Genomic DNA, 72,089 nt, shown 5'->3' on the forward strand with positions numbered 1-72,089 from the left:
TATGGCGAAAACCACACTGTGGCGCTATCTGATTCCAAAAAAATAAAAAGAAAGGACGTATCTGAGGGCGAAAACCTCTCTAAGGCACCCGAAGATGGAAGGCTCGACATTCTCCTAGCATCATATGAGGAAAAATCATCCATGTTGGTAGAGGAGACTATCAAAACAAACATTGGTACAGAAGAGGTTCCACACAACATATTCCTGGCTCAATCATTAACAGAGTCTGAAAGATCAAAATTCATAAGCTTCTTCAAAGAATGACAAATCAACTTTGCATGGTCATACGCTGATATGCCTGGACTAGATCCAGATTTGGTAATGCATCATTTGACAGTCAAAACGGGGGCAAAGCCAGTGAAACAGAAATTAAGGAAAATGCATCCACAAGTGGCATTACTAGTCAAAGCAGAGCTGGAGAAATTACTGGATGTCGGATTCATACGCCCAATTGATTATCCCGAATGGATCTCCAATTTAGTACCTGTCAGTAAACCAGATCACAACATCAGAATATGTACAGATTTTAGAGACATCAACAAAGCTTGTCCGAAAGATGACTTCCCATTACCAAATATCAACTTGATCGTTGATCTCACAGCAGGTCACTAAATGTTATCTTTAATGGATGGATTTTCTGGTTATAATCAAATCAGGATTGCACCCGAGGATCAACACAAAACATCATTCACTTGTCCGTGGGGAACTTTCTGTTGGAATGTCATGCCCTTTGGGCTAAAAAATGCAGGTGCTACATATCAAAGAGCGATGACCACTATCTTTCATGATCTCATGCACATAACCGTGGAAGATTATGTTGATGATCTCTTGGGTAAATCAATAGACAGAGATACACATTTGGACATACTTTCAGTCATCTTTGATCGGTTGGAAAAGTACAAGGTAAGATTAAACCCCAAGAAATGTGTCTTTGGAGTAACCTCCGGGAAGCTCCTAGGATTCATTGTGTCCAAAAGAGGAATCGAAGCTGATCCAGCAAAAGTCAAGGCTATCTTGGACATGCCGCCACCCAGAAATATCAGTCAACTTCGATCCTTACAAGGGAGACTCCAGTCTATACGAAGATTCATAGCACAACTTGCAGATAAGTGTAATCCTTTTCAACACCTGCTACATAAAAATATCAAGTTCAAATGGGATAATAACTGTCAACAAGCTTTTCAGATGCTCAAAGATTATCTTTTGAATCCGCCAGTTTTGATGCCACCAATTCCAGATCAGCCTTTGTTGCTATACATATCAGCTACTCCAACAGCACTGGGGGCACTCCTAGCGCAACAAATAGTTGACGGCAAGGAAAAAGCAGTATACTATATCAGTCGCACATTGGTGGGATATGAGCTAAACTACACACCAATCAAGAGTGCATGTCTCGCTGTGGTCTTTGCTTCACAGAAATTACGACATTATATGCTCACTCATAAGACTAAGTTGATTGCAAGAATTGATCCATTAAAATACCTTCTTAAAAAAGCTACACTTACTAGGCGACTGGCCAAGTGGGTAATGATCCTGAGTGAATTCGACATTGAGTATGTGGACAGAAAAGCAATAAAAGGACAGGAAATCGCGGATCAATTAGCAGATGCTCCCATGATAGATGATGTTCCTCTAAATTCAGAATTTCCAGATGAATCCATTTTAACAATATCACAGGCAAAGCCATGGCAATTGTACTTTGACAGCTCATACACACAGCATGGGGCAGGAGCTGGTATTCTCTTTATAACTCCTCAAGGTGATTCTATACCAAAATCATACCACTTATCATTTCCTTGCACTAACAATATAGCGGAATATGAGGCATTAACAACTGGATTACGAATTGCAGTTCAGTGGAAGATCCAAGAACTTCATGTTTTTGGGGATTCTCAACTTGTCATCCGTCAAGCAACTGATGATTACCAAACAAAAGATGAAAAATTAATGCCTTACAAGTGACTGGTAGATGATTTGAAACAACACTTCACAAAGATAGATTTTGAGCAGATACCAAGAGAGCAAAATCGTGCTGCAGATGCCATGGCTACAATTGCTTCACTAATTGACCTGCCTCAAAATGAAACCTGCTATGAGTTCCTGGTAGACAATCTGTTGGTTCCTTCATATGAGATCACTCCTACTGAAATGATATGCATTGTTGGTCCCGAATCCCAGTTATATGGTTCCATATTCACATATCTTCGCGACAATATCTTACCTCCTGATCTATCAAACAACCAATGCCGCACTTTCATTCGCCAATCCTCTCGATATGTCATTCTAGCTGATATCCTATACCGACAAGGTCTAGATGGCACTCTTCTTAGATTTTTAGAAAGCGACGAAGCTCAGATTGCATTACGTGAAGTGCATGAAGGGATATGTGGTCCGCATACTAGTGGTCCTACCTTGGCTAAGAAACTCATCAGGACTGGATATTACTGGCCCAATGTGGAAAAAGACTCATATCAGTTTGTCAAGAAATGTAAGCAATGTCAAATTCATGGAGACCTCGTACATGCACCAGCAGAAGAACTACAACCACTTGCGTCTCCTTGGCCCTTTTGTCAGTGGGGACTCGATCTCATAGGCAAGATTCACCCTCCTTCTTCCAATGGTCATAAATTCATTATCACAGCCACAGAGTATTTCACAAAGTGGATTGAGGCTGTGCCTCTCACACAAGTCACTAGGAAACAAATTGCTACCTTCATCCTTAACTATATTATTTGCCGATATGGTATTCCTAAGTCCATTATTACTGATAACGGGCGTCCCTTCAAAAATCAGGATGTTCGTGAACTCTGTGACTGCTTCCATATTTCCCATCGTTTCTCCACACCATATTACCCCCAAGGTAATGGCCAAGCTGAGGCGTCTAATAAAACAATTCTTAAAATCCTCAAAAAGACAGTCGACGACGCTGGCCGTAACTGGCATATCCAACTCAATCCTGCACTTTGGGCCTACCGCACAAGTGTCCGCACACCTACAGGAGCTACACCATATTCACTTGTCTACGGCGCTGAAGCCATCTTGCCTATTGAGGTCGAGTTACCTTCTTTACGGGTCTCTTTGCAAAACATCATCAGCGATGAAAATTACAGGGTCTCTCGCTTACAAGAACTAGAACTGCTGGATGAACGGAGACAAATTGCTTTTAATTATCTCAAGGCTTACCAACAACGAATGAGTCGCAGCTACAACCACAAAGTCAAGCCTCGCACATTTGAGGTAGGTGACTTAGTTCTCAGAGAAAATCCCAAAAATCAGCAAGACAGAGAGAAGAAGGGCAAGTTTGAACCAAACTGGCTTGGTCCTTACATCGTTACAGCAGCCTATGGATCTGGTGCATATCAGCTCTCAACTACAGAAGGTGAAACTTTGGAGGATACTATCAACAACATGCACCTTCGCAGGTTCTACACATAGCTCTTCGGAATATCCTAATTCAAAAATACAAAAAAATCAAAAAAATTCAAAAATACAAAAAAATCAAAAAAATTCAAAAATAATAAAAAAAAATTATAAAACAAAAAAATTGTTACTTGGTGAAAACCTGGCAAACAGGCGCCTTGTGACACAAAAAAATATTGAAAAATCAAAAAAGTAAAAAGAAATAATTTCGTCCAACGGTGAAAACCACTTCGGTGGCGCCCTGGGCAAGTACCATGGTGAAAACTGGGTCACCAGCACCATGCATAGAGACATTGCTCCTCCCTCCTTCAGGATTCACTTTCATCACTTCACATTGCACACACTCACAACCTATTCACTCACAATAAACTTACCCATTCCCATCATGGCTTGTTATTGATCTACCCAAGATTGGTTAGCCATTCATAATAAACCCCCCTTTTCACTCCCTTTCTATCCATAATAAATCAGATCCTATCTGTGGCTAAGGCAAATCCTACGTCTAGTGATGGGTGTGGAACTGAGAACACCACATATTTCGAGGAGTACAGTTTCTTCCAGCTTTCTTCAGTCTATTCACGCGCAATCCGCAATAAAGCAACATTTGCATCACAGATTTGCAATAAAGTTTCATCTTCTCCGCAATAAAGTATCAGTTTCATGGATTCAGTCAGTTTCAGATGAGACACAGCAGCAACAATGAGCTTCAACAAATCAAATCTTTCAACAGACTTAGACAACATATGGTTCAGTGCTATCTATCCTTTTTGTGAAAGTAAACATTGTGACCACAATCAAATAAGACTTATACAGGTGACAAGAGACACTAAACTTGAGGATTACAGTGGATGTTGGTGTCGAGTCTTGGTTTTCTGTTGATTTTATCTTTTGGTGACATGTCTTTTAGCTTTTCCAGGATGTCTCTGACTAGAGATTCTATCTCCAGGATGTGTTTGACTAGAAAGGCGAGGATGGGGTATTGTCACCTATTTGTATTTGCTGTCTGTGGATTGTCTTTTAGTAATGCTATGACTTGTCCAAGGATATGAGGACACTGTGAGTCTAGTGTGAACTGGGTCATTCCTTGTTGGTGACTGTCTTATCTCCATGCAAACGGGTACAATGACTTTCTGGGTCGAACATATGCCTCGATTGTCATAACCTACTTGCCATAATAAGCTCAATGATGATAACGCACAAGAAGCTCTATCACTTTCATATCTTCTGTCTTTCATCCCCCTTTCTTGATTGACTTCCACCGTCCTTCTTGAGTCCGCGTAGCCCGCTATCACATGACTGAGTATAATGACACACCAAAAACATTTGCATTTCATGTAGCTGCACCTGCATTACCACATATAATCATTTCATACATACATATAGATATCACAACTGCATCACATCCTGCACACAACACCTGTTAGCACAATTTACATTTACATTATTATATTCATCTGCATCACATACATTCACATTTGCATCATGCATCACATATACAACATAAAAGAACAAAAATATTGCATTGCATCATGTACATATTTGCATCCATATCATAAGCATCCATATCATAAAACATACATTATAAGAACATCTCATCACATAGGTACACATGCATATAGCTGCCGCAAAAATGAATCATCTCTTAGATATATAATCAAAAGTGTCATGATACAATGATGTCAAAAAAATCATATGGCTACAATCACCCGCAGGTGTCTACAATACAAAAAATGGTACAAATACTGATACAAGGGAGCCCTCTATGGCTATGATGAACTCCCTCCCTCGGAGCCGCCTGGCCTCGACGGAATCTAAGCCCTAGAAGGACCCGCTCCAGGATCATCCTGCCTGTCCCCCCTATCTGGTGGTGGTGGAGGACCCATGACCCCACCACTCGATGCCTGTCTCCTCCGGCTCCCTCCCGTAGCTGTCGCTGTCCGCGATGGTCTATGGAAGCGCCTTGCCCGCTGATCTGCTGGCACGACACCATAATATAGGTCCCTCCAGTAGGCAATATCCTCTTCGGCTCGCAGGACATATGCGTAGCCTGCTCCTGTGTCCTTCGTCGCCTGCCTCCCTGCCCTCAGCGCTGTCTCAGCCTCAGTGTAGCGCTAAATCGCCTGATCCCTCTCCCGCTCAGTATCCCTGAGCCTGATCCTGAGTCGGTCCCTCTCCCTCTCCAGCTCCTGGATCTTGTCTGCCTGGCCCTGGCAGATCTCCCTGAGCTCAATCAGCTCATCCTCCTCTGGATCCCCACCCTCTGCCTCTGCCTGTGGCTCTCCCTCTGCGGGTGCCTGCTCCCGTACCTGTCCCTGTACCTGTACTGGTGCCTGAACGAGTACCTGTCTCGGTACATGCCTAGGTCCCTGTACCTATCTCTGTCCCTGTGCCTGTACTGGCACCTGTCCCTGCACCTGTCCCTGTCTCTGTCCCTGTGCTCTAGGACCCTGTGCTGTTGGTACCTGCAGGGGCACTCCACCGCGACCCCTCACCACCTGGGCCTGTCCCTCCTGTCCACCCTCTCTCCGAGGTGCCACCCTCCTCTCCCCAACTACTCCCCTCCATCTTCGTCGGCCTCGACCTCCATCACCCCCACCATCCTCATCATCATCGCCTCCTCCATCGCCCTCCAGTAACTCTCCTGGATCTGTCAACCGTGGGAACGGATGCTCTACCCAATATGCGGAATACTCTGCATCCATCCCGGTGTCCTCGATCTCTGGCCACATATCCTAAGGTAGGGGCACCATCTCTGCCAGCTGTGTGACTACCTGATCATATGACAATAAAGGCCCGAACTGCGCCTGATCCCTAACTGTACGGGCATACATACTCGAGCCTCGTGGCATCCTCTGGATCCTGCCATATTGCCTACATACTCTATCCACCAGCTGCCTCTCCAGTATATAGGGCGTCCGCCCAATCAAATACCTGCTCCGGAAGGTGTAAGGCAGCTCCACTGCGTCATTCTCCCACTCCTCGCATCCCAGATACGGCCTCCAGATGACGACGTCAATGTCATCTATCACTCATCGCCAATGCTCTAACCTGCCAATCCGAGGTTGTGAAGTGATCATGTCGTACAGATGAACAAAACTCCATCCATGACCTCTCCCTCTGAAGTGTATCGGCCGCGTGATAGGCAGATGCTCGTATGCCCAAACCTGCAGTAGTGTCACTCCACAACCCAGTCCCACTGATCCATGGTAGACAAACTGGTGAAGCTCATAATATAGGTGGGCCAACACACATGGACCCCATGCATATCTGGTGTGCTACGTCACCAATATCTCCAGTGCTCCTCCCCAGCCCACTGCCAACCCCCGTGTCGCCCTGTCCGGACATAGGAACCCACTGATAGCTCCTCCAATCACAGCTGGCAAGGCTAATCCTGTCGCGGTCATGGTGTCCCATGCCACATGTCCTGCTCTCATCTCTAGGCCGGGATCCTGAAACACCCGTCTCAAAGCCTCTCTGTCTCCATCGCGATCGTATGGAATCAGCTCTCCATCGATCGGTATATGTAGAATCCTATAAACATCCTCAAGGGTGATTGTCATCTCACCCATCGGCAAATGAAATGTGCATGTCTCTGAATGCCATCTCTCGGCCAGCGCAGTCAGCAAACCCATGTTTGCCCAAAACTCAGGCACATACAATACGTGTCTCAAACCCATCTCCTCGATGGCAGCTCTATCCTGAAAAGACAACTCCGGTCGCAACCTCTGTGTGGACGGGAATCTCTCTCGTGACTCTAGCATAGGCAAATACTCCTGCAGTCAAACAAATCAATCATGTCAGTCATGGTGGCATTCACTGTTCATCACAAAATGCTACTCGCTATCTAAATGCATATGGTTATCTATTCTAGTGACACTCACTGTTCATCACAAAGTGTTGCTATCTATCCTAGTAGTGCTCCCTGTTCATCACAAAGTACTATGTGTGTGACATTCCCTGTTCATCACAAAGTGTTACTCACATTTTGCACTCCCTGTTCATCACAAAGTGCTGCTCATACTTTGGGTACTCCCTGTTCATCACAAAGTACTCTATCTTGGTGCTCCCTGTTCATCACAAAGTGCCTTGATCTATCCTAGTCTTCCTAGAGGACCTGTTTGAGTGTATCCTCTCAGCAGCTTATCCAATCGACAGCGTATGTTCATCACAGAACTACCGATTTGACCTAGAAGACCAAACCTTGCATTTTCAGACATAAACGCGTTTCTAACTCACAAACGCGCCTATTGCCTGCACAAGCGCGCCTAAACAACACAGACGCGCCCGTTTGACATAAACGTGCCTAAATTGTTCACAAACACGACTTTGCAACATAAACGCCCCTGAAGGACATAGACGCGCCCGCATTTGGCACAAACGCGGTTCCAGACACAGACGTGCCTGGCACCGACACAGACGCGCCTGTCGGACACAGACGCGCCTGGCACCGACGCAGACGCGATTTCATGTTTTTGCACTTTTTTTTGTACACTATTCCTAGGCGCATTTATTGCTCTATTCGACAAGCATTAATGACAAAAGCAAATGCGTCAAAGTACGAGGAGGTTTGGTGGTACTTACCAGCTCTCCTGCCTCTGCTGGTCTCTGAAATCGGCGAACGCGGTTGAATCTATGTACGAAAGCCATCGCTGCTGACTGCTGCTGCTCTTTTTCTCACTCTGCACTGTGATCTCGTGAAGGTGTAGATGACAATGAGGATGTCTTTTGCCCGTGGTCTATCTTATAGCCTACCCTAGCCCTCGCCTTCATTTTCTGAGTCAGTCTTCTTCATCCCGTGACTCTGTCACTTTATCCGGTCAATCCATTCTAGCCTTTCTTTCTTATCGAGAGATTGTCTGTAATTCTTTTCAGACATTTTCATCCAATCTCTCGAGGGGGCATATCATTCCCATACTGGGGCAACTTTGTATCAGTTCATCTTATCTTCTTTGAAACAACGTGACAAGTCGCATTGTCTCAAAGAGGGGCAAAATGTAGACACCTAAAATTGTCCAGTCTAATTAAATAAATATTTTATTTATTTAATTATCTAAGCCTAATTCTTCTATTAATTAAATAAATCTTTAATTAATTAATTAATTCATTTATCCTCTTCTAGCCTTATTTCTCATTTAAATAAATACATTTATTTATTTAAATTATCCTTTTCCTAAATTAAATAAATATTTTATTTATTTAATTATCCCATTTCTTCTATTAATTAAATAAATTTTTATTTATTTAATTAATTCATTATCTTTTTCTACACATGACACATGTCATTCATCTCTTAATTCCTACACTACCTACCCCTTTCACTATTTTACTATTTCTTCTACCTACCCTCTAATCCTAGCTGACCTCCTTTTTACACCTCTCAATCTTATCCCTCCATTTCATATAGTGTCTTCTATATAAGGAGATGCTTCCTTCATTATCTAACCCTAATGATCCTAATGACCTAATCGACAATTTGGAGGACTTGACTACACTACGATCCTACTTGCAACCACATTTCGTTCTTTGTTGAGCTCTTGTGCATATAAAATCTAAGAGCAAATATATCAAGCAAGATCAATGGAGATAGGAAGAATGGAGATCCAAACCCTATTGGGCATGTGATGGTATAATCTTTGTGATTTCATTTGATTTGCATTGTCTTAGGTAATCTTCATATGTTATGGTGGATCTTTGTTGATTGTTAGGCTAGGGTTTGGTGGTTGAATTCATTTAGCCTTTCAATATTGTTATTATTGTTATCCATTTTCACCACACACACACACACACACACACACACACACACACACATATATATTGTAGTGTCATAAAATTGTGACCGTAGCAATTTTAACCACATTTGAGGTCCTCACCTTGGCGACAACATCTTCCTTCCCAACTAAGACTTCTCTCTACATTTTCACCTTGAACCTCTCCTTGTTTAAGCCCTAAGATGGCCTCAAGACCCTGTCCAGACCCCAAGATAGGGTAGGACAGGGGTGTGGCGCCCCTGTCCCCCCCATCTTAGGTTAGCCCCAAGATAGGTCCCTCGGGTCTTATCTGCATTTTGGGATTCCAAACTTCTTCGGTGTTGGCCTTGGGTGAGATGAATTAATTCTTTGAGGCATGTATAAAAGGGAGTTAGTCCTCTCATTTGCATATACATGAAAGATATGATAGGCAAAATTGAAGCGAAAGGTCTTCTTCAAGCACCCATCAAGTCTTCTTCTTCATGTGTCTTCTTCATTCATCCATTGGAGAAACATTTACAACATTCATTTGCAAGCATATGTGTGTGTTATGGTTTTATTATGTTACATGCCATTTCATGCAGCACTTGTGATTTCATTCAAGAAGCAAAGCAATCATCATCAACAAATTGCAAATCTACAAGGTGTACATTTCCACTGTTTACATTCAAGCATTTTCAATTACTTTCCTTCAAGGTTGATTCCTCAACCGAGGTTTGAGTGAGGCAAACCCCTATCCACAACCCTTCTTCCCTTATTTTCTATGTGTAGGTTGTAGGTGCGCAACTGTATTGTCAGATCTGGACTCCATTTACAGAGGTGGATAAACCCTTTTTATTTCGCGGATTTTTTGGATGACCGTGTGCACTTTCAACACAGTCCTGACAACTTTTCTCCAAATTTGTAGGGCAGATCCATATCAGTCTAAATATCTCAGATCCGAAGTTACAACGCGATCCAGAACCGGTAGCTCCTCATTTCACTCATTTTATCTCTCTTTCCTACATAGTCAACAAGTCAACTCTCTCATTTACAAAAGAGGGCAAATCACAATTCAACCCTTGTAATCCACTTGGAATTCACATCCTTGTTTCCCTCTTTTGAATGTAAAGTTTCTCCAAGCGAAAATCATCCTAGTGACTTCCTTTCTCTCTCCTAGGTGGGGAGTCACTAGAGTCCAATTTTCCACTTTACATATATATACATATATACATATATGTATATATACATATATACATATATACATACATATATATATACATACATACATATATACATATACATACATATATAAATATACACATATATATATACATACATACATACATACATACATACATACGTACGTATATATATATATATATATATATATATATATATATATATATTCGGTCCCTATTCGATATATATTAGTATATATATTTTTTATATTCTATGTTTCCTAGTTTTTTCACATATTCATATCTAGTTTACCTTTGCCTCTTTTAATATTGCTTGTAGTTCTTTCCTTTTCATAGATTGGTTTATCTTTCCTTTACTATAGATTAGCAATTCTTTTCTTTCATTCAAGCGACATGTTAAGGTAAATTGGTCTCCGACCTTTCATAACTAGCAGTCTTTACTTTGTATATTAACGAAATTATCCCACTTTCCTTTCTTTCTTCTCGGCTTTGTAATGCTTACTGTATCGTCTTTGGGAGTTCTATGTAACCTTAGATCTATTTTGCTATATTATGGGCGTCTCTTTCTAGATTTTCTAATGGTAGATATTGGCTATGTTGAATTTGAAAAGGAACTATTTGTTTTGTTTTCTAGTGCTAAGGTAGCTAGAAAACACAAGCCCAACTCAGAAGAGTGGCAGGGTTTGGTATTTATTGATAGGCACTCACAGGTTTATTATGGATTTATTTATGCCATGTTCTTTAGATTCTCTTATATTTGGACTCAACTGGAAATTGATTTTATAACCGTGTGATAAGAACAATAGTTTGGAAGGTAGATTTGTATTTGTAGGTAGCTGGATTATATCGGTCTCGGGATGTTATGGCTCCGACTTAGCAAAGTCTTCTATACCTTGCTTTAAGCAGAATCGATGTAATTAAAGCAATTTCTCAAATGTATAGCTCCTTATTGGAAATTTGCCACTCTCTGTAATTATTTTGTATAAATCCAGGAATAAATTTCTTTGGGCAAGACCAAAGGTTTTCTTTGCCCAATTCTTTCCTACCGGTGCCCACACTGAATCGGGTTGTAAATTTATGTAACTCTTATTTATTAATAAAATTATTCGGCCAATGGCCCATTATCTATGAAAAAAAAAGAAAGATATATTATAATATTTTCTAATTCTATTTCACTTATAAGTGATATAATTATATGAGAATAACCCTAACCTAATTTCAAAAATAATGTTAATATTATTGTTGAGGCTAAAGTTGAACTCCAAAGAAATGTCCTAAAACTTGTTAGTCCATCATGAGATATAAAAGAAAGCTACAAGAAAACTTAGCTTCAACCAATGAAACAACATGAAATAAAAATAAATAAAAAAGATTATACCTTCATGATATATGTCTCATTGTGTCCTAACTCCATTGTTCTTGGTTGCAGATAATTTTGCTCTCAGACAAGCACTGCTAGCTTCCAAGATGGCATATGAAGAATTGACTAATAGTTAACTAATACTATGATATGCATATGCAAATGATTTAAGCTAACATGATATTAAGCTATGATAAAAAATTCCAAAATTACTAATTGCTTCAAACTCAAACTCACAGATGCAAGATAAAAACTCCTATAATGACTATAAGATTAGCTATTAGTTTCAAAATGGCTTAGGAGACCTCTTGTTATAGATTTTTTAGTGCATGAGCTTAGGTGGCAGAGATCAATGGTCATGATCGAATCTTGCAAATTGGATGGCTATGAGTAAGAGGTTGAAGGTTGAGAGAAAGGGGGAAGGAGAAGACAAGTGTCACTCATCTCACCTTTACTGAGTTGAAGACTGAGAGGATATAGGATAGTTGGAGAAGATGTAGGAATGAGAGGACAAGTGGACTCAAGTCCTCCTAAGATATAGGGATGTTAGAGAGAATATAGAAGAAGGTTAGGAAATATGTGTACGTACACAATATTTCATTTATTTTGGAAGTTGGAGATAAGTGGCTAATAATTTTTTTTTTTAATATTTTGTTGAATTAATTTAGCCACATGATGGATGAGTTGGCAAAGGAAAGATGAAGCGGAGATGGAAAGATGAGTTGAAAAGGGATTAAATAATTAAGAAGTTATTTAATTAATGAGACTATAGGATAGTAGATAGAGGAATAATTAAATATTAGATATTTAATTAATTGATTAAAAGAAAAGGATATAACGAACTAATTAATAAAATGTTTCAATTAAATTAATTAATAGAAGAATATAAAATTAATTAAATTAATTAATCTTCTCAATTTAACTATTTAATAGAAGAATAATTATAAAATATTTATTTAATTGCTCATAGCCATTTTTATGTGTATACACTTTGCCCCTCTTTGAAATGATGTTGAGACAACATTGTTTCAAAGATTAAATCAAGTCTCGATAATGCGCCTGATGAAGATGAAAATCCTAATTGTGTACCCCCTCGGGAGTTTGATCGTGAAATTATTGAAAAATTTGGATGAGCAATTAATCTCTCAATAATTGATTTGGAAAAAAGACCTCTCAATTAAATTCATTTTTGAAAAATAAATAACATTGCCCCTTTAAAAAAAAGCATTTATTACCCCTTCAAAAGGTAATAATAAAATTAACCGAGGTTAATTTTATCCTCATTTTCATTCTTGTCAGCTTTTGGAGTGAAAATAAATTGGTGTGCTGAGTTGGAAAAATGGTTATCTCGTTCGAGAACCATCGTTTTGAGTGTGTTCGACATTTTCAGAGACCTCCTGAATACGGGCCACCAGTCAGTAACCTATCCCAAGCTTGTTTTTAGTTTTCCATACAATTTTTTATGTTTTTCGGCACGTGTTAGGGCTATTATTAAAAATTTCAATTTTTAGCATTTTGGTTTAGCACATATGCATCGTAGGTTAGCACTTATGTTATGAATTTTCTCGCTTTTGTTTGTTTAGCACTTCTGTGTTGTCTATTCTCGCCTTTGTCTTGAATGTTAGCACATTAACTAGGTCAACACTTTTGTTTTATGTGTTTGCACATTTGTTGAAAAGGTTTGCACTTTTAACTGTTTTCACACTTTTGTTGAATGAGTTCGTGCATATGTTAGAAAGGTTAGCATTTTTGTGTGTTTTAGCGCCTGTGCAAAAGAAGTTAGCGCTTTTGTTGAAAGTTGATTTTTATTTTTATTTTGCAATTTTAAAATTAAAGCTAATGAATTTGATTGGATGTTTTGATGTACGAATTTGATAGATAAGTATTCAATTGATGTCTGATTGATAGAGAAATTGAAAAATTTGATTGATAGGATAAATGATTGATTGGTTTAATTGATAGATTGATACATAGCTCTAAGAGGTTGATTTAGTCTCTAATGAAGAGCATGATAGAGTTTTATTTAACTCATTGATTTGATAGAAAACCATGATTGATAGTTTTAGGTTTGTTTTGATAGCCTGATTTGGCTTCGTAGAAAAGAGTTGATCGATTGTTGATGTGATTGATCATTTGATTGATAGATTGATAGATTGATAGATTGATAGATTGGCGATCTCTTAGATTTGATAGATAGATGATTGATAGAGATCAAATTCTCTTGTTAAACAGGAGAAACTTGATGTTCTCCAGTGTCGGGAGAAATTCCTAGCCATGAGCCATCTAGTTCCAGAGCTGACACAGGCTGAGATTAGACACATAGATGCATGTGGATTATGCCATTTGCTGTATATGCATGTTATCATGCATAACATGGATCTCTTGACTACATTAGTTGAGAGATGGCATAGCGAGCACAACACTTTTCACCTTCCCACTAGTGAGATTAGTGTGATGCTCGAGGATGTCTACAGGATCTTGCACATCCCTGCTACTAGTGAGCTAGTCCAGTATGATTACCAAGATCTTGGAGGGACAGAGGCTTGCAGAGCCGTGTTCGGTGATGAGAGTATTGATAGAGGAGAGATTCGATGGGAGGATATGATTATGTACTATGAGACTCTCCCAGTGATTCTAGCAGGCTTGATTGGGGGATTCATGTGTCTTGATAGGAGATCTCAAGGTTTTGTTGTTGGGTGGGGTGGGATCTTACAGAGCATGATGCAGCATCAAACTCACTATGCTTGGGGTGTTTGTATGCTTGCTCATTTATATCATGATCTTCATCAAATTGTCTATGATGATAGTGTTAGTCTTTTTACTGGTTGCACACTTTTACAGGTCTAGTGCTGGGAGCACATTATTGCTACCCAACCTATTCATCATAGATTTCACGGTGATGGACAACCTTATGTCTATTTATATGGAGGTATCCTTACTCAGCCAAAGCTGGGTAAGATGGAGTATTGGTGTTGGGTTCTAGATTCGATGGATACCATCATTTGGAGACCTTATATCGACTGTGAGCCTTGGATGGAGGACACACAAAATTTACCATTGATTTTGCAGAGTAGGTACTTGATTGGTCGCACTCCATATATTGTTGAGCGATAGTTATTTGGTCGCATTTTGAGACAGGTCAGGATTATTCAGCACATGTCGTCTGGTGCTACCATGTATGCATGACGATACAAGGATAGGTGAGATTAGGGCCCTTCCTTATATTTTGAGATAGCACATGTAGATTTTTTGGCCGCTCCTATGGTTGCATATGATTTGAGATTACTTTTTTGGGATGCTGGGGTCACAATAGATTACGCTTAGTATATGCTTGCACACCCTTTTCCACGCATCATTGATCCAATAGACCCTCCTCCCAGCTCAGGAGATGAGGAGGATGAGGAGGATGATCCTGTTGTTAGGTGATAGAGACGAAGGTGAGAGATTAGAGCTACTTGAGAGGCTGAAGGAGATGGAAGAGATGAGGGTGGAGATGAAGGAGACGTGGATGGAGGGGAGGCCGATTGAGAGTCTGAGGAGGACCTTTTGGACTAGTTGACAGGATTGGGAGACCACTTCCCATGGTAGGGAGAGATACAGGAAGGGTTGGGAGGGTAGGAGGAGTACTTCCTCCAGTAGGCAGAGATGCAGGGTGGATTGGTCGGGATACCGAGAGAGAAGTGATGAGGGTAGCAAGAGGATTTCCCTCTCCAGGACTAGGCAGGAGTAGAGGATTGGATAGGGGCCATGGGAGAGGTATTGATTTTGGTCAGATTCATCCAGATCCTAGGGTGATTGCAGCTCAAGGTGGTTGGGATGAGGGAGAGGAGGAATCAAAGGATCATGTTCCTCTCATTAGGCGATGGATCATGAGAGATACATGTACAAGATGTGCCATAGTAGGAAAGCTTAGATGATTTTAGAGCACAAATAGAGAAGCTCAGGACACAGGTCCAAACACTCATGACTAAGAGAGATAGAGTTGTGAGGAGACAACAGGATGCTCAGGCTTTTCTTGATCATATTCAACAGGCTGGATCTGGCACTCTCTCAGCTGATACTGTCAAAGCACTATATTGGGCTGTGAAGGAGACATCATACTGGCGTCGATGATATGAGGATTTAGTCTCAGAGAGCCATATAGTAGGGAGTTATCAGACTACTCTTGTTTCTGGTAGGATGGATTCCAACAGTGGTGGAGTTATGGGACCTCCTCAGAGGATTAGAGATCAAGGTGCATAGCCATTTGGGGAATCGTCTCATCCACATCCACAGAGACGAACAAAGTTAGGTGGTAGCGGCACAAGACAACCTTGAGTTTAGACTTGATTTATATTGATGAGGCACTGTATTTTATTATTTATTTGATATCATTTTATAATTGGACTTTTTATTGTTTTATGATGATCTGCATACATGGACTCTATATGATGCTGATGATTCACGATTTATTATGCATGTTACTTTATATGATGATGATTTATATGCATTGACTACATAGATTTTATATATATATATATATATATATATATATATATGCAGTGATTAGATGGATGATGTTATGATGATCTTTTCTTTCTTTTATTTTCATGATGATCTATATGTCTTGATAATGATAGTGATCTATATGATGCAGTGATGATGAAATAAAAATGCGTTTGATTTTTTTGATTTTACTGATCATGGATGCAAATGAAATTGATCCTATAATGCTTTAAGTGATGTAAATGCAATGATCTATATGAGAATGCTTCTAATGATAAATGAATGTTGATTTTTTTGTACTCTTGATGTTTATGCATATAATGATGATGATAAATTGATCTACATGAGATGCATTTAATTTAAAATTTGATGATTTTGAATATAAATGATGATTATGGATGTAAATGCTTATAATACTATCTTAAATGATATGCTTGATTAAACTCATGTGATGGATACTTATAAGATAATGCATATGTTATATCAATGAGATGATAGTGTTATACTTATAGATGTGATGTTATGATTGCAATGAAATGCTTATAATGCATGATAAATGATTCTAAGTGCAAAGATGCAATTAAATGACCTTAATGGATAAAAATGAACTACAGTAATAATGATCCTAATGCAAATAATAGTGATATAATGCACAAGATCAATGAAATACACTTAATGCAAACTAATGAAATGAATGATAATGATTAATATGCAAACCTAATGATTCCAAAGATAAATGAACCTAAAATAATCAAATGCAAATTGTTTTTGTTTATCCAAGTATACTCAATCTTAATTTATGACCATTGATATTTGAATGGAATGAAATGTTTATAATGTAGCCGACAATGAATGCTTATAATGCAGATGAATAATGAGCTAATCTAAAATGATCTAACTAAAATGATACTTACATTCTTCATATGTTGTCTTATAGTAGTGCTTGATTTCATCATTGAGATTTTAAAATGTTGTAAGAAAATACAAGCAACTTGACATGATGATTCAAGCTGACTTGAGTATTTCTTGCATGGATTTTGATTTAGCAAGTTTATACAGGCAACTTGATATGATGAATCAATTTGACCTGAGTATTTCTTGCAAAACAAACAAGGATTATCCCTTTTCTTGCATGACTCAGAACGTCCTCTTTGATCTTTTACTGATCATATCCTTAGACAAGTACACACCTTAATAAGAGATGAACCACATACAACAAACAAAGAAAATAATCATGCCCCATCATAGCTTCTCTAGTCATGAACATCATCGAGTTGCATAGAGTACATGATTATTGAAAATCAAGATATAAACACAGAATCTTATGTCATACACATGTTCTCATGGTCATTAACTGATATAATCAACTTGATGAATAATAATTGATAATCCTTCATTACTTGTTGGTTGATTCCTTGTATTTTGAGTTTCACAATTCAGTTTGTTACAAATGCCTTGATCTTCATTGCCTTGTTGCCCATTATCTGTTTCAAAACCTTAGGTGTTTTGGTTTTTCTAAGTTTTCCGAATGTTTTAGATTTTCAAAGATTTAAAAGATCACCTTAGCAAAAGAAATTTAGGATTTTGCCCCCAACGGAAACAAACATTATCACAGATGTACGAAAAAATGATCAAAATATAAAATCATGGCAGGATATAATGCAAATATGATTGATAAAATCCAAGACAATGACTACACTAAGTATGTCAAATATTGATAACTGTTAGTGAGCTGCATATTTCCTGCTAATGGTTCAGAGCAATGAATGCAAAAGATGAAATGCATAGACTAAGATAGAGGGAAGCGATAGATGCAAATAGGATGTGTAATACCCTAAAAATGGTCATCTAAACCATAGGCCCCCTAATCTCGACAACATCACCAAGGTCCTAACCAAAGGCAATTAAAATTAATCTTGAGCACACAATTAATTTCTTAAATCATCAAATATCACATGAAAAATTAATCACTCTGAATTAATTAAATAAATATTTAATTAATTGATCATTTCAAGTAAATCATTTTTAAACAATTATCCTATTTTTTTAATTAAATATCCTAGCATATTTAATTAAATAAATCAATTTGCCATTAAATCACAAAAAAAAGGAATTAATTGGAAAAAAGAATTAAAAATTGAGAAAAAGAAATCAAATGGAGATAATCTTGAAAATCAAATTAAAAAAAATCTCAGAAAAGCAATCAAAACAATTAAATCTCAATTGAATGAAATAGAGAATAAATCATTTTTTTTATTTTATCTTAATTTTAGTTCAATTTCCTTTAAAACTGATAAAAGTAGCCAATCATATCAATTCACTTGGATTGTGCTTCTTCTTGGAAAATTTTGACCGCTCATCATCATTCGATCTCGGCCATTGGTTTCTTTATGAATTGTCTATAAATTCAGGCTCTCATCTCCTAGTCAAGGATCCTGGAGATTATATTGTTATCATGTTGTTTTTTCTCTAGGTTCATTAACATTTCATATTAAGAGTATTTGCATATTAGTTATTGCATATTTGTTAAATCATCTAGGTTAATATTGCTTAAATCATGTTAGATTAATCTTGCATCCATCTAGCATAATCTTGCATATCTCGCTTAAATCTTGCATCCATTTAGCTCAATTTCATACTCATATAGATTAAATCCTTTGTTTAGATGTTGTCTAGTCATTGGTGTTTATGGTGAAAATGGATAACAATAATAACAATATTGAAAGGCTAAATGAATTCAACCACTAAACCCTAGCCTAACAATCAACAAAGATCCACCATAACATATGAAGATTACCTAAGACAATGCAAATAAAACAAAATCACAAAGATTATACCATCACATGTCCAATAGGGTTTTGATCTCCATTCTTCCTATCTCCATTGATCTTGCTTGATATATTTGCTCTCAGATTTTTGTATGCACAAGAGCTCAACAAAGAACGGAATGTGGTTGCAAGTAGGATCGTAGTGTAGTCAAGTACTCCAAAATCAGTTATTAACATGTGTCATTAGGGTTTGACAATGAAGAAAGCATCTCCTTAAATAGAAGACACAATAAGAAATGGAGGGTTAAGATTGAGAGGTGTAAAAAGAGAGGTCGGCTAAGATTAGAGGGTAGGTAGAAGAAATACCAAAATAATGAAAGAGGTAGGTAGTGTATGAATTAAGAGATGAATGACATGTGTCATGGGTAGAAAAGGTTAATGAATTAATTAAATAAATAAAGATTTATTTAATTAATAGAAGAAGTAGGATAATTAAATAAATAAGATATTTATTTAATTTAGGAAAAGGATAATTTAAATAAATAAATGTATTTATTTAAATGAGAAATAAGGCTAGAAGAGGATAAATGAATTAATTAAATAAATAAGGATTTATTTAATTAATAGAAGAATTAGGCTTAGATAATTAAATAAATAAAATATTTATTTAATTAGACATGACAATTTTAGGTGTCTACATTTTGCCCCTCTTTGAGACAATGCGGCTTGTCGCGTTGTTTCAAAGAAGATAAGATGAACTGATACAGAGTTGCCCCAGAATGGGAATGATATGCCCCCTCGAGAGATTGGATGAAAATGTCTGCAAAGATTGCAGACAATCTCTCGATAAGAAAGAAAGGCTAGAATGGGTTGACCGAATAAAGTGACAAAGTCACAGGATGAAGAATACTGACTCGGGAAATGAGGGCGAGGGCTAGGCTAGGCTATAAGATAGACCACGGGCAAAAGACATCCTCATTGTCATCTACACATCCACGAGGGCAGAGTGCAGAGCGAAAATAGAGCAGCAGCAATCAGCAGCGATGGCCTTCGTTCATAGATTCGACCGCGTTCGCCGATTCCAGAGGCCAGCAGATGCAGGAGAGCCGGTAAGTACCAGAAAACCTCCTCGTACTTTCACGCATTTCAAGTTTTGTCATTAATTCTCAATAGGTAGCAATAAATGCGCTAGGAATAGGGTAGCTAAAAAATGCAAAAACGCGCAACCGCGTCTGTGTCAGTGCCAGGCACGTTTGTGTCCAACAGGCGCGTCTGTGTCGGGTCCAGGCGCGTCTATGCCTGGGACCGCGTTTGTGAGTAATGCGAGCGCGTTTGCGAATTCCAGACACGTTTGTGCGCTTTAGGGACGTCTGTGTTCCCTGGCCGCGTTTATGAAGGATTTAGGCACGTATGTGTTCAGAAAGCGCGTCTGTGTTGCAGAAGCGCGTTTGTGCAGTCTATAAGCGCGTGTATGAGTTTAAAGCACGTTTGTGAGTGTAAAATGCATAGTTTAAGTCTTCTAGGTCAAATCGACAGTTCTGTGATGAACATACGCTGTCGATTGGATAAGCTGCTGAGAGGATACACTCAAGCAGGTCCTCTAGGAAGACTAGGATAGATCAAGGCACTTTGTGATGAACAGGGAGCACCAAGATAGGCAGCACTTTGTGATGAACAGGGAGTACAAATGTGAGTAACACTTTGTGATGAACAGGGAATTTCACACACGTAGTACTTTGTGATGAATAGGGAGCACTACTAGGGTAGATAGCAACACTTTGTGATGAACAGTGAGTGTCACTAGGATAGATAACCATATGCATTTAGATAGCAAGTAGCATTTTGTGATGAACAGTGAATGCCACGATAACTGACATGATTGATTGGTTGACTGCAGGAGTATCTGCCTATGCTGGAGTCACGAGAGAGATTCCCGTCGACACAGAGATTGCGACCAGAGTTGTCGATTCAGGACAGGATTGCGATTGAGGAGATGGGCCTCAGACATGTGCTATATGTGCCCGAGTTTCGGGCAAACATGGGTTTGCTGACTGCACTGGCGGAGAGATGGCACTCCAAGACTTGCACGTTTCACTTGCCTATGGGGGAGATGACAGTGACCCTCGAGGATGTGTACAGGATACTGCATATACCGATCGATGGAGAGCTGATTCCATATGATCGAGATGGAGACAGGGAGGCGCTGAGACGGGTATTCCAGGATCCCGGGTTGGAGATGAGAGCAGGTCACGTGGCATGGGATACCATGACCGCGACAGGGTTAGCGTTGCCAGCTGTTATTGGAGGAGCCATCAGTGGTTTCTTATGTCTTGACAGGGCTACGCGGGGATTGGCAGTGGGCTGGGGAGGAGCACTGGAGATACTGGTGACTGAGCACACCAGATATGCCTGGGGGCCATGTGTCCTGGGACATTTGTACTATGAGCTGCACCAGTTCGTTTACCACATATCAATGGGCTTGGGCTGTGGAGTGACACTGCTACAGGTGTGGGCATATGAGCACCTTCCTATCACACGGCCTATCCACTTCAGGGGCAGAGGACATGGACGAAGTTTTGTACATTTGTATGATATGATTACGTCACAGCTTCGGATTGGCCGGCTGGAGCACTAGAGGCGGGTCATAGATGACATTGATATGGTTATCTAGAGGTCGTACCTGGGGTGTGAGGAGTGGGAGGACGATGCCATGGAGCTGCCATACACATTTAGGAGCAGATATCTGATTGGGCGTACGCCCTACATACTGGAGAGGCAACTGGTTGACAGGGTTGGGAGATAGTTCGGCAGGATCCAGAGGATGCCGCGAGGCTCGGGCATGTATGCCCGCACAGTCAGGGATCAGGCATAGTTCGGGCCATTGTTATCGTATGATCAGGCCGTCACACAGTTGGCTGAGATGATGCCATTACCCTGGGACATGTGGCCAGAGGTGGAGGATGCAGGGATGGACGCAGAGTATGCTGCATATTGGGCAGAGCATCCATTTCTGAGGTTGACAGATCCTGGAGAGCTGTTGGAGGGAGAGGTTGGAGGGGATGATGATGATGATGGTGGAGGGGATGGAGGTAGGGGCCGACGGAGGCGGAGGGGAGTAGTGGGGGAGAGGCGGGTAGCACCTCGGAGAGAGGGAGGACAGGAGGGACCAGCCCAGGTGGTGGTGAGGGGTCGCGGTGGATTGCCCCTACAGGTACCAGTAGCACAGGGTCCTAGAGCACAGGGACCTAGACAGGTGCAGGGACAGGGACAGGTGCAGAGACAGGTACAGGTTCCCCAGCATGTACAGAGATAGGCTCCAGTTCAGGCACCCAGACAGGTACAGAGGGAGGCACAGGTACAGGCACCTGCAGAGGAGGAGTCACAGGCAGAGGCTGAGGGTGGAGATCCTGAGGAGGATGAGCTGCTAGAGCTGAGAGAGATCTACCAGGGCTAGGCAGACGAGACCGCGGAGTTGGAGCGGGAGAGGGATCGTCTCAGGATCAGGCTCCGAGATACAGAGCGAGAGAGGGACCAGGCCATCCAGTGATATACTGAGGCCGAGACAGCTCTGAGGGCAGGGAGGCAGGTGGCAGAGGATGCAGGGGCAGGCTACGCATATGTGCTGCGAGCCGAAGAGGAGATTGGGTATTGGAGGGACCTGTACTATGGTGCAGTGCCAGCGGATCAGCGGGCGAGGAGCTTCCATAGACCATCGCGTATAGCGACGGCTACGGGAGGGAGTCGTAGGAGGCAGGTATCTAGCGGTGGGGTCATGGGTCCTCCACCACCACCAGATAGGCAGGGTGATCCCGGAGTGGGTCCATCTAGAGCTCAGACTTCGTCGAGGCCAGGCGGCTCCGAGGGAGGGAGTTCATCATAGCCATAGAGGGCTCCCCTTTGTATTAGTATATGTACCATTTTTTTTTGTATTGTAGACACCTGCGGGTGATTTTGTAGCCATATGATTTTTGACATCATTGTATCATGACACATTTTGATTATATATGAGATGATTCACCATTTTTGCGGCAGCTATATGCATGTGTACCTTATGTGATGAAATGTTCTTATGTGATACATGTTTTATGATATGGATGCTTATATGATGCAATGTAATATATTTTTGTTCTTTTATGTTGTATATGTGTATGCATGATGCAAATGTGAATGTAAGTAATGCAGATGAATATGATAATGCAAATGTAAATTGTGCTAACAAGTGTTGTGTGCAGGATGTGATGCAGTTGTGATATCTATATGTATGTATGAGATGCTTATATGTGGTAATGTAGGTGCAGCTACATGAAATGCAAATGTTTTTGGTGTGTCATTATACTCAGTCATGTGATAGCGGGCTATGCGGACTCGAGAAGGACGATGGAAGTCAATCAAGAAAGGGGGATGGAAGACAGAAGATATGAACATGAAAGAGCTTCTTGTGCGTTATCATCATTGAGCTTTATTATGGCAAGATAGGTTATGACAATCGAGGCATATGTTCGACCTAGAAAGTCATTGTACCTGTTTGCATGGAGATAAGACAGTCACAAACAAGGAATGCCCCAGTTCACACTAGACTCACAGTGTCCTCATATCCTTGGACAAGTCATAGCATTACTAAGAGACAATCCACAGACAGTAAATACAAATAGGTGACGATACCCCATCCTCGCCTTTCTAGTCAAAGACATCCTGGAGATAGAATCTCTAGTCAGAGACATCCCGGAAAAGCTAAAAGACATGTCACCAAAAAAGATGAAATCAAAAGAAAACCAAGACTCGACACCAACATCCACTGTAGTCCTCAAGTTTAGTGTCTCTTGTCACTTGTATAAGTCTTATTTGATTATGGTCACAATGTTTACTTTCACAAAAAGGATAGATAGCACTGAACCATATGTTGTCTGAGTCTGTTGAAAGATTTGATTTTGTTGAAGCTCATTGTTGCTACTGTGTCTCGTCTGAAATTGACTGAATCCATGAAACTGATACTTTATTGCGGAGAAGACGAAACTTTATTGCAGATCTGTGATGCAAATGTTGCTTTATTACGGATTGTGCGTGGATAGACTTGAAGGAAGCTGGAAGAAATTGTACTCCTCAAAACATGTGATGTTCTCAGTTCCACACCCATCACTAGACGTAGGATTTGCCTTAGCCACATATAGGGTCTGATTTGTTATGGATGGAAAGGGATGTGAAAAGGGAGGTTTATTATGAATGGCTAACCAATCTTAGGTAGATCAATAACAAGCCATGATGGGAATGGGTAAGTTTATTATGGATGGATAGGTTGTGAGTGTGTGCGAAGTGAAAGATGAAAGAGAATCCTGAAAGAGGGAGGAGCAAAGTCTCTACGCATGGTGCTGGTGACCCAGTTTTCACAATGGTACTTGCCCAGGGTGCCACCGAAGTGGTTTTCACCGTTGGACGAAATTATTTCTCTTTACTTTTTTAATTTTTTCAATGTTTTTGTTGCCACAAGGCGCCTGTTTGCCAGGTTTTCACCAAGTAACGATTTTTTTGTTTTATAATTTTTTTTGTATTTTTGATTTTTTTTGATTTTTTTGTATTTTTGAATTTTTGATTTTTTTTGTATTTTTGAATTAGGATATTCCAATGAGCTATGTGTAGAACCTGTGAAGGTGCATGCTGTTGATAGGATCCTCCGAAGATTCACCTTCTGTAGTTGAAAGCTGATATGCCCCAGATCCATATACCGCTGTGATGATGTAAGGACCAAGCCAATTTGGTTCGAACTTGCCTTTCTTATCTCTGTCTTGCTGATTCTTGGGGTTCTCTCTGAGGACTAAGTCACCTACCTCAAATATGTGAGGCTTGACTTTGTGATTGTAGCTGCGACTCATTCTTTGTTGGTAAGCCTTGAGATGATTGAAAGCAGTGTGTCTTCGTTCCTCTAGCAGTTCTAGTTCTTGTAAGCGAGAGACCCTGTAGTCTTCATCGTTGATTATGTTTCTCAAGGAGACCCGTAGAGAAGGCAACTCGACCTCAATAGGAAAGATGGCTTTAGCGCCGTAGACAAGTGAGTAGGGTGTAGCTCCTGTAGGTGTGCGGACACTTGTGTGGTAGGCCCAAAGTGTAGGATTAAGTTGGATATGCCAGTTACGGCCAGCGTCGTCGACTATCTTTTTAAGGATTTTAAGAATTGTTTTGTTAGACACCTCAGCTTGGCCATTACCTTGGGGGTAATATGGTGTGGAAAAATGATGGGAGATATGGAAGCGCTCACAGAGTTCACGAACATCCTGATTTTTGAAAGGACGCCCGTTATTAGTGATAATGGAAGTAGGAATCCCATATCGGCAAATGATGTAGTTCAAAATGAAGGTAGCGATTTGTTTCCCTGTAACTTGTGTGAGAGGCACGACTTCAATCCATTTTGTGAAATACTCTGTGGCTGTGATAATGAATTTATGACCGTTGGAAGAAGGAGGGTGAATCTTGCCTATGAGATCGAGTCCCCACTGACAAAAGGGCCAAGGAGATGCAAGTGGTTGTAGTTCCTATGCTGGTGCATGTATGAGGTCTCCATGAATTTGACACTGCTTACATTTCTTGACAAACTGATATGCATCTTTTTCCATAGTAGGCCAGTAATATCCAGTCCTGATGAGTTTCTTGGCCAAGGTAGGACCACTAGTATGCGGACCACATATCCCTTCATGCACTTCTCGTAACGCAATCTGAGCTTCGTCACTCTCTAAACATCTAAGAAGGGTGCCATCTAGACCTCATCGGTATAGGATATCAGCTAAAATGATGTATCGAGAGGATTGGCGAATGAAAGTGCGGCGTTGATTGTTCGATAGATCGGGAGGTAAGATATTGTTGTGAAGGTATGTAAATATGGAACCATATAACTGGGATTCAGGACCAACAACACATATCATTTCTGTAGGAGTGATCTCATATGAGGGAACCAACAGGTTGTCTACCAGGAACTCATAGCAGGTCTCATTTTGTGGTAGATCAATGAGCGAAGCAGTTGTAGCCATGGCATCTGTAGCACGATTCTGTTCTCTTGGTATCTGCTCAAACTCTATCTTTGCAAAGTGCTGTTTCAGATCATCTACCAGTTGTTTGTAAGGCATTAGTTTTTCATCTTTTGTTTGGTAATCATCAGTTGCTTGATGGATAACCAATTGAGAATCCCCAAAAACACAAAGTTCTTGGATCTTCCACTGAACTGCAATTCTTAATCCAGTTGTTAATGCCTCATATTCCGCTATATTGTTGGTGCAAGGAAATGATAAGCGGTATGATTTTGGTATAGAATCACCTTGAGGAGTTATAAAGAGTATACCCGCTCCTACCCCATGCTGTGTGTAAGAGCCGTCAAAGTATAATTGCCATGGCTTTGCAGGTGATATTGTTAGAATGGACTCATCTGGAAATTCTGATTGTAGAGGAACATTATCTATCATGGGAGCATTTGCCAATTGATCTGCAATTGCTTGTCCTTTGATTGCTTTCCTGTCCACGTACTCGATGTCAAATTCACTCAAAATCATTACCCACTTGGCCAGCCGCCCAGTAAGTGTAGCTTTGTTGAGAAGATATTTTAGTGGATCGATTCTGGCAATCAACTTAGTCTTGTGAGTGAGCATATAATGTCGTAACTTCTGTGAAGCAAAGACCACAGCGAGACATGCACGCTCGATTGGTGTGTAGTTTAGCTCATATCCCACCAATGTGCGACTGATATAATAGACTGCCTTTTCCTTGCCGTCAGGTATTTGTTGTGCTAGGAGTGCCCCCAGTGCCGTTGGAGTAGCTGATATGTAAAGTAGCAACGGTTGATCTGGAATGGGTGACATTAAGACTGGTGGGTTCGAAAGATAGTCTTTGAGCGCCTGAAAAGCCTGTTGACAGTTCTCATCCCATTTGAACTTGATGTTTTTGTGTAGCAGGTGCTGGAAAGGATTACACTTATCTGCAAGTTGTGCTATGAATCTTCGTATGGATTGGAGTCTCCCTTGTAAAGACCGAAGTTGACTGATATTCTTGGTGGCGGCATGTCTAAGATAGCCTTGACCTTTGCTGGATCGGCTTCGATTCCTCTTTTAGACACAATGAATCCTAGGAGCTTCCCGGAGGTTACTCCAAAGACACGTTTCTTTGGATTTAGTCTCACCTTGTATTTTTCCAGCCAATCAAAGACAACTGAAAGTATGTCCAAGTGTGTATCTCTGTCTATTGACTTTCCCAAAAGATCGTCAACATAATCTTCCACGGTTATGTGCATGAGATCATGAAAGATAGTATTCATCGCTCTTTGATACGTGGCGCTTGCATTTTTCAGCCCAAAGGGCATGACGTTCCAACAGAAGGTTCCCCATGGACAAGTGAATGATGTTTTATGTTGATCTTCAGGTGCAATCCTGATTTGATTATATCCAGAAAATCCATCCATTAAGGATAACATTTCATGACCTGCTGTGAGATCAACGATCAAATCTATGTTTGGTAATGGGAAATCGTCCTTTGGACAAGCTTTGTTGATATCTCTGAAGTCTGTACATATTCGGATACTGCGATCTGGTTTGCTAAAAGGTACTAGATTGGAGATCCATTCGGGATAATCAATTGGGCGTATGAATCCGACATCCAGTAATTTCTCCAGCTCTGCTTTGACTAGTAATGCCACTTGTGGGTGCATTTTCCTTAATTTCTGTTTTACTGGCTTTACCCCCGGTTTGACTGTCAAATGATGCATTACCAAATCCGGATCCAGTCCAGGCATATCAGTGTATGACCATGCAAAGTTGACTTGTTGTTCCTTGAAGAATCTTATGAATTTTGCCCTTTCGGCCTCTGTCAATGATTGCGCCAAGAATATGTTGTGTGGAACCTCTTCTGTACCAATGTTTGTCTTTATAGTCTCCTCTACCAACATGGATGATTTTTCCTCATATGATGTTGGGAGAATGTCGAGCCTTCCATCTTCGGGTGCCTCAGAGAGGTTTTCGCCCTCAGATACGTCCTTTCTATTTACTTTTTTGGGGTCAGACAGCGCCACAGTGTGGTTTTCACCATAAGACCCTTGTTTTGTTTTTATTTTCACATTTTTGCGACTGGAAGGTCCGACACCCTCACCGAAGTATGCCATGTTGTTGAGTTTTATGGCGTATCCTGCTTTATGGTCTCCAGGGGGAAGATCATCTCGAATGCCAAGATAGTCAACAATAGCTTCGTCATTTTGAAATGTATCAAATTGTGCTAGTCCTTCATGATCCTAGTCAATGAGTTGGGGATGAACAAGGGGAAGGTCTTTAGTGCTTTCAGGGTTTGCAGGACTAATAGTGAAGATGTGGTTATACTCGGGTATGTCAAGGCAATCGTCGAGGTCATCGATGGCACTCTCCTCATCAGTTTCGATCGTGAGCGAATCCAAATTGTCATCACTAGTAGCGCCTTTTGGGACAGGTGTCCTCATCCTATGTGATTTCAACCTAGGGCCTTGAAACGAAGAATGTGCGGGATCCTTATGGGTTGGTTCTTGACCAACTCTGAACTTTTTGTAAAATTCCTCTTCCTCTGTGGGTTCATCTGGCTCTCTGAATGTTTCGACGAGCTCATAATCACTGGAGGATTTGTCTGAACCCCATTCCCACTCATTTGAATCTGTGGAAGGATAATCCTCTTGTTGAACATTGGCAACTTTGATTCGCCATACCTCTTTTGTTCTTTTATTGTGAATCTTGGAATTCAGAAAACCAAGTCCCTTGGAGCGTTCTCTTCTTGTAGTTAGCTCAAGTTGTAAGGGCTCCATGACACCTTCTTTGCGTAACCCGAGAGGGCTTTTTCCATCATACCCGAATCTTTGTAACATTTTGAATCCTTTGCCATAGTTCTCATAGGGTATAATAATCTGATCACGTGTGTCCTCTTCAATGTCTTTATAGAGCATTTTATATAAATTTTCCTCTTCTAGTTCACCCCACCTTTGAAAGATGGTAGGATCCCATTTGAGTATCATGATGGAGATTTGCTTGTTAGGATGTGGCCTCCCATATTCTTTTGGAGAGCTCAGGACTTGTCGTAAAAACATTGTCTGATTCAGAGTGTATTCTCCCATGCCTTTGTCTTGAAACTTGCCTCTAAGTTCACCTTGTTTGGATGTCGAGGGTTTTAATGACTCAGGATCAATGTATGCCGAAGAAGGAGTAGCCTCACGATTACTGGGAATGATAGTTTCAGTATGTGACCTCAAGTTATTGCAATATATGAATGGATTTGGATCACCATTGACTATTACCTCGACTCCATTATGAGGAAACTTAATGCATTGATGGTATGTTGATGGGACTGCCCTCATTTCATGAATCCACGAACGTCCTAGCAATATGTTATACGTGAGATCTGGATCTAGGACTTGGCAAACCACATCCTTTGTGACTGGCCCTATTCTTAGCGGTAAGGTGATTGTGCCCTTGGACAAGCGCTCTTCATCATCATAAGCCTTGATGGTGATTTGGTTTGTAGAATTCACAGCTTTATCAGAATATCCCAATTGTCTAATAGTGCTCAAAGTACAAATGTTTAGACCTGCTCCTCCATCTATCAGGACTCGTTTGATTCGATGTTTATGTATAAAGGCTTCAACGTGTAAAGGTGCATTATGAGGCTGACTTATGGAGGCGTCATCGGCTTCTGTGAATGTGAGGGAGTGTGGAATGGATAGGTATCCCACCATGGCTTGAAACTAGTCCACGTTCAGATCAGTAGGGACAGCAGTGTCTCTCAAGATTTTGTCCAGGATGGCTTTATGTGCAGGGGATATACGTAAGAGCTCAAGAATGGAGATGAGCGCGGGTGTCTTCCCTAATTGTTCTACAAGGTCGTACTCAGGCTTGGTAGATGAAGGATTGGTATTCTTAGTGGAGGTACCTGGCAATGTAATCTTACCTCGACGGGTTGTAACATGACATTCAGAGGTAGATTCGGACAAAGATCCAACACCTTTTAGGACAATCTTGGGTCTCTGAGAAGGGTTCTTAGGATTTTTGTTTTTGATAGTGATAGTAGAAATATGATTGTCCATCGAGATGTGATTGATAGTAGAATCATAATTGTAAGGTGCTCTAGTGTAATTGGCTTGATCATCTGTGACTTTGCCTTTTCCTTTGTCATGTTTTGGGAATGGTTCCTTAAACATCTCATGCTCTTGATTAGATGAATGTCCCTCAATCTCGATGTCGCCTCTATCAATGAGATCTTGCACAATGTTTTTCAATCGATGGCAATTGCCTGTCTTGTGACCCTTACTCTTATGAAATTCGCAATACTCATCATCATTCCACCAATTTGGTTTGACCTTTGGTTCATATGGAGGAAAATCTGGAACTGTGATCACTTTGTTTGCCACAAGCTTTTTGAATACTGATTCAAGTGGTTCTCCCAATGGAGTGTACTTCCTTTGTGGTCTAGAAGTTGTTTGAGTGTTCACCTGATTGTTGGTAGAATTTGATCCAGAAAAGACGAACTTGGGTCTCACTGTGTTGGCATCAACAACACCATCATTAACTGTGTTCTTGTTCTTGTTCCAAAATTTTGGTTTGTCCTTTCCTTTAAAGTCCTCTTTGTTTTCTTTGAATAGCTTGATAACTCCTTGTTCAATTAAGACTTTTTCTGTTGCTAGGCCCTTTTCAATAACATCCTTGAATGTAGACAAACAAGCTTTCCTGAGATCATATCCAATAGCCTTGTTAACATTTTGAGTGAACATTTCTACCATTTGTTTCTGCGGGATTTCGCAAGAGCATCTGCTAGCTAGATTTCTCCATCTTTGTAAAAATGTTGCGAAAGATTCTCCTTCCTTTTGTTTCGTATTGCACAAGGTAGTAACTGAGACATCTGTTTCTATGTTGTAAGAGAAATGCTGAATGAATGCCTCTGCTAAGTCGCCCCATGACTTAATACCAGCAGGTAATTGAGAAAACCATTCCATAGCTTGGTCGCCTAAGCTCTATGGAAACAACCTCATCAAGTATGTTTCTTCTGCCGCTACCTCAATGCAAGCTGTGAAGAATTGTCTTATATGTGCCTTGGGGTCTCCTCTCCCTCTATATTTGTCAAATTTTGGTGTCACAAAGTGTGGAGGAAATGGAGACATTGGAATGCTCTTATCAAAGGGATAAGGACATATATCTCTCATAGTGTATGTAGGTTTTGATGTACTCATGTCCTCCATTTTCTTTTGTAAATCTCTTATTTGTTGCTCCAAATTATTCTTGGGAGGAGATTGATTTCTTGTAGCATACCCTATGTTTGAAACACCCATTTGAGGAGGAGCTTGTTGCATGTATGGATGATACTGATCGTAGACATGTCCATATGGAGGTCTATATTGTTGCGACATGTATGGAGCACTTGGCATAACTTCATGTTGAGGGACCCCATATCTGTTTTGTGTGTATAAACCATATTCAATAGGCCTTTCATTTTCCATTGTGTTGCCCCCAATTTTGACATGAGGTCTCTTTGTGTCAAAATTTTGAGGATGTCCTTGAGTATCCACTTGTCTTGATTGATCCATACCTTGAGCATGTGTTTGAGCATAAGGCCTCCACGATGGTCTTTGAGTGTAAGTATCATATGTTTGAGCTTGTGTATGTGGGATTGCTAGTTTTTGAAGCAAAACTGATGGTGACTCAGGCATCATATTCGGTCCTCTATTTCCTCCACTATTTGGTCTCCTTTGATCCATGTTGAGTTGAGTTTGCTATGAGGGTCGACTTTCCATAAGTTGAGATAAGTCAAAATCATGCGGTATTTTAGCTCCACTATGTGCCATCATGTTTAAAAAGTACTGTCGATCTCTCCTCATTATCTCTTCAACCAATCTATTGAATTGAGGATTCATTATGGATTCTTCTATGTCTGCTGATAGTATTGAAGAATTGTCAACATTGTCATTGTGCGTAGCATTGTTGTTTATAGTGTTTGCGCTTTCCACATTTGGATTGTGTCTATAAACATTCATGTCTGGTAATGTAGTGTGCTCAGGATTGTAGAATAGATCATTGTCATACTCATAAGAACTCATGTTTACGGATTCTTGAGCTTCTTTAGCTATTCTCCTAGATTTTTGAAGGCGGGTTTCAACCATGAACTAGGTGTTAGACCAAGATGTGAAAGACTAGATGAAAAGTGAAAAGAGTATGTAAGACCAAGAGTTGTATGGAGTGTAAGTGAATCTTGAGGTGTACTTGCAATGTCCAACGTGTAAGACCAAGTATGTAAGTAGTAGAGTAGGTGTGACTTCCAAAGAGAGGATCGTTTCTCTTGATGAGTAAGCTGACCTTGACTCTAAGTAAGACCAAATGAGACCCAAAGGTAAGAAACCTTGATGAGGGACCACTTAGCAAAGTGTTGTTGTATGTAGTGTGTTGACAAAGTATGATGAGGACAAGCAAGTGACCTTTTTGACTCAAGTTTAGACAAATGTGAATGTAAAATGAGATGTGAAGCAATGATGGACTATGTGAGACTCAAGGACAGGTTGAATGCTAGATGAAACCTGAAGAAACAACCTAGGAAGCTCAAGTATGCCGAAACTGATTTCCTTTGTTTGCTTGACTGTTAAAGTTCTCAATTCCTGACACAGACGCCTCTGTATACTTCACAGATGCGTTTCCCAGACACAGACGCTTCTCTGTTTGACACAGATGTTGATAAAAACACAGACGCTATTCTGTCCTTCAGAGACACGCTTATATGATGCAGACGCGGTTAAAATAGACACAGACGCATTTCTGTAAACTTAGTACAATTTTTCCGATCTGTGAAATTTTTTTGTTGTGACCAAATCTGACTGTTTGACTGTTTTTCATGACAAGAGGACACAATATTGATGACTCAATGTTTGCAAACTGTTTAGACTCCAAAGTGTGTTGTTTGATGTAAAAAGTTTTGGATACACTTGAAGACACAAAAGACACAATGTTTTGTTGTTTTGTCTTGAATGTTTGAGTGTTTAGCATAAGACAAGCACAAATCTTAGGGCTGGCCAAGACAATAGTTGTTGATCCCACATAGGGTTTTACCCCCGAGGCTACGCTATTCAGAGTGGATACTTAGATGCTTGACCTCACTGGCTCCACCCTCGGTACTCACTTCTCAGGTGAGCCAAGCATCAGTCCCCATGAAAACTCCCCATGGCGAACTTTGTATCTCTACTAAGAACCATATGTGTGTGGGCCGCTACCAGAGGTCCGACCTCCTGCCTCAACAACTAGAAGGATTTGGGCTTCTAAAACAAAAAGGTGCTAGTAAGGGCATCCGCTCGTGTGGCCATACATGTGGCACTTTCAGCTCTGTAAATATAGAAGGCTCCCAGCCGGTAGGGGTTACGCCCTACAAATGATCAAATAAATTTGATCAAACGGGTTTATGGGGAGACATAGTGTCGGTATGAACTAATCAGCACACGTTATCCATAGTTTTCACCATGAATACATTTGATTATAGTGGTTCGGAAGAGGTGGGTTTTCCTCGCTACCACTTGGGTCGTTCTCTTCTCACTAGTAGTCCTAATGACCACACGGGAAGACAGGCCCTCTAAAGATTGAACAAAAAGAGCCTATTGCTCAAGACACAAAAGACAATGATTCAATTTTAGTGCACCAATGGAAGTGTTTGCTAAGCTATGAAAACAAGGCACACAACAAAATTACAAAACCCTAGCCAAGGCCCTGCAACAAAATTGTTAGTAGTTTGGGTTGTTTCAAATGATAACCCCTTCCTGCAAGCACACAAGTTAGGTAAATTTTAGAAAACCCAAAAGACTTTGTGAAAAGGGGCCTTCAACAAAAACGTTTTTGCCTCCAAAGCAAGCTGCACAAACCAGGTTAGCTAGATCTGCAAGGGTTAGCCGAAAATAAACCAGATCCGAAACCCTAAGTATGAAATCCGAAAACCCGAATCAAAGAAAAATTAAAAATTGCAAAATAGAAAGCACAGACGCTTCTATACCAGACGCAGATGCGTCTGTATTACACAGACGCTGTTCTGTGATGCACGGACGTGATCATAGGTCACAGACGCTGTTAAGTGACGCAGACGCGATCTGATGCAGTGCAGACGCGGTTTGGAATCACAGACGCAGCTTTTGGAAACCTACAAAACAAAAATTGGCAAAAACACAGACGCGATTCCAGAGTATACAGACGCTTTTGAAACACAAAAACGTGATCCGAACGCTCGCAGACGCGGAAAAAACCTAAAATGTCGTCGAAAATAGTCCGATCTGCAACTTCAAAAATGCCAAATCTGCAATAAAAATGTTAAATGCAAAGGGACAAGAGTCCCACCGGGCGTGCCAAAATGTTTATGGTGAAAATGGATAACAATAATAACAATATTAAAAGGCTAAATGAATTCAACCACTAAACCCTAGCCTAACAATCAACAAAGATCCACCATAACATATGAAGATTACCTAAGACAATGCAAATAAAACAAAATCACAAAGATTATACCATCACATGTCCAATAGGGTTTTGATCTCCATTCTTCCTATCTCCATTGATCTTGCTTGATATATTTGCTCTCAGATTTTTGTATGCACAAGAGCTCAACAAAGAACGAAATGTGGTTGCAAGTAGGATCGTAGTGTAGTCAAGTACTCCAAAATCAGTTATTAACATGTGTCATTAGGGTTTGACAATGAAGAAAGCATCTCCTTAAATAGAAGACACAATAAGAAATGGAGGGTTAAGATTGAGAGGTGTAAAAAGAGAGGTCGGCTAAGATTAGAGGGTAGGTAGAAGAAATACCAAAATAATGAAAGAGGTAGGTAGTGTATGAATTAAGAGATGAATGACATGTGTCATGGGTAGAAAAGGTTAATGAATTAATTAAATAAATAAAGATTTATTTAATTAATAGAAGAAGTAGGATAATTAAATAAATAAGATATTTATTTAATTTAGGAAAAGGATAATTTAAATAAATAAATGTATTTATTTAAATGAGAAATAAGGCTAGAAGAGGATAAATGAATTAATTAAATAAATAAGGATTTATTTAATTAATAGAAGAATTAGGCTTAGATAATTAAATAAATAAAATATTTATTTAATTAGACATGACAATTTTAGGTGTCTACAATTGGTATTGCATATAAAAATATGAGAGCAAGACTAAACTCGCATCTAATACTCGTACGAGTTCCTGCGCTGACTATTTGGTTTTGTGTTTTGTCGTTCGGCCCTGTGAGAATACTCGTACGAGAAGGTATACATTGTCGTACGAATTTATGTTTTCTCTTTTAAAAAACAATATACTTTCCAGGGTTTTTTGTGAATTAAATTTGGATTTTACTAACACTGATGCTAACCCTAGTCTGTCTCCTGTCTGCCTGAGATTTTTACAGCCTAACTGATTTTCTGTAGAATGCTTGTCAAAGAATACATTAGTCAAACATACGCCTGTCAAAGAATCAAAAGCAAAATGACTACTAATGCGTTGTTCTTGCAGGTTGCCTAAAAAGAATCAACTAAACATCGTGTATTTTTTAAAAGTTCATTTTTTTTAGGCACTTAAATTGCTATCTGGTTAATGAGCAAATCTGTCTTTTGTGCTTGAAGAGAAATCCGAGAGGTAGGAGAGTATTCTCTTGTCTTTTACAGACAATCAGAAATCTAGACCCTCGAAGCTTTTTCTAATTTTTGAGATTTGTGTACCTTTAGCGGGCCTGTCATAGTGAGAAAAAGTAATCACGCTGTGAGAATGACCCGAGTGAGTACAACTAGACCTGAGAATTCCAACTCACTATAATAAATAGGCCTCCAGTGCTTAAAGTCTTAGAGGACGAGATTGTTTGAGTTTTCTCTTTGAGATATCTCATATCAAATATTTTGTAGGGCCTCATGGTCTCAATCATGTTTACATGACTACAACTTGTTTTGGTACCTTGTCGGGCTATAGGCCTCCATCATGCTTGTGTGACTTCAAGGGGTAATTTTGAATGGAATTCCTGACTAAGAACTATAAGATAGAGGCTACCTGATTCACCTCTGAAAGGGGGATAATCTTTGTGCAAGAGAGATAGTAACTCTCCCAAGAGACTTTCCATATCATGCCCCCATTTGCGTTTGGAGTCGGCTAATACGACGTTGAGAATCCATTGTGTGAGACTCAGCGGTCATATTCTTATTAGCTATTGGGTGCGTACCTAAGTCAACAAGCAAATATTTTCTTCTCTAAGCCAACTTCCATAGGGTTAGCATGTTGTGATTGAAGTAATTATACATCTTGTGTGTTTACTGTGTTTTCATCCCTAAAACTAAAACTGAAACTGGAGAAAACAAATCAAAAACATCAAAAACTCGATGACCAAAACTTTGTCCGTGTCCAAAATAGGTCTTTGTCAAACATAAAAAACTCATCCTTATCAAAAACTGGTCTTCATCAATCATTGAAACTCTGTTTGTCAGAATCTCATCTCTGTCCAATACTCTGTCGTATAAGTCTATTGAATTATCATCCCGCTACATAGGTATTGTCATATGAAACTTCATTGATCCTCTCAGTGTGTCATTTGACTCTTTATAAACTGTCATACGAGGTTTGAACAATTTTCATCTGGTCCTTTGCATCCTGTTGTACGAATACAAATCATACTCAATAGATTGTCGTCTAGAGACCACCAACCTGTCGTACGAATTTAGGCAACAACTCGTACGAGGAATTGTCTTTATCATTCAGGAGTTTCTAAACTGTCCTCTGGGTCTGTAAACTTTGTTGCATGAATTCCTGATTTTGTCAGTCCAAAACATCCAAACTTGCCTAAATCAGTCTACATCGAGCATAAAACTGGTCATCATAATTCTAAGCATAAATAATCTTGATAGCGTACCCCTGCCATTGTGTTGCACAATTTTGTCAATCATCTCTCAGCTAGTTCAATCAACTACTTATCAAGCCTAAGTTGCTTAGATCACATCTTACACATGATAGATCTTTCCTGAAACTAGACTAAATCTTAGTTACTCTTCTCAAATCACTACATTAAACGAACAACTAGTTCCAATTTGATCTTGACATCTGCATCAGATCCAACTCTTGGTCATATCAGTCATAAATGCTTGTTCAAACCGGAAGTTCTCGCAAAAAAACTGACAAAGGTAAAGGACCATCCTTTTCATCAAATGACAATCCAATCTTTGTAGAAGAACTCGTCTCTAATAAGCCTTCATCGTCAAATCTACCATTTTTTTATCAACCCTTATCTCCCACCATGTTTGGAGCAAGGCAAGAAAGACAAGCTACTAAACACGATACTTATGACAACCTCAACACCCATGCTACTAATAGTGATTCCTCATCAAGCAAGCTCTGAACCTACAGAAACTGTTATAAATAAATGTCTAAATGATAAACATTTTTGAAAGATGATGAAGATCATCATGTGTAGAGAAAAGGAAGAGCATTTTCTAGAGCTAGCAAAGAAAGGCACTAAACTTCCTATTGATTATAACGTTGAAACCCTTATCACTAAAGAAGAAGAGACCCCTTTAGTGCTGGTAAACAAACAATTGCAAGCGTTACATATTGAAATCACAAAACTGAAAAACAAGGATAAATCATGAAAGCAATATTCTTTGGACACAATATGCCCGTTTCCATTTGACAAAAACCTTTACATGCCTCCATTTCCTTCAAGCTATGGAATGGTTTTGAAGCCTACCTGTCAGAATCAAAACTTTTGAGGAATTAATCGAACTATTTCTACAACAATACTCCTATACATTCGTCATCCAGTCACTATGATCGAGCTTTGCAATACCAAACAGAAAACAGGAGAGCCCTTTCTCACTTTTCTTCAATGTTGGAGAAAGGTGTTCTCTAGATATTCGCGGCCTATTCCAGATTATGAGAAGATGGATATATTTCGTCAATAACTTGATCCCTGAATTGAAATACAATATCCAAATGCAAATGTACCCTTTATTCAACAAAATGGTAGATAGTGCCCTCAGAATGGAAGATGTGCTTATAAAGAAAGGAGATTTATCACTTTGGAAAGAAACACAAAAAGGTTCTAGTTCTAAAGAAAAGAACAAATACTGGAAATACAACAAAGATAACAACAGAAACATTATTAATGATGGAGTGGTAGACACTGTTAAAGCAAAATCAAAATCCATGATATTTAACCTGGCTAGCGGAACACAAGCACTCAAAGCAATCGAAACTGTAGCAAAAAATCCTCTGAAGAAATCAAAAGAGTGGTTTAAAGAGAAACCTTGGCTTTCAAAACCTAAACGCGACTTCACTCCTCTGGAAGAATCATATGAATCCGCTTTTAAAAATTTATTAGCAAATGATCTGATAACATTGCCAGACAAATCTAGGCCATATGATCCAGAAGTTAAATCTAAATGGTGGAGGGAAAACGAATACTGTGAATACCATTGAAACAAGGGTCATACAACAAACAACTGCATGAAGCTCAAACATGAAATTCAAGACCTCATCAACGCTGGCAAAATTGTTGTTGGAAATAACATGACTAATACTGATCATAGAGCTTTTAAAAACCCCTTACCTACTTATGAACAAGGTGATTCCTCAAAATCCAAGGGAGGTGCCAAAGTCAATTACACCTACACTAACAATGACAATGTGATCAACATGGTTGAATCTTCCCAACCTGAATATTTCAATGTGATCATAATCAAAGATAAACAAAATCAAGCACAAACTACAAATGTTGTGACTCACGCTCAAAAGAAGGTTACTCTCCAAGGAGCTAGTTCCTCAACTTCTGCTCAAACAAAATCAAACCTACCAAATAGACAACCAGATACAATCACAGCTAAATCTAAGAAACTGGCTTCATCATCCTCTCTTGGTTATAACATCGTCGAACAATTGAAAAGAACCAACGCTCAAATCTCCATTTTTGAACTGCTTAAGATCTCTTTTGCTCATAGAGAGATCCTGGACAAAGATTTACTCACTACTAATGTCCCTAAAGATTTAGATGTAGATCGGTTTCAATCTATGGTGGGTCACTTGACTTTGCCTCATTACCTCACTTTCTCTGAAGAAGATGACAAGTCACTGAATCACCCACATAACCAGCCATTACACATCGAAGCTATGATCCATAAACACTGAGTCAAACATGTTTTGATAGATGGAGGTGCTTGGTTGAATATTTATACCTACAATTTACTAACATAGCTGGGCTTTTATGAAAATGTCATTGATCCAACAAAGAAAATAACAATCAAAGCTTATGATGTAGAAGAAAGAACCTCTAAAGGTCCGGTACTATTACCAATTAGGGTAGGACTTGTAGAAAGAGATGTTATCTTTTAGGTGCTCGATCTTCCTCTTTCCTACAACATCTTACTGGTCAGGCCATGGATTCATGAAATGAAAGCAGTACCATCTACATATCATCAATACTTGAAATTTCCTTATAATAGAGTTGAAGTCAGTATTCTTGCTGATACAAGCTATACCTATAATGCATTAATGCAGAGTGTTGATGCTTTTGTTCCTCATAATAGAGAAACCTCTACAGCTAAAAGTTCAGAAACTTTGATGCAAGATTTAGAAAAGAAACTGAAAATCACAAATATTGGCATGGATGGATACAAAATAGAACTTGTACTTTCACTAATGTCTCTTCTTCCATCGCCAAGACGGTCAGGAAAACCATAAGAGGTTATGAAGCCACAAACTTCAACTCCAAAGGTCATTTATGATGGTCTCTTTATACAGTCCTCTACTTCCCTTGTAGATGAAATAGAAGAGGATGATGTTCTCAAATGGATTTTCAAAGAAGATAGTACAAACAAAGAAATACGATATTGTGAAATTTCCTCGACACAATATAGTCTAGGATATAAGATAATTCAACGCATGCGATATTCAGGTACCAGTCCTCTAGGAAAGTGTCAAGAAGGTATTGTTGAACCTATTCAGCTACAAACTAAGTCTGCAAATGATAAAGTTGGACTCGGATACAATCCAAGAAAGTCACCAGATCATAAACATACTTCTCACCATCAACCTAAGTGGAGGAAAAAGATACTACCTTCAACATCACAAGAAATCAATACTCAACAAACTTAGGAAGGGTATGAAAATAAACAAGAAGAATTGGCAATCAAGAGAGAAGAAGCAGCTGGTACTCAAGTTCCAATTGTATCAGTAATAATACTACAAGGAGTAGAAATCCCAGAAGACATGAGAGAAGAAATTGAAATAATTAAAGAGTTGTTTGCACCACTGAACATTCCGGTTGTATTACAGGTAGACAACAAATTGATGATTCAGAAACTGACTTGAATGAGTATGAATGGGGTCTAGATCATCTCTAAGATACATCTAATATAGAAACTCCTAAAGAATATAGTGATATCATAGACGAAGCACAAGAGGAAATCCGCTTAAAGTTGCAAAAGGAAATAGAGGAAATCAGACTAAAAAGACAAGAAGACTATGAACAATAGCTGAAAGAAGGAAGAGAACAAGAAAATTCTCCCTCTAATGTGATAGAACAAATCAGGTATGGAACTACACAAGAAGAATTAGAAGCTACACAAGCAGGACTAGTCATTAGTCCAGAGGAAGCCAAATGGAAAAGACAACAAAGACTAGCAAAACCATCAAGGTTATGTCAGCAGGTATGTCAAATACAAGTGATCACTGAACCAAATCACGAAGGACCTTGCAGCATAAAAAATGTAGGTATTGATACTATACATACTTTTACTAAACCACTTGAAGAAGAGTCATAAACTTTATCTTATGACTCTGATAACTCTGACATAAGCTCTACTTATGACACTACCTATTCGGCATCAAATTATGACTACTTTGTCATGAATGTTGAGATTCTGCCTGCTCACCCTGTTACTGTCACACCACGATGTGTATTCCAGTCTGAAGTAGGGGACAATGCTAGGAGTAGGTCTGCTGGGTTAGGTCCACTAAATATTAGCATGCACTTCGATAATCATGTTGTAACTCTTCCTGGTCTCGAGACACTTACGCGAGGTAGTTTTTTGGAACTCAACTTATCAGTCCAAAGTTATGATGATAATACCATGAACTCTCTTGAACCTGTTCAAACTTTATCCTTGGTATATCCTGAATTGATTGACTGTACTCTTCACAACCAACCTTTGAATATACCTACCTTCGCCAATGACTACACATTAGCCTGCTATCTTAATGCAGTTGAACCAATGGACTCTTCCACCAGTGAGAAAAGTGAGAACATGACTGCGATAGACATCAAGTATCTCAATCGCAAAAATAAAAAAAAAGAAAAATAAAAGTTCTGATGACGAAAGCCACACTGTGGCGGTGTCAGAACAAAGAAAAGTAAAAATAAAGGACGTACCTAAGGGTGAAAATCTCTCTGAGGCACTTGAGGGTGAGATACTTGATATGCTGCCAAGTCACTTCCAAGAAAGGTCTTCAATATTGATTGAACCAACTCAACTAGTAAATATTGAAATTCAAGAGACACCACATATCATTCATTTAGCTCAATCACTATCAACAGAAGAGTTAAAAGATTTCAGCAACCTCTTTTCGGAAAAGAAGATCAACTTTGCATGGACATACTCTGATATGCTAGGCCTAGATCCTGATCTCATCATGCATCATCTCTCTATTACACCAGGAGTTAAACTAGTCAAGCAAAAAATCCATAAGATGCATCCTCATGTGACACTGCTAGTCAAAGTTGGGCTAGAAAAATTGCTAAAAGATGGATTTATCAAAGCTATAGACTATGTAGAATGGATATCAAACATAGTACCTATATCAAAGGTAGACAAATCTATTAGGGTTTGCACAAACTTCAAGGATCTCAACAAAGCATGTCCGAAAGACGATTTTCCATTGCCCAACATTGATATGATAGTGGATATGACTGTTAGATATGAGATGTACTCATTAATGGATGGATTCTTTGGTTATAATCAGATCAAGATAGCTCTTGAGGATCAAGAAAAGACAACCTTCACATGTGCATGGGGGACCTTCTACTAGAACGTCATGCCATTTGGACTAAAGAATGCAGGAGCAACTTACCAAAGAGCAGTAACCACTATCTTCCACGATATGATGCACAAAAACATGGAAGATTATGTTGATGACACCCTAGTAAAAACCATGAAGAGATCCATACATATCCAAGAACTGGGCCTCATACTGGATAGAATGGAAAGATTCAAGGTCCGGCTAAATCCTTAAAAAGTGTGCATTTGGAGTAACATCAGGAAAATTGCTTGGTTACATTATTTCAAAGAAAGGAATTGAGGTTGATCTTGAAAAGGTCCAAGCCATAATGGTAATTCCTCCGCCCAAGAATATCATTCGAATGAGAAGTTTACAAGGATGCCTCCAATCAATGACACTTTATATCTCAGCTCACAAATAAAGCTCAACCGTTCACCAAGTCATTACAAAAAGGAGTCAAATACAATTGGGATGAAGATTGTGAACAACATCTAAAACAAATCAAAGACTATCTTTCTAATCTGACACAACAGGATGAAAATAAAAAAGAACGAGCTATATATTATATCAGCAAGACCTTGGTGTCCTATTAGATGAACTATACTATCATAGAAAAATCTTATTTGGCATTAGTCTTTGCATCACAGAAATTAAGACACTACATGTTAGCACATTCTATTAAGCAGGTAGCTAAGATTGATCTGCTCAAATACCTTCTCAGCAAAGCAACACTTACAGGAAGATTGGCTAAATGGGTCATGGTTCTTACAGAATTTGATATCGAATATGTATAACACAAAACCATTAAAGGATGGGTCATTATAGATCAACTTGTTGATGCTCCACTTGAAGACAATCAACCTTTGCACATAGAATTTCTGGATGAATCCCTCATGCACCTTACTCAACGATCATGGAAGATGTTCTTTGATGGGTCTTTCACTCAACATGGTTCTGGTGCTAGAATACTTTTTATTACTACTCAAAAATATTCAATCCCAAAAGCTTACAAGATTCTCTTCCCTTGCACAAACAACATTGCAGAATATGAAGCTTTGGTAAATGGGATCAAACTGGCTATCGAATGGAAGGTTGTTGAATTACACATCTATGGAGACTCCCAACTAATTATCAACCAAATCAATGATATATATTAGACTAAAGATGAGAAACTAATGCCTTATAAGAGAATGGTTGATGATATGAAGAAATACTTTACCTTTATATCATTTTAGTAGATTCCCAGATAAGCAAATAGAGTAGTAGATGCTATGGCCACCTTAGCGTCTATACGTTAGCTATAGGAATCTAATTTTTGCTTTGAATTCCTGGTGGAAGAGTTACATTATCCTGCCTATGATTCTCCTGAGTCCCAGATGGTCTATTCTATTATTGGACATGACTCATCTCGCTATAGCCACATTTACTCTTACTTGTGTAGCCAAGTTATCCCTGCTAATCTTACTTGTAAAGAGAAAAGGAATCTAATCCAAAATTATTCACGGTACGTCATCATTGCTAACAAACTATTTAGGCGAGGTTTGGATAGTACTTTGCTTAGGTGTCTAGAAACTGAAGAGTCCCAATGCACATTATCCGAAGTCCATGAAGGTATTTGTGGATCCCATTCAAATGGTATAACTTTAGCACGAAAACTACTAAAGGCTGGCTACTACTGGCCAGACATGGAGAAAGATGCTATACAATTTGTTAAAACTTGTGAGAAGTGTCAGATACATGGGAACCTCATACATGCTCCAGCAAGGGATCTCATACCCTTTATTACACATTGGCCTTTTCAACAATGGGCGTTTCATCTCATTGGCCAAATATATCTTGCATCATCTAACAGACACAAGTTTATTATAACTGCCACTGAGTACTTCGCTAAGTGGGTAGAAGCGATTCCGCTCATCAAAGCAACCGGTAAACAAGTAGCTCTATTCATCCTTAACTATATCATCTGCAGGTATGGGATGCCTTCATCCATTATGAATGACAATGGAGGGTAGTTCAAAAGCAAAGATCTAGATGAACTCTGTGAAAAAATAAAAATAAAACAGCACTGGTCATCCATATACTACCCTCAAGGTAATGGACAAGCTGAAGCATCTAACAAGAATCTATTGACTATCTTACACAGAACAATAAATAAATCTGGAAAGGATTGGCATCTGCAGTTCAATATTGCACTATGGGCTTATAAAACAAGTATCAAAACACCTACTGGAGCTACACCTTTTTCTTTGGTGTATGGGTTCGAAGTAGTCTTACCTATTGAAGTGGAAATACAGTCTTTAAGAGTTTCTTTGCAAGGTCTTGTTACTAATGAAGACTACAGAATATCTAGATTGCAAGAACTCGAGTTGCTGGATGAACATCGACAAGTGGCATTTGATCATCTGAGAGCATATCAAAAGAGAATGTCTAGAGGTTATAACAAAAAAGTTCAACAACGAGAATTTCATGTTGGTGACCTTGTTCTAAGAGAAAATCCTAAAAATCAACAGTTTTGAGACAACAAAGGGAAGTTTGAACCCAACTGGTTGGGTCCCTACATCGTTACTACAGTCTTTGGCTCTGGTGCCTATCAACTCTCAACATTGGAAGGAGAACAACTCCGTGAACTGATCAACACCATCCACTTGAAGAAATTCTTCAATTAGTATTCTCTTCTCCAGCAACCTGTACAACTAAAATGTTCTGAAGAAATTCTAAAAATCCTAAAAAGTCCTAAAAAAATCCTTAAAATCATAGAATGAACTGAAAAAATAAAGAGAGAAAGGATGTTTGCCAAGTAGGTGAAAACCTGGTAAATAGGTGCCTCTTGTACTCAAGTGCTCCATCTATCAATGCAATGTTGGCATTTCCTATTTTCCTTCTCGCTTTCTTGCATCTTTTCTTTCGCTTGTACATATCTTTTAGTCACTTTCGTGACATCCTGGTTCTTTTGGAACCCTCATGGCTTGAAATCGATCAATGTCCTAGTCTTAGGGTAATCAAGTGATCAATTTACATGTCCTAAGAAGTATCAACCAAGTCATCTTTCTATCGGTAGTACCGGGTCATCCACTTTGAGTCAGTCACCTGTCTCCTAACTACTGAAGAGTTTTATCACTAAGTAAACAAGCAAAACAAGACTACTGAGAACAACCACTAAACTATTTGAGATATGCATGAAATTTTCTATGTTGTCTTTTACATTGGCTTTCGATTATTATTCCTCTAAGTAAATCGAGGAAGTCTATCTTGACTAAGAGGAGCAAGGATAGGGGGCATAATAATTTTCTTTGTTTTTTGCATGTAAGAATGAATCCGATGATCTGGAAACATCTAATCAGCTGGGTGTCTGTGATAAGTGCCTTCACATCAAGGTGAAATCACCACACATACCTCGACTCCGCTTATTTGTATGCTAAAGGGAGGTTGGAATCATTTCTTTGTCTGTTTGAGGAAATTTCTTTAATATGCAATCCAGAAGCATGTGTAATCTGTCCAAGGATATGAACGAAAAAAGGGTCATTGCGGACAAGATAATTAATATTGCATATGAAAAGAAAGGAACTCTATTTTTCTTGCCATGTTTGTAAACGCTCAGTGATGAAAATTAAGCATTCCAAATCCATTGACTAGGTTTAGGTTGCATTCATTCTAAATTTTATGCATTTCGAGTGATTTCAGCATGATAACAATGATCTCTATATCTTTTGAATGAGAGTTTGAAGCAATCATCATTTCTTAGCTAAGTGGTCTCTTTTTCATCATCATTTCTCCGATCGATTACTTGTGTATTGAGATGTTAGCTGCATACATAAGCATCTTATATAGATCCATACATTTCATTATTACTTATTTGCATTCATATTATTGCCTGAAGAAAAATAAACATTTGCATTACTAGTTACTCATTGTCATCATTTATTTGCATTACATACATCCATACTAAAAAGATATGCATACATATAGAATAAAGCATATAGAAAGACATTTCATAATCAATCAACACAAGTAAGATGAAATCAAATCAAGGTCTCATATATATCATCATAATCTTAGTGTCTCAGCGTACAAGTGATATCAACTATCATATACAATGTCTCATCAGAGAAAGAATCGTATAGGCTACAAAAAATGGGGAACATAACAAAATATAGGAACTATAAAAATCTAGCGCTCTGCCTCTCCCTCATCTCCAAGTGGAGGAGATGGTTCCTGCGCATGATAAATTATCCCCATATGATAAAAAATTACATATCGCACGATATAATGGGCACCCAAGAACAATTTCATACGAGACATGGGACGAGATAAGATGACAAACCTTATATGACTATATGACCATACGTCCTCCTTGATCTTTTACTGATAATATCCTTAGACAAGTATACACCTTAATAAGAGATAAACCACATACAACAAACAAAGAAAATAATCATGCCCCATCATAGCTTCTCTAGTCATGGACATCATCGAGTTGCATAGAGTACATGATTAGCGAAAATCAAGATATAAACACTGCATCTTATGTCATACACATGTTCTCATGGTCATTAACTAATATAATCAACTTGATGAATAATAATTGATAATCCTTCATTACTTGCTGGTTGATTCCTTGTATTATGAGTTTCATGAATCAGTTTATTACAAATGCCTTGATCTTCATTGCCTTGTTGCCCGTTATCTGTTTCAAAACCTTAGGTGTTTTGGGTTTTCTAAGTTTTTCGAATGTTTTGGATTTTCAAAGATTTAAAAGATCACCTTAGCAAAAGGAATTTAGGATTTTGCCCCCATTGGAAACAAACTTTATCACGGATGTACGAAAAAATGATCAAAATCTAAAATCATGGCAGAATATAATGCAGATATGATTGATAAAATCCAAGACAATGACTACACTAAGTATGTCAAATATTGATAATTGTTGGTAAGCTGCATATTTCCTGCTAATGGTTCAGAGCAATGAATGCAAAAGATGAAATGGATAGACTAGGATAGATGGAAGCGATAGATGCAAATAGGATGTGTAATACCCTAAAAATGGTCATCTAAACCATAGCCCTCCTAATCTCGACAACATCACCAAGGTCCTAACCAAAGGCAATTAAAATTAATCTTGAGCACACAATTAATTTCTTAAATCATCAAATATCACATGGCAAATTAATCACTCTGAATTAATTAAATAAATATTTAAGTAATTGATCATTTCAAGTAAATCATTTTTAAACAATTATCTTATTTATTTTTATTAAATATCCTAGTATATTTAATTAAATAAATCAATTTGCCATTAAATCACCAAAAAAAGAATTAATTGGAAAAAATGATTTAAAATTTGAGAAAAAGAAATCAAATGGAGATAATCTTGAAAATCAAATTAAAAAGTAAAAAAAAATCTAAGAAAAGCAATAAAAACAATTAAATCTCAATTGAATGAATTAGAGAATAAATCAGTTTTTTTCTGATTTTATCTTAAGTTTAGTTCAATTTCCTTTAAAATTGATAAAAGCAGCCAATCACATCAATTCACCTAGATTGTGCTTCTTCTTGGAAAATCTTGATTGCTCATCATCATTCGATCTCGGTCGTTGGTTTCTTTCTGAATTGTCTATAAATTCAAGCTCTCCTCTCCTAATCAAGGATCCTGGAGAATATATTGTTATCATGTTATTTTTGTTCTAGGTTCATTAAGATTTCATATTAAGAGTATTTGCATATTAGTTATCGCATATTTGTTAAATCATCTAGCTTAATATTGCATAAATCATGTTAGATTAATCTTGCATCCATCTAGCATAACCTTGCATATCTAGCTTAAATCTTGCATCCATTTAGCTCAATTTCATACTCATATAGATTAAATCCTTCATTTAGATGTTGTCTATTCACTGGTATTGCATATGAAAATCTTAGAGCAAGACTAAACTCACATCTACTAGAAGGCAATAGGTCACTTTGTGATGGTTTATTGTTCATTATTGATTGATTTACTAACCATGCATCTAATGACGTAATTGAAGTGTTGTGTATTCCAAATACAGATACAATCCACTTTTCACACACACATGATGGAGTGGATAGGTGTGTGAAGCGATCTCATAGATGGAAGAACTCACTTTTAGATAGCATCTGTTTACCGAGTTTTCACTATCTAAATTTAGTGCATTTTTTCATATTTGATTTCTTTTTTTAGGGATTTTCTGCTTTTCTGATTTTTACTGATTTCTTCAGGACTATATGTTTTTTACTAGGTTTTCCAGGACTTTATATCTCAAGTATATAACTTCTTGAGATGGATAGAATTGATGGGCTCATCAAACCAATCACCTTTAGGTGTAGATAACTTGTATGCTTCTGAGCCATATGCTGCTACTATAACAAAAGGAACTAACTAGTTCGGTTCAAATTTTCCCTTCTTTTCTTGATATTGCTGATTCCTTGGATTCTCCCTTAGAAATAGATCTCCAATCTGAAAAATGTGTGACTTAAATCTATGATTGTAACTTCTCACCATTCTCTGTTGATATGCCTTCAAATGATCTATAGCATTTTGGTGATGTTCTTGAATCAACTCAAGTTCTTGAAGTCTAGAGTCTCGATGTTATTCTTCTAGTATAAGACCTTTCAAGGACACTTACAATGAAGGTATTGTTATGCCCTGCATACCTACCCTCATGAGTTTCCTTGTCTTGAAAATATGGGTCCCCTTTCTTTTTGTTTTGTAGTTTTATTTTGCTTAGTTTTTGCCTTAACACCTCGGAACTCCATAACCCCGAAGTCCAGAGGTGTTCTTTGCCTGGTTTGAAATCCTACCTTGGAACCCCAGAGTCCTGAGGTAGGCTTTTGTTTCCTATTTTGGTTCCTACCCCGGAACCTCAAAGTTTCAAGGTAGGCTTTTGTTTCTCGTATTGGTCACGACCTCGAAACCCTAGAGTCCCGAAGTCGTGCCTTGTCTTGTGTGTCGTTGAAGCCTCGTAATCCTAGAGTCCTAGAATTCTGAGTTCTTCATGTTTTGTCATTGGTCACTTCGGAACCCCGGAACCCTGGAGTCCTGAAGTTGTGTTGTGTTCTTTAACTTCGGTACTCCGGAACCCCAGAGTCTTGAAGTTGTCTTGTCTCTTCACCTCGGAACTCCGGAACCCTGGAGTCTCGAGGTGAGTTTTTGTCCTTTTTGTGTTTGACCTCAAAGTCCGAAACCCCGGAGTTCCGAGGTATGTTGTTGGTTTTGTTAGAGTTATCTTGTATTAGCTAATAATTATTTATTTAATTATTAGTCTATTAAACTCTACGCTTAAGCTAACTTAGGCATTTAATAAATATTGTAGGTATTTAATAATTATTCTAATTATTAAATACATATTATCCCTTTAGGGTTGCATATCTTTAGGGTTTCTATTATCCTTTTATAAGGATTGTATTGTACTTGTTCATTAAATTGATTCCCTTTCTGAATGATAATTTTCTTCTTCAGAGCATTTATTCTTTTTTGCTTTATGTGCTTCCATTCTTCTCTTGTGACAGGTATTTGCATGCAGGTGTTCTTGGGATCTCTGAAGTTGTATTTCCTCAACTTCTTAATGGTATCAGAGAAAAATTCTCAAAACAAGAATAGGTAGCTGCAGATCTGAAGCTCTGATACCATATAGGAGTTGAGAAAATACAACACCACAGGAGCCCAAATAATCTCTGCAAGCTGAAAAACCTGTTACAAGGAGAAGCAATGAAGCAAATCACAAAAGGAAAGAATACACAAGAAAAATATGCTCCAAAAGATGAGAGCTCAATAATCTCCAAAATGTATTGTCAATAATAATCCTTCTTCATACAATGAAAAGAAAGAACTCAACCTTTAATAGGTCAAGAAACCCTAAAAGGGAAAAACCTAGGTTTGCACATAGTAATTAATTAAAATAATTAACTATATGCACCTAAAGTTAGCTTAAGTGTAAAAGAGATAAAGGGAACTTAAATAATTAAACAAATAATGTTTAATTAATCAAGTAAATACCCAAATACTCTAACAGGTTTTCTTGTTGTCATCTCAGAAACTCAGAACCCTGGACTCCCGAGGTCGTATTTAAGGAGAGTGTATGGATGCAACATCGAGGGGGGGTATAAATAGGAGAAATGAACTTTTCTAAGCTCATTTGTGCATTCAAGTTTTCTAGTTTCCTAATTGTGATCTCCCGATTTCACTCCTCCATGTTGCCGAGTTCTTCATGGGTTTTCTTCCTCTAGGTTGGTGGATTTTCTCCCTTGTGTTTTCGTATTTAAATTTTTTAGTTTTTTCCATTTTGTTTTTTTCTCGTTTTGTGTGTTTTGATCTTCCGGTGTGCCCTAGGTTTTCAAAACCCTGAATTCCCGGAGTCCCGAGGTTGATCTTTTTGGGTCGTTCTTTTACCCCATCACTTTGGATCCTCGGACTTTTGGTCCACCTTTTGACCCATGAATGAACTACCCCCCAACCTCGGAACCCCAGAACTCTAGAGTTTTGAAGTTCTTTCCTTTTAGGCCACTGTTTTAACCTCGGAACCCCAGAGCCTCGGAGTTCCGAAACATTTTTTTTGGCACTCAATAAACTACCTTGGGACCTTGGAACCCCAAAGTCTCGAGTCGACTTGTTTTATCCACCCCGAAACCCCGAAGTTCTTAAGTTTCTTGATTCTTTGCGGCCATGTTGCGTCCAACCCAGAACCCCTGAGTTTTGACCTTTATTGTTCCATGCTTGTCTATCTTAGAACCCTAGAGTTTTGAAGTCGGTTGTTATAGAAGGAGTTACCCACCCCGAAACCCCAGAATTCTGGAGTCCTGAAGTGGGCGATATTATTGATTTATTTTTTATGCGATAGGATAATTTGTGATTCCTTCTTCTAGATTAGAGAAATTAGATGAATCCAACCTCCAGTAAGAGAGGCAAGGAATTGGACAAACTCCCCATAACCATGAAGTACCACTACCAAGGGCAGGTTTATGTTTCAAAACTGGATGATCAAATTAGATGGGTAACTGATACATAAGTGGGACATGTAGAACTGGAGGATATTAGAACTCAACTGGATAAACTAAGGCTAGAGGCTCCTTATAGGAGAATCAAGAGGTCAGGGCTGGTAGAAGCAACTGTTTTCCCCCGATTTGTTCAAGCCCTGGAGTTCATGATGAGCATAGCATAGTTTTACAACGCAGACACAAGAAAATGCACTGATGCACAAGGAAGGACAGTGATTGATTCATCTGCTGATATGCTGGGATTTGTGTTTGGTATCCCTACAAGGGATGAAGTTCTCCTAACCACAAAGGAAGAAGACACTGAAGTATGGGATAGGGATATTGCTTTGAGAAAAAGGCATATGAATGAGAATCGGTTAGAGGAAGAGAGGAAGACAGGGCTAAAGGCCACATATATTCTGAGGGCCAATTTTAAGGAGCCTCAATGAGTTATAATTATCATGTTGAGCAAGGCCTTTGGAAAACCTGATTGCCGACACTTCCATCCTTGTATGTTTCATTTCATGACTACTATTTTGATAGGAAAAAAATATTTTGATTGGGCTCAAATCCTATCAGATAATATACATAAGAAGTTGATTAATGTACACAAAACCAATAAATTCTTCTTTACCTCATATGTTATCTGGGTAGCTGCTCGAGCAGGTAAATTTCCAGGGTTACAAATAGAGGGCCAACTTGGTGATGAGGAATGACAAAAGAAGGTATGGGAGTATTACACTCAGCTCTCTCTGGGCGATGCAAAGACTCATTTCAAAAGAATAAACGATGTGTTCCTTTTCCCTGTTATAATTAAACTCACAGGTGATACATGCTATAGGATAAGCCCAGAAGCAATGGCCATAATTAGGGAATGGGCATGTTGGTTCATTCAGAACCAATGTTCCACAGGTATCAGGGTCAGTGGATTCACAGGAAACCCTATGTTGTTACCCAGATACTACAATGACCGAATAATACTCCTGGAATATGTCAGATAGATGTTGGGGTTACAATCACTTTGTCTTTAAAGCATAAGGCAGGTGTGGATTTTTCTGTTTCTATTGGTTAGTTTTCTTGTTCCAAGATTCAGGTGGCCAAGATGACAGAGCAGGAACTTCAAGATTTAAACTTGAATTCAATTATGCTTGAGAGTACTATGACCCATACGGAAAACTGAAGCAAATAATGCCAAAGGCATATGAGGGGCATAGGCCAAGGTTGGAGGATTTTTAGGCTAACCTCCAAGATAGTTTTGAATTCAGAGAGAAAAAATATTCTAGACTCTCAGTGCCACAGATAAGAAATTTTGAAGTAGAAACTAATCTCACTAAATAACTGAGGGACAATGGCAAATTACTAGACCCAACATATAAAGAGCAGGAAATTGATAAGAAGCCTCTCTCTCTAATAAGATGGTTAGGACATGAAGAGGTAGACATAGATTTCGTAACCCAAAATATTATAGAGAGGACCAAACAGTGGTTGAGTTTGAGGGTTATACCAAGCACATCAAAAGGGAAGCAAAAAGAATTAACCTCCGGTGTTCCTCAATCAAGGGCTCATAAAGAGTATGCCCGCAAAACAAGGTCTAGCTCCAGAAAGAATACGTCCATGGACCCAGAAGAGGCTTCCCAACTTGAAGAAAGTACTGAGGAACTCCTAAAGCAAGTCAAGGAGCAAATGAGGAAGGCCAAAATTTTGAAGAAGGTTGTTGATTTTGGAGTAAGAGAAAGGTTAGGAGTTGTGCCATTGGTAGAGGTACATCCCGTTAGGACAACAATTGGGTAAATGCCAGGAGAGGGCACTCAGGAGGAAGATGAACAATAGAAAGCTGATGAAAGTACACAACCTCCTCCTGATATGACAAGTGCATCTACTCAGCCCCCGTCAATAGCAACCACACATGCTCCAATTTTGACGTCAACCACTACAACCCCTTTAGCAACCCCAACTCATATTTTTGCTATGACATCAACAACATTGCCTCCCTTAAATCAAACATTTACTCCCACTATCAAAAATGTTTCTGATGAGGAGGATGAGCAACTTGTGGTACAGTTGGTGCAGAGGAAGACTGAAAAGAAGAACGAAAAGAAGTTTACTAGGCTCAAGAAATAGGCACCGATTGATCCCATGGACATTGATGAACAGGGTTTACTAGCTGAGAAGCCACCCGAGGGAGAAAAGGAACAAAACGAGTCTGAGAATTCACAGGATGAGAGATTGGTCTTAACTCCAAAAGACCAAGAAGATTTACTAAAAGAAATAGCTGCAGGAGGAAGGATGGGGGAAATAGATAAAGGTGATAGGGAGTTTGAAGAAGAGGTGAGTGATAGGTTAAGAGAGATACATAAGCAACAATAGTTAAATATTGATGCCACTCTCCGAACCATCCAATTTCAACCTGCTACATCAACCCAAGATATTCAAATCCAAGAGCAAGAAGAAGAGGAGAAAGATGAAGCATAACATCAGTCAAAGGTACACATGGTGACTGTTGACATCGTGCCACATGAAGGTGAAAAGGATAAGGATGTGCCATAATGGCTAAAATTCACCTTCGAGAAGAAGAAGAAAGTAGTGCTACCAAAGGTTATATATACCAAGCCCAAAAACTCCTAACAACTTCTCTACAAACTTCTCATACTTCTTTATTACACCAAGAATGGAAGACTGAATACTTGTTATATCCTTCCCATACAGTTGAAGCATTTCAATCTTCAATTCCAAAATGTATATGTAGGATTGCAAATTTTTATAACTATCTCCACCTAAGAGGTCTTCTCTCATTATAACCTCTTCCCCAATATCCAAAAGTTTATTCAAAACTTGAAAATGTTTGCCAAAAATGTTGAGCTTCTACTCCCACTGCTGAGAATAGGAAGCTAATGCTCCTCCAACCTGCATGGCCTTTTCATATTCCCTCAGGGTTTTTTGCAAAAATAATATAATTTAAGAGGCATGTGTTTATGCCCATGCCTTTGTTGTAGTTGCCACCTATCTTACTTTAGCCAGTGATTTTATATCTCCTTCTGGGAGTGATGAGGTTGAAGGTAGGTTGTCATCTATATGTGTATCTAGGGGCATACCCATCTCTACCAGTAGTTGCTTATATTGTTCCAACTGTGCCTTGACCTCTGAATGGGATATGTGCTCCTTTTCTATTCGGCCCCTGATGACACTAGTAGCAAGTTCCAAGGTATCTAGCTCTCTCCACTTGGTCTGTTTACCCAATTTGACCTATGACACCTGGTATTTCAGGTAGTCTTGACCTTCATCTTGTGTTGGAATTGCTACATCAACAATCACTTCACCAGAACCTGTCCTTGACAAATGATGCACTATCTTTGCCTTCTTTGTTTTTTGTGGTTCTTCAGTGATGGCCTTTTGTAGTGCACTAGTGTTGGATATATGGAGGAAGACAATATACTCCGTTAATGGGATGCATATGAGGCACATTATTTTGCAGTTCTTGCTCAGTTTAATGTTGCATTAATGGACAGGTATACATATTTGATAACTTAGTGTCACCAGGATGCGAGGATAATAGAAAAGTTGGAAGGTAGAAGAAAGAATGTGAGGGAGATGTTTAAGAAGTACAAGTTGAGAATCAAACATGTTGCTGACCCTCTTGTGGAAGTGGTTGCATGCATCATTAGATAGGAGCTATAAAAAGAAGTAAAGAATAAAAAGGTAGTTGCTAATGATAGCATCATATGTTTTTTGAAATTTTGCATGACACCAGAGTTGGGACTTCGACTGTTGCTTCAACATGTACATGGATTATGGAATGGGTTTTGCATGATTATGAAATGTTAGCTCATGCAACACCATTTTTGTAGTGCTCTCCTAGTCCCAGTTTCATTATAGTTAACTGGAGTCCAAGGCAGAGACTTGCATGTCAACTACGATTCCTTGCATTTTAGTTCTTAATTTAGATATATTTATTTCCTAGGAAGTTGGACAAGAAACTATATAAATTGGAGAGTTTGATTCATTTGTAAGGGTCCACAAATTGATGATTTGAGGCCCACTTAAAGATTTTAGATTATTTTATGCAGATTGTTATGAATTAGAATATTTTTGTGGTATATTCTTTGAAGTTAATACAAGAAGAAGCTTATAGATTGTCTGATCTATGTGTATGTGCTATTAATTTGTTCTTTGTAGTCTGGTAATGTCTATTGTTTGAAATCAACAACTTGCTCTGGTCTTATGTTTATTTTTTTATGAATCATCCTGCGCACGTAAGTGGTGTATGAGAATTACTGGGATAGATGATATTGTGGTGATATTCTTGCCATGAATTTGTGAGGTTGCTAACTTTGCAGGTTTATTGGAGGTTCGTTATTGAATGTTAGTTTAAATAATATTGATGATTTTTGGATTGCAGGGTACTAATTGAGTAGTTCATTAAGTTATGGTTGCATTAGTTTCATTGTTATTTTCTTGATCTATCCTTTGTAGTTTATTTCAAAAGAGTTAAATCATAAAATACAAAAAAAGTGAAGTTATTGGGATTTGTTTAACCAACAGGCCCCTTAACAGGTATGGGCGCATCAACCATTGAGTTTCCCATCACCGTCGAGACCTAACTATAGAGACCTTGGAGTAGTTAGTTTATCAAAACTTATTACTTTTCAGGAGAGGTAGTGAATGGTCACATAAACTACCTGATTGTTGGTGAGTGTGTCAAAACACTTGTCAACAAAAATTGTCCTCTTCATCTTGGAACCCCGAAATTATGAGGTTGATTTTTTTGGGTCGTGCTTTTACCCCGGAACTTCGGATCCGTGGAGTTTTGGACCACCTTTTGACCCATGAAAGAACTACCCCCCAACCTCGGAAGCCTAGAGTTCTGAAGTTCTTTCCTTTTAGGCCACTGTTTTAACCTTGAAACCCCAGAGTTTCAAAACATTTTTTTTGGCACTCAATAAACTACCTTGGGACCTCGAAACCCCAAAGTCCCGAGGTGGCCATGTTGTTTCCAACCCAGAACCTTGGAGTTCCAACCTTTATTGTTCCATGCATATCTACCTCGGAACCCTGGAGTTCTGAAGTCGGTTGTTATAGAAGAAGTTAACCACCCTGGAACCCCAGAATTCTGGAGTCTCGAATTGAGCAATATTATTGATATATTTTTTATGCGATAGGCTAATTTGTGATTCTTTCTTGCAGATCGGAGAAACTAGATGGACCCAACCTCCAGTAAGAGAGGCAAGGAATTGGACAAACTCCCCGTAACTGTGAAGTACCACTACCAAGGGTAGGTTTATGTTTCAAATCTGGATGATCAAATTAGATGGGTAATTGACACAAAAGTGGGACATGTGGAGTTGGAGGATATTAGAACTCAATTGGATAAACCAGGGCTAGAGGCTCCTTATAGGAGAATCAAGAGGTCAGGGTTGGTAGAAGCAACTTTTTTCCCCCAATCCATTCAAACCCCAGAGTTCATGATGACCATAGCATAGTTTTACAATGCAAACACAAGAAAATGCATCGATGCCCAAGGAAGGCCAGTGATTGATCTATCTACTGATATGCTGGGATTTATGTTTGGTATCCCTATAAGGGATGAAGTGCTCCTGACCACAAAGGAAGAAGCCGTCGAAGTATGGGATAGGGATATTGCTTTGAGCAAAGGGCACGTGAATGAGAATTACTGGGATAGATGATATTATGGTGATATTCTTGCCATGAATTTGTGAGGTTGTTGACTTTGCAGGTTTATTGGAGGTCTGTTATTGAATGTTGGTTTAAATAATATTGATGATTTTTGGATTGCAAGGTGCTAATTGAGTAGTTCATTAAGTTGTGGTTGCATTAGTTTCATTGTTATTTTCTTCTTTCCTTGATCTATCCTTTGTAGTTTATTTCAAAAGAGTTTTAAATCATAAAATGCAAAAATAAGTGAAGTTATTGGAAGTTATTGGGATTCATTTAACCAGCAGGCCCCTTAAAAGGTACAACCGTATCAACCATTGAGTTGCCCATCACCGTCGATACCCGACTATAGAGACCTTGGAGTAGTTAGTTTCTTGAAACTTATTGCTTTTCAGGAGAGGTGGTGAGTGGTCACATAAACTACCTAACTATTGGTGAGTGTGTCAAAACACCCGTCAATGGGTATCTCTACTTCTACTGGTAATATGGCTTTTGATCCATAGACTAAGCAATATGGGGTTGCCCCCGTTGGTGTGCGAATGCTGGTTTGATATGCCCAAAGAGTAGGATTTAGCTGAATATGCCAGTTTTTACCATCTTCATTGACTATTTTCTTCAGGATTGTTTTATTTGATGCCTCAACTTGACCATTTCCCTATCGATAATATGGTGTAGAAAACCTATGCAGAATATGAAATTGCTCACATAGTTCATTCACATCTTAATTATTAATTGGCCTTCCATTATAAGTGATAATGGTCATAGGGACTATATAGCGACAAATTGTATAATTCAGGATGAATGATGATATTTGCTTTCCTATCACTTTCGTCAAAGGCACCGCTTCAATCCATTTAGTGAAATACTTCGTAGTAGTCAGAATGAACTTATGTCCATTAGAAGATGAAGATTTTATCTTACCTACCAAATCAAGACCCCATTGGGAGAACGACCATGAACCTGCCATAGGATGTAGTTCTTGTGCTGGTGTGTGGATGAGATCCCATGGATCTGACATTTTTTGCATCTCTTAGCATATGTAAATGAATCTCTCTCCATGGTAGGCCAATAGTAACCCAAGCGAATAAGTTTCTTGGCCAACGTTAAACCACTTGAGTGCATGCCACAAATATTTGCGTGGACTTTGTTAAAAACTTTCTCAGGTTCTTCTTGTTCAAGACACCTCAATAGAGTGCTATCTAGACCTCGTCTATATAAGGTATCAACAATGATAGTATAGCGGGATGACTGATAGATAAAATTTCTTTTTGATTGTGGGATAGGTCAGGAGGAAGGATATTCTCCTTTAGGTATCAATAAGTTTGTTTGTATAAGGATTGATCGGTTCCAGATATATGGTAAATCATGTGGGTATTTTGGGATTCAATGGTAGGATTCAAGATATCTTCCACCATGAATTCGTAACATTGTTGATTTTCTTGATTCTGCAAAAGAGATGCTATTATAGCCATTGCATCTGTTGCTTTGTTCTCATTTCTTGGGATCTGAGTGAATGTTATTTCTTCAAAGTGCTCTTTAAAATATTCAACCAGTTGTTTGTAAGGCATGAGCTTGTCATCCTTAGTTTGATAATCATCATTTATTTGGTTGATTATAAGTTGTGAATCACCATAAACATGCAATTCCTTGATGTTCCATTCATTAGCCATTTTGAGCCCAATAACACCAATGCTTCATATTCTGCAGTATTGTTTGTGCATGGAAACCACGGTCTATATGATTTTGGAATTGTGTGTCTCTAAGGTTTGATGAAAAAAATTCCAGCACCTGATCCATATTGTGTATAGGAGCCATCAAAGTACAACTCCCAAAATTTTGTGCTTATTGTCAAAATGTCTGCATCAAGAAATTTGATGTGCAATGATGTGTCATCTTGTAAGGGTGCTTCAACCAATTGATTAGCAATGACCTATACTTTTGATAGATTTTTGATCAACATATTTTATATCAAACTCACTTAGTACCATAACCCATTTTGCCAGTCTACCAGTCAAAGTCGACTTGCTCAACAAATACTTTAGTGTATCTATTTTTTCTATCAGTTTCACAGAATGAGTCAACATATAATGTCGTAATTTTTGAGTTGCAAATACAACTACTAGGCATGTCTTCTCAACTTATGTATGGTTCAATTCATAGCCTACAAGTGCTCTGGTGATGTAATACATTGCTCTTTCTTTCCCTTCTTCATCATGTTGTGCTAAGAGATCTCCTAGTGATACATTTGTTGTTGAGATGTAAAGCAACAATGGTTTCCCTTTAATTGGTGATACATGTACTGGAGGATTTACCAAATATTCCTTGATTTGCAAAAAAGCTTCCTCACACTTCTGATCCCATTTGAATGGAACATTCTTGTGTAAAAGATGAGTGATGGATGATATCTATCTGCTAATTAAGAGACAAATCTTCTGATTGATTGCAATCTCCCTTGTAGAGAACACAATTGACTTATGTTTCTGGGTGACTCCATTTCCATGATAGCTTTGATCTTTTCTGGATCTACTTCAATTCCACGAGTTGATATAATGTACCCAAGAAGTTTTCCAAAGGTTACTCCAAATGCACATTTCTTTGGATTCAGTCTTAACTGATATTGTTCAAGCATGTCAAAGATCTTTCCCACGATGTTCAAATGTTATTCCTTGTATGAGATTTTGTAAGTATGTCATCTATATAATCTTCCATAAATGTATGCATCATATCATGGAAATTGTTGTCATGGCTCTCTAATAAGTTGCTCTTGCATTTTTAAGCCCAAATGGCATAACATTCTAGCAGTAAATACCCCATGCACAGGTGAATGCTGTATTTTCTTGATCTTTAGGGGTGATTTTTATTTGATTGTACCCCTAGAATCCATCCATTAATGAAAACATCTCATGTCCTCCTGATAAGTCTACAATTATATCAATGTTGGGCAATGGGAAATCATCTTTTGGACATGCTTTGTTCAAATATATGATATCAGTGCAAACTCTTATGCTATTATTTGGCTTTGACGTTGGTACAATGCTTGAAACCTATTATGGATATGCAAAAGGTCTTATGAAACCCACATCTAATAGTTTCTTTAGCTCTGCTTTTACAAGGAGAGCGATGTGTGGATGCATTTTCCTTAGCTTTTGTTTAACTGGTTTTGCTTTTGGATCCACATTGAGATAATGCATGATAAGATCTAGATCAAGTCCTGGCATGTCTGCATAGGACCAAGCAAAATTTATCTATCTTTGTTTGAAGAACTCCATGTATTCTTTCTTTTCTTTATATGATAATGATGCATCAGGATGAAGGACTTTGGGGTCCTTTGATGTACCAATATTTTTGCTTATGTTGGCTCTATTAAAATAGTAGATCTATCTTGAAACTATGCAGGGAGGGTTTCAAAATTTCCATCTTCTGGCACTTCAAGGAGGTTTTCACTATCAGATACATCCTTTATTTTTCCTCTTGATTGATCTAGTGTTTCCATGAAATGGTTTTCAGCACTAGGTCTTTTTCCTTGTTTTATTTCAATTTTGCGACTAAAAAGTTTGGCACTCTCCTGATTGCAAGAAGTGTTACTTGATTTCGTGGTGGAAGATATCTTAGGTTTTATTGGTTCTATAACATTAAGGTATATGACTAAGTCATGATCATTGGAAAATACATCCAATTCAGGGTCTTTTAGGTTATCCCAATCAATTAGTTCTAGATGAAGCAAGGGTAAGTCATAGTCATCTTCATTGTTAGGCATTTCAAGGTTCATGACATAATAATCATAGTTTGGTGTAGAATAGGTAATGTCATAGATGGAACTCTCTTGAGGATAGTCTCTCCCAAGTACCCTCCAATCAACTCTAACAAAATCAGCATTGGTATTTTTTGATTCACTATCAAGTGACTCATCATCTAACGTTTGTCCCTCAAACAAATGGATTATATCAACAAATACATATTTGATAGTACAAGTTCCCTCTTGATCAATTTCAATAGATTCATTTGTATCTTGAAGTTGACATACTTGTGCACATGACATAGAGGATTCTCTTGCTATTTTCTGTCTTCTCTTGATCTCAACTTCTTCTAGACTAATAGTCAATCCTGCTTGACTATCTATTAATTCATCTATGGTTCTTCCACACCTTAATATTGTTGGCTCAACATTTGATGTAGATCTGATATTTTGTTGATATTCTAATGATTGATCAATAACTGTTTGTGTTTCTTGTGGTGTTACTTCTTGTTATTTTTCATCCTCTTTCCTTTGTTGTTTTGCATATATTCCTCTTTCCTTTGAATTTAGATATCTTCTTGTCTTCTTTCCAACTTCATTCTTTGTTTTGTGAAAGATGAGTCTTCATTTGTAATAACTGGTTGTTCTTCATCGTTTTCTTCACTTGATAAATAAGATGATGGATCTGGACCCCATTCATATTCATTTGAATATGTTTTTGAATTATTTTCTGCAGTCACACCACTATACCTAACATGAATGTTATATGGCGAGAAGAGTTCTATGATTTTGGCCCTCTGTTCTTTCACAATTTTTGGAATATCTTGATCAGGTTCCACGCTTGTTTGCATTCCTTGAACTTGTTTGCAAGATTCTTCTTCTCTTTTGATTGCAAGTTCTTCCTGTTGTTTCTCATATTCTTCTTGTTTCTGTTTGTTAGCTATTATTTCTGCTGCTTGGTGTATCCTTTCTTGCCATGGTTCTCCTTTAGGGACTGCTTTCTTTCTCCACCTTGGATGTTGATAATTATGTTGTTTTTGCTTTGATTTCAGATATCCAAATCCTAATTTATCTTCTTTAGATTATGTGCGAGGACAAATAGGTTCTGAAATACCTTATTGTCGCTTACCAATTGGTCCTTTTCCTTCATATCCCATCTTTTGCATGATCTTATAAACATTGCCATATTGTTCTATGGGAATATTAACTTCTGCAACTATTTGTATAGTTCCATTTTCATCTTTGTACAACCAACTACGAGTGTCCTTGTCTTTGGTTTCTTCTGCAAGTGCCCCAACTTTAACAAATGCTCCATCAAACATTTCAATTGATTTCTCTGGGATTCATGGTTGAACATTTGTAGGCTTTCCATATGATTTAGGTGAAAGTGGCAAGTTATGCAAAGAATACTTTACCATTCCTTCATCATTTAATTTAAGCTTTTTCTCAAAGGTTTCCCATAATTTTTCTTGAATTTCTTTGGTGGGATAGACTGATTATCTATTATTTGGAACTCTTGCATCTTGTGCTGGTTTCAGATTATTGCAATATTAACTGGAGTCTACGACTATAGTGACTTCTTGTCCATTATGAGGAAACTTAACACACTGGTGGTATGTAGAAGGAACCACTTGCATGTCATGAATCCATGGTCTTCCTAGAAGAATATTATAAGATAAATTCAAGTCTAGAACTTGGCATAATTTATCTCTTTCCATAGGTCCTATTTTGATTGGCAATACCACAATCCCTTAAGAAGAATGTTCTTCCTCATCATATGCCTTGATAGTTGTTTTCTTCTTTGGATCTACTATATTTTTTGAATATCCCAAAGCCTTTATTAAACTTAATGCACAAATGTTCAAGCCAGCTCCACCATCTATGAGTATGCATTTGACATGGGTTTTATGAATGGTGACTTCAACATGTAAGGGAGCATTGTAAGGGTGTTGCAAGGATGCATCATCATTTTCAAAAAAGGATAAGAAATATGGGGCTATGAGGTGTCCCACCATGTTTTGTAATTGATCCACATCCAAGTCTTTCGAGACTGTTGTTTTCGTTAGAGCTTTCTCCAATATTTCCTTATGCATAGGTAAAAAATTTAAGAGCTCCAAAATTGAAATTTGAGCAGGTATATTTTGCAATTGTTCCACTCAGTTGTATTGTCTTGAAGTATATGTTGATTCATTTGTTATACCCAGAAATGTAACCTTCATTTTGCTTCTTGTAATAATGTTGATTGGTTCTGAAGGTGCGTTGTCTTTGACAATGATGGCATTTACCACATCATCATATGTGTAAGTGTAGTTTACTTTAGCTTTGCCTTTATCATCTTATCGTTTGGATTATTTCACCTTTTTCATAGTTTGGAAGTGGAGTTTTGAATGATAGATGTGATTCATTCATCTTATGACCATCCACTGTGATAGTTCCATTATCGATTAAATCTTGAATAAGGTGCTTCAATCTTTGACAATCATTGGTTTGGTGTCCTTTGTTTCGCTGATAATTGCAAAAATGATTGTCATACTGCCAATTAGGTTTGACTTGAGGTTCATAATTTCTTCCTTTTGGTAAAGTAATCAATTTATTTGCAAGAAGAGTTTTCAAAGCTAATTCCAAAGGTTCTCTAATGTTCATAAATTTCCTGCGAGGATTGGAGAAGAAAGACTTGGATTTATTGTTTTCTTGATTGTTGTTGTTTGGTACTTGACTTGATAAGTTGAAGATTAGTTGTCGTTTGGTAGCATTGCTGTCATCATTTCCTCCATTGGTAACATTCCTATTCTTTGACCAAAATTTAGTTTTGTCATTGTTATTGTTGTTGTTGTTGTTGTGATTGTTGTAAAATTTTAACTCTCCTTTCTTTACCATTGCATCTTCTATCTTTAGACTATTTTCAATCATTTTAGCAAAAGGAGGACATTGCATTTTAAGATGGTAACTCATTTCATTGATAAGGTTGTCAATGAATATGTCCATTTTCTCTTGATTGGGTACATCTCTTGGATATATATTGAACATTCATTTCCAGTGTTGCAAAATACCATGAAAGGTTCACCATTCTTTTGCTTGATGTTACATAGATCTAGCATTGTTATCTCATTTCTTATGTTGTAGGAGTATTGTGAGATAAATATGTTCACAAGTTCTTCAAAAGATTTAATTTTATATGGTAGTCTTGAGAACCATTCCATTGATTGTCCACTTAAGCTTCTAGGGAATAGACACATCTGGTAAGTTTCATCGTGTGCAAATTCCATACTCATGGTGCAAAATTCCCTAATGTGATCTTGAGGATAAAATTTCCCAACATATTTATCATATTTAGGGATTTCACAATGTTGTGGGAATGGTATCATGTTTAAACTTTTGTAAAAAGGATATGGGCAGATGTCCTCCAATGAATATTTCTTGGAATTCTTTCCATTCTGCATATCTTGTATTTGTTGTTGTAAGGTTTACATTTGTTGAGCGAGAGTTAACAAAGGATTATCAATACGAGTTATTCTTACATCCTCATAAGTTCTTTTGTCACCACACTCTCTTATTGTATCATCATGGTCTTTTCTTGTTTTATCTCCTCTTGTTTCCTTGTTATTGGGATCATCAATGTTTTGATGGTTACTCGTCTCTCCATCTTATTTCAAACTTTCTATGTTAAAGTCTTGTGGCAATTTAGCTCCTGATTTTGCCAACGTTAGAAGGCATTTTTCCTTTTGTTTGTCCAATAAATTTTCTATTAGTTTTTCAAATTTATCATCTTGTTCAATGTCTCTACTGGTGTTATTGACTGCTTCTTCATCACCATCTGTGTATCCAAATTGATGAAACATTGGATTTTCTTCTTCCATTTTTTTTTGTTGTCTTCTGATCTACTTGTGTTGAGCTCTAGTCCAAACTGGCATGTGATTGATTTGGACTTCTCAAGTTTTGATCTTTTAAAATATCACTCAATAAGTGATCACTAGTTTAGGAAGATAAGATTTGTTGATTTTACCACCGTTATTAGTGCGTTGCGATAAAGCATCTTGTTGTTGAAAGGCAAGTGCTTGAAAAAGTTCTCCGTCAAATTATGTTTTGTAACCATGTAAATAGTGATGAAAACGGTGTAGGAATGTCCTGTGTTATAACAATATTTTGCGATTGATATACAAGAATCTTATCCTCTTTAGAGTAGCCTTATAACGGGGTTTTATTTTCTGAAGGCGATGTTTAAAAGTCATATAAGCATATGATGGTTTACAAGTTTGTTTGATTCCGATGTGAGTGCAATTCTAATTTTGACATAACCTAGGTTCAAAATAGGAACGATATATCCAAGATAAAGAACAAAGATTAACAAGATCTAGTTTCGTGATAGAAGATTTGATGTATCCTGATGAGAAACTGATAATAATGTTGATCTTTTTGCACTTAAGACATGGTTGAATCACTAACTTTTTGAATGTTTATGCTTATGAAAACCTTTGGAAATAATCTATTTGATTGATAACCCGACTATCTGACCAATTTAAAGACCTGTGATAGTTGAAGACAAATCTACTTGAAAAAGGGTTTTTGAAAATGATATTAAAATTTTGGGAGGATATGCAGAAATGCCCTTTGTTTCAGATGCGAGAAAACATTTGTGCAAACCTATTTGTCAAAAGTGCTCACCTACGCAATAAATGTGCTATTTTGTGTGATACTTTCTACTCTATGGAATAAAAGCGCTACACTATGGTGTAAAAGTGCGGTTTCATGTTCAAAAGCACTTTTCCAATGATCAAATGCGTGATTCTAAGGGATAAAAGTGTTGTATTGTTGTTTAAAAGCATTGTTCTGCGCAACAAATGCGCGATTATGACTGTGTTAAAAAGATTTTTCAATTTTTCCAACAAGTTGTCGGATTTTTGCTCAATTCAGGTTGATTTTTTTTTTGAAGTTTTTGACAATTTTGAGAACATTTTTTTAGACATTGTAGACACTCAAAATTGTCATGTCTAATTAAATAAATATTTTATTTATTTAATTATCTAAGCCTAATTCTTCTATTAATTAAATAAATTTTTATTTATTTAATTAATTCATTTATCCTCTTCTAGCCTTATTTCTTATTTAAATAAATACATTTATTTATTTAAATTACCCTTTCCTAAATTAAATAAATATTTTATTTATTTAATTGTCCTATTTCTTCTATTAATTAAATAAATATTTATTTATTTAATTAATTCATTATCTTTTTCTACACATGACACATGTCATTCATCTCTTAATTCATACGCTACCTACCTCTTTCATTATTTTGGTATTTCTTTTACCTACCCTCTAATCTTAGCCGACCTCTCTTTTTACACCTCTCAATCTTAACCCTACATTTCTTATTGTGTCTTCTATTTAAGGAGATGCTTTCTTCATTGTCAAACCCTAACTACTTGATCAATTGACTACACTACGATCCTACTTGCAACCACATTCCGTTCTTTGTTGAGCTCTTGTGCATATAAAAATCTGAGAGCAAATATATCAAGCAAGATCAATGGAGATAGGAAGAATGGAGATCAAAACCCTATTGGACATGTGATAGTATAATCTTTGTAATTTTGAGTTATTTGCATTGTCTTAGGTAATCTTCATATGTTATGGTGGATCTTTGTTCATTGTTAGGCTAGGGTTTAGTGGTTGAATTCATTTAGCCTTTCAATATTGTTATTATTGTTATCCATTTTCACCATAAACATTTTGGCACGCCCGGTGGGACTCTTGTCCCTTTGCATTTAACATTTTTATTGCAGATTTGGCATTTTTGAAGTTGCAGATCGGACTATTTTCGATGACATTTTAGGTTTTTTCTGCGTCTGTGAGCGTTCGGATCACGTTTTTGTGTTTCAAAAGCGTCTGTATACTCTGGAATTGCGTCTGTGTTTTTGCCAATTTTTGTTTTGCAGGTTTCCGAAAGATGCGTCTGTGATTCCAAACCGCGTCTGCGTCACTTAACAGCGTCTGTGACCTCTGATCGCGTCTGTGCATCACAGAACAACGTCTGTGTAATACAGACGCGTCTGCGTCTGGTATAGAAGCGTCTGTGCTTTCTGTTTTGCAATTTTTAATTTTTCTTTGATTCGGGTTTTTGGATTTCATACTTAGGGTTTCGGATTTGGTTTATTTTCGGCTAACCCTTGCAGATCTAGCTAACCTGGTTTGTGCAGCTTGCTTTGGAGGCAAAAATGTTTTTGTTGAAGGCCCCTTTTCACAAAGTCTTTTGGGTTTTCTAAAATTTACCTAACTTGTGTGCTTGCAGGAAGGGGTTATCATTTGAAACAACCCAAACTACTAACAATTTTGTTGCAGGGCCTTGGCTAGGGTTTTGTAATTTTGTTGTGTGCCTTGTTTTCATAGCTTAGCAAACACTTCCATTGGTGCACTAAAATTGAATCATTGTCTTTTGTGTCTTGAGCAATAGGCTCTTTTTGTTTAATCTTTAGAGGGCCTGTCTTCCCGTGTGGTCATTAGGACTACTAGTGAGAAGAGAACGACCCAAGTGGTAGTGAGGAAAACCCACCTCTTTCGAACCACTATAATCAAATGTATTCATGGTGAAAACTATGGATAACGTGTGCTGATTAGTTCATACCGACACTATGTCTCCCCATAAACCCGTTTGATCAAATTTATTTGATCATTTGTAGGGCGTAACCCCTACCAGCTGGGAGCCTTCTGTATTTACAGAGCTGAAAGTGCCGCATGTATGGCCACACGAGCGGATGCCCTTACTAGCACCTTTTTGTTTTAGAAGCCCAAATCCTTCTAGTTGTTGGGGCAGGAGGTCGGACCTCTGGTAGCGGCCCACACACATACGGTTCTTAGTAGAGATACAAAGTTCGCCATGGGGAGTTTTCATGGGGACTGATGCTTGGCTGACTCGAGAAGTGAGTGCCGAGGGTGGAGCCAGTGAGGTCAAGCATCTAAGTATCTGCTCTGAATAGCATAGCCTCGGGGGTAAAACCCTATGTGGGATCAACAACTATTGTCTTGGCCAACCCTAAGATTTGTGCTTGTCTTATGCTAAACACTCAAACATTCAAGACAAAATAACAAAACATTGTGTCTTTTGTGTCTTCAAGTGTACGCAAAACTTTTTACATCAAACAACACACTTTGGAGTCTAAACAGTTTGCAAACATTGAGTCATCAATATTGTGTCCTCTTGTCACGAAAAACAATCAAACAGTCAGATTTGGTCACAACAAAACAATTTCACAGATCGGAAAAATTGCACTAAGTTTATAGAAATGCGTCTGTGTCTTTTTTAACCGCGTCTGCGTCATATAAGCGCGTCTGTGAAGGATAGAGTAGCATCTGTGTTTTTATCAGCGTTCGTGTCAAACAGAGAAGCATCTGTGTCTGGGAAACGCGTCTGTGAAGTATACAAAGGCGTCTGTGTCAGGAATTGAGAACTTTAACAGTCAAGCAAACAAAGGAAATCAGTTTCGGCATACTTGAGCTTCCTAGGTTGTTTCTTCAGGTTTCATCTAGCATTCAACCTGTCCTTGGGTCTCACATAGTCCATCATTGCTTCACATCTCATTTTACATTCACAATTGTCTAAACTTGAGTCAAAAAGGTCACTTGCTTGTCCTCACTATACTTTTTCAACACACTACATACAACTACACTTTGCTAAGTGGTCCCTCATCAAGGTTTCTTACCTTTGGGTCTCATTTGGTCTTACTTAGAGTCAAGGTCAACTTACCTCATCAAGAGAAATGATCCTCTCTTTGGAAGTCACACCTACTCTACTACTTACATACTTGGTCTTACACTTTGGACATTGCAAGTACACCTCAAGATTCACTTACACTCCATACAACTCTTGGTCTTCCATACTCTTTTCACTTTTCATCTAGTCTTTCACATCTTGGTCCAACACCTAGTTCATGGTTGAAACCCGCCTTCAAAAATCTAGGAGAATAGCTAAAGAAGCTCAAGAATCCGTAAACATGAGTTCTTATGAGTATGACAATGATCTATTCTACAATCCTGAGCACACTACATTACCAAACATGAATGTTTATAGACACAATCCAAATGTGGAAAGCGCAAACACTATAAACAACAATGCTACGCACAATGACAATGTTGACAATTCTTCAATACTATCAGCAGACATAGAAGAATCCATAATGAATCCTCAATTCAATAGATTGGTTGAAGAGATAATGAGGAGAGATCGACAGTACTTTTTAAACATGATGGCACATAGTGGAGCTAAAATACCGCATGATTTTGACTTATCTCAACTTATGGAAAGTCGACCCTCACAGCAAACTCAACTCAACATGGATCAAAGGAGACCAAATAGTGGAGGAAATAGAGGACCGAATATGATGCCTGAGTCACCATCAGTTTTGCTTCAAAAACCAGCAATCCCACATACACAAGCTCAAACATATGATACTTACACTCAAAGACCATCATGGAGGCCTTATGCTCAAACACATGCTCAAGGTATGGATCAATCAAGACAAGTGGATACTCAAGGACATCCTCAAAATTTTGACACAAAGAGACCTCATGTCAAAATTGGGGGCAACACAATGGAAAATTAAAGGCCTATTGAATATGGTTTATACACACAAAACAGATATGGGGTCCCTCAACATGAAGTTATGCCAAGTGCTCCATATATGTCGCAATAATATCGACCTCCATATGGACATGTCTACGATCAGTATCATCCATACATGCAACAAGCTCATCCTCAAATGGGTGTTTCAAACATGGGGTATGCTACAAGAAATCAATCTCCTCCCAAGAACAATTTGGAGCAACAAATAAGAGATTTACAAAAAAAAGTGGAGGACATGAGTACATCAAAACCTACATACACTATGAGAGATATATGTCCTTATCCCTTCGATAAGAGCATTCCAATGCCTCCATTTCCTCCACACTTTGTGACACCAAAATTTGACAAATATAGAGGGAGAGGAGACCCTAAGGCACATATAAGACAATTCTTCACAGCTTGCATTGAGGTAGCGACAGAAGAAACATACTTGATGAGGTTGTTTCCACAGAGCTTAGGCGACCAAGCTATGGAATGGTTTTCTCAATTACCTCCTGGTATTAAGTCATGGGGCGATTTAGCAGAGGCATTCATTCAGCATTTCTCTTACAACATTGAAACAGATGTCTCAGTTACTACCTTGTGCAATACGAAAAAAAAGGAAGGAGAATCTTTCGCAACATTTTTACAGAGATGGAGAAACTTAGCTAGCAGATGCTCTTGCGAAATCCCGCAAAAACAAATGGTAGAAATGTTCACACAAAATGTTAACAAGGCTATTGGCTATGATCTCAGAAAAGCTTGTTTGTCTACATTCAAAGATGTTATTGAAAAGGGCCTAGCAACAGAAAGAGTCTTAATTGAACAAGGAGTTATCAAGCTATTCAAAGAAAACAAAGAGGACTTTAAAGGAAAGGACAAACCAAAATTTTGGAACAAGAACAAGAACACAGTTAATGATGGTGTTGTTGATGCCAACACAGTGAGACCCAAGTTCGTCTTTTCTCGATCAAGTTCTACTAACAATCAGGTGAACACTCAAACAACTTCTAGACCACGAAGGAAGTACACTCCATTGGGAGAACCACTTGAATCAGTATTCAAAAAGCTTGTGGCAAACAAAGTGATCATAGTTCCAGATTTTCCTCCATATGAACCAAAGGTTAAGCCGAATTGGTGGAATGATGATGAGTATTGTGAATTTCATAAGAGCAAGGGTCATAAGATAGGAAATTGTCATCGATTGAAAAACATTGTGCAAGATCTCATTGATAGAGGCGACATCGAGATTGAGGGACATTCATCTAATCAAGAGCATGAGATGTTTAAGGAACCATTCCCAAAACATGACAAAGGAAAAGGCAAAGTCACAGATGATCAAGCCAATTACACTAGAGCACCTTACAATTATGATTCTACTATCAATCACATCTCGATGGACAATCATATTTCTACTATCACTATCAAAAACAAAAATCCTGAGAACCCTTCTCTGAGACCCAAGATTGTCCTAAAAGGTGTGGGATCTTCGTCTGAATCGACCTCTGAATGTCATGTTACAACCCGTCGAGGTAAGATTACATTGCCAGGTACCTCCACTAAGAATACCAATCCTTCATCTACCAAGCCTGAGTACGACCTTGTAGAACAATTAGGGAAGACGCCTGCGCTCATCTCCATTCTTGAGCTCTTACGCATATCCCCCGCTCATAAAGCTATCCTTGACAAAATCTTGAGAGACACTACCGTTCCTACTGATCTGAACGTGGACCAGTTTCAAGCCATGGTGGGATACCTTTCCATTCCACACTCCCTTACATTCACAGAAGCCGATGACGCCTCCGTAAGTCAGCCACATAATGCACCTTTACACATTGAAGCCTTCATACACAAACATAGAATCAAACGAGTCCTGATAGATGGAGGAGCTGGTCTAAACATTTGTACTTTGAGCACTATTAGACAATTGGGATATTCTGACAAAGCTGTGAATTCTACAAACCAAATCACCATCAAGGCTTATGATGATGAAGAGCGCTCGTCCAAGGGCACAGTCACCTTACCGCTAAGAATAGGGCCAGTCACAAAGGATGTGGTTTGTCAAGTCCTAGATCTAGATCTCACGTATAACATATTGCTAGGACGTCCGTGGATTCATGAAATGAGGGCAGTCCCATCAACATACCATCAATGCATTAAGTTTCCTCATAATGGAGTCGAGGTAACAGTCAATGGTGATCCAAATCCATTCATATATTGCAATAACTTGAGGTCACATACTGAAACTATCATTCCCAGTAATCGTGAGACTACTCCTTCTTCGGCATACATTGATCCTGAGTCATTAAAACCCTCGACATCCAAACAAGGTGAACTTAGAGGCAAGTTTCAAGACAAAGGCATGGGAGAATACACTCTGAATCAGACAATGTTTTTACGACAAGTCCTGAGCTCTCCAAAAGAATATGGGAGGCCACATCCTAACAAGCAAATCTCCATCATGATACTCAAATGGGATCCTACCATCTTTCAAAGGTGGGGCGAACTAGAAGAAGAAAATTTATACAAAATGCTTTATAAAGATATTGAAGAGGACGCACATGATCAGACTATTATACCCTGTGAGAACTATGGCAAAGGCTTTAAAATTCTACAAAAATTCAGGTATGATGGAAAAAGCCCTCTCGGGTTACGCAAAGAAGGTGTCATGGAGCCCTTACAACCTGAGCTAACTACAAGAAGAGAACGCTCCAAGGGACTTGGTTTTCTGAATTCCAAGATTCACAATAAAAGAACAAAAGAGGTATGGCGAATCAAAGTTGCCGACGTTCAACAAGAGGATTATCCTTCCACAGATTCTAATGAGTGGGAATGGGGTTCAGACAAATCCTCTAGTGATTATGAGCTCGCCGAAACATTCAGAGAGCCAGATAAACCCACAGAGGAAGAGGAATTTTACAAAAGGTTCAGAGTTGGTCAAGAACCAACCCATAAGGATCCCACACATTCTTCGTTTCAAGGCCCTAGGTTGAAATCACATAGGATGAGGACACCTGTCCCAGAAGGCGCTACTAGTGATGACAATTTGGATTCGCTCACGATCAAAACTGATGAGGAGAGTGCCATCGATGACCTCGACGATTGCCTTGACATACCTG

The sequence above is a fragment of the Cryptomeria japonica genome, chromosome 3, assembly GCF_030272615.1.
Source record: "Cryptomeria japonica chromosome 3, Sugi_1.0, whole genome shotgun sequence".
NCBI classification, from domain to species: domain Eukaryota; kingdom Viridiplantae; phylum Streptophyta; class Pinopsida; order Cupressales; family Cupressaceae; genus Cryptomeria; species Cryptomeria japonica.